Genomic DNA, 72089 nt, shown 5'->3' with positions numbered 1-72089 from the left:
GCAGAGGCATCAGTAGAATTCAAAGTCAGGACCGGAGGCAAGGATTATACTCAAACTTTTTTTCTTCCTCCTTCCAGCAGCTTCCACTTTAACTTTATAAACAAAAAACTAGCCCTCCCATGGTGCTTAGAAGGTCATGCACAGTCCACCAATAGACAGTCCATATCATCCACGTGGGCGTGTGCTTCCTGTGTCAACTCCTCTTTTTTTCCTGCTGCCAGCGGTTAAGTCATCTTTCCCGCTCGCTCATCAGGGCTGTGGGGAGACTGTGCATTTTTTATTGTTAATGATTACCGCTTGGTATTGTATATAAAGCGCGGCGCTAGAAGTAATCTTTGCATTTGTTTCATGTGTAGCGCGTATTGTTTTATAGCATAATTGGGGCCGTTGGACCGCCGTCATAAGCTACGCTGGCGGCCCCTCTCAAAGCCAGGCAAGCAGTTCAGAGCATGTTGGGGATGCCAGGGGGCACGTGTCTGACTCATTGAACCCAGCCGCTCTGGATGGTGGAATCGGCGAGTTTCAGTCACGGGGCCCGGAGGGAGATGTTGAATAGGATCATATGATGAAAGGACACTGATGTACATCAGAGTTCAGAGGACAAGGCGAAGAGGTTAATTGTGGGGTTAAGATAATATTTGACTGGTAAAATCCATGCCTTATTGTGAATTCCAATACAGTGGAGATGAAGGTGGGATAATGGCCCATTTCAAAGACATCTTGGAAGTTAAGGCATACTTTGACAGCATCCAAAGTCTGATCCATTTGTGTTTTGAGGTCATCCTATGTGGTAGAAATGAACCTGGTTATGAGTCAGTAGTTCCCGAGCCTCACTATAGTTATTAAACTGCATGAGAGTCACTCTGTCAATAAACCTATCCAGTAAGGGGAGATAGTCAATAGTGATGTGGAGGTGTAGGCAACAGGGGTCAACATATTCTTCTTCCTGAGTAGTTTGATATTTTCAGAAATTTTTTGTGGTCGTCCAATGATTTTAATATTTGGTATGAGGCAACAAGCTTAGCGAAATTAATGCTTGATAGATAGGAAAAAATTATAATATAGTGGATGAGGCTGATGGACGAGGTGTTCATGAGTGGCACCAGTGGTCATTTCCTTGTCTCAGATTCCCAGATGCCAAATCCCCTTACTATGTGGCTAATATATTACAGGATTGGTAAAAAGAGTCTAGTTTTTCTGAAATAGTTTCTTGGTTGTGGAATACAAACAAAGTTCAAGGGGTAGTAAGAGTCAACAAGACACATAGTATAGTACCTATAGCAAATCCACATTTTCTGCATAGTCACTCCAGATGTTTCACCTTTTCCTGAACCCTATTTTTTTTTGATGGGCTTAAAACTCTGTGCTCATTTATCCCTGCTAAGAGAAGCAAAATGTCTGTGCTAAACTTTTGCACATAGTTAAATTGACATATCCCTGATTGAAATATTTAACTTGCTTACCAACCCCTAGTATATGGTGTAGAAAATGCACCCAGGGCCTTTAAGTTGAATAGCACCTGTTGACTGCAGTACCTGTTGTGCCATCAAAAGGGTGTGCCTGTCAAACATGGCTTCAGGTCTACCATGCCTAGCCTGACTGAAGCAGCCTAAAACCTGCTGTTAACCATGTTAAAATAACTCTTTTTTGACAGATGGGATACCCTGCTTTCTAAATATGACCCCTAAGTACACCATGTTGCCCACAAGGTAGAGTGCCTGATAATTGAAAGTAGAGTATATGTGAAATTAAAGTTAACACGGTGCTCCAGTGACTAGTGTCATGCCCCGTGGTTAGGACCGGCAGACGGTCCAGTATATAAGGACTCTAAGATCGCATGAACGCGCTTAGCGTTCTAGCCTGGAATCATGTTCCGTCCTAGTTAGTGTAGCCTGTCTTCCGGTTGTTGGTTTCCTGTTCCGGGAGTCCTTTCTTGTTGTTTGTTGGTTTTCGCGGCTCGTTCCGCGTCCTTGGCGTTCGAAGAAGCGCCACTTACTTTTGTTGTGTTTGGTGCTTCGAGTTGGTGGTTAGCGCTCCATTCTTGCAGCTCTGCAGTCTTCCGAAACTTAGCGAGCAGTGTGAGTGAACCGTTCCCCTTTTCGTTCTGCAACCGTCCTCAGCGTTGCAGTCACTCCCTGGTGGTGGTGTGTAGTGTGTGTGGCTGGGTACCTCAGTGTGCTCTGGCTTTGTGCTTTCGTCCCATTTCCCATAAACTTCCGTCATTCGACCTCCACAACCCGCTCCCTCAATACAGCGGTAATATACCGGGTCTGGTATGTCACGGAGTGAGAGGTGCAGCCTATCCCCGTGTACCTCCCTGCATTTTAGTTACTAGTGGACGCTTGTGTTCCCCAGCGTTTTGCTCACCAGTTGGGCCTCAACCCTTCCAGACCCCCTCTTCTGTCTTATTCAGCGAGGACCATCTGAGGCCAAAGGACGTTATAAAGACGGAGGGGGAGCACTTACGTGGACCACGGTATTGTTTGATCGGTGTGCGTCAGAAACACGGTAATAGCGCTGTGCGCTACCTTTCTTTATATTCACGGCATACCCTTGAGCGGGCGGGAGGTAACGATTGTTGTTCTGTTCCACTTTAGTCTTCAGCCCTTTATCGTCACCTACTTGGTTAACCTGTTACCGGGATCCACATAGAAGAATCGGGGTTGTTGGGTGTTAGCAAAGGGTGAGTTACCTTAAGACAAGGCTGAGGTTATTGGGTGTGGGACAGGCTCTCAATTAGTGCTTTATGTTACATAGGATACTAGACTGTACTTTCCACAGTTCCTACCTCCTGACTGGGATCAAGATCCTCCATAGGAAAGAGCATACCGAGAGGTAGGACTATACAATCAACAAAGTGATATTTGCAGGTATTCTTATGTGAATGGTTTATGATCTAACTTTCATTACAGCACAGAAGAGTCTCACCCTTGGTTCTGCCTCTGCCACTATCTTGACGTCATACCCTCCTTCCCTTGTTTTGTTCCCCTGTTTTCCCCTGGCGCGTCCCCCGGTTCTCTAGTGTTCGATAGAGACGGGGAACCGCAGGGGAAGAATGGGAATTATCTTCACGGACCTGACGCTCCTGCGGATCAACCCACGGATCCTTACAGAACGCTAAGCCTAATAGAGTGTGTTCTGCCCGAGCATCATGGACGTAGTACCGGTCACGTTGGCGGATGTAGCCAACATGATAGGAAATTTACAGGCTGAGACTCAGGCCTTGGCAGCCCGAGTGGACGCCCTGCAAGGCCAACATAGAGAAGCGTCCTCGGGAGAGAGAAGTGTAGTTCAACAACCCGTTATACAGGTTACTACACCCCAGTCTATTCCCTTGGCTCCTCCGGAGCGTTTTTCGGGAGACGCGGCTAGATGTGCTGCGTTTCTCAGTCAATGCCAGTTGCACTTTTTATGTAAAGCCAAAACCAGGGAATCGACAGGGAAACTAGAGTGTCCCGGGTCTTCCGAGACCAGGCTCCCGGGCAGTACAGAATATACGGTCTCCTCTGTAGAGCACGAATCATCGCCCGCTTCCCATTTGTATGTCACTGCTTATCTCTCATTGGCACGCTACGGTCTTCATGTACAGATTATGATAGACTCTGGGGCATCGGGGAATTTCATGGATGTGGAGTGGGCTAAAGCTAATCTAATTCCCTGTCAAGAGAAGTCGTACTCCAATAAGGTTACTACTATTGATGGCAGTCCTCTTGTCTCTGGGCCCGTAACCCATCAAACGGTGAGGCTTCACTTGAGTATAGAGCCCCAGCATCAAGAAGACTGTCTTTTGATTTGATTAGGTCACCACATATTCCAGTGTTGTTAGGTATTCCGTGGCTAAAGCTCCACAACCCCATAATTGATTGGGAAAAGTCCACACTGGAGTTTCGAGCTACTAAGAGACAAGAGATCGTGATAGCTAGTTCTCAGGGGACCAGTGTTTCGGAAACCGGAGGAAAGATACCTGAATTGCCCACCTGCTATAACGATTTGAAGGCAGTATTCGATCCCCAAGAAGCTGATACCTTACCACCACATAGAGTCTATGACTGCCGTATCGATCTGGAGGCGGGAGCCAGAATACCTTGTAGTCGGGTTTACTCCCTTACAGAGAAAGTAAATACGTACCTAAGGAAATATCTGGATGATATGTTGGAAAAAGTGTTTATCCGACCCTCTCGCTCTCCTGCCTCCTCTTCCCTGTTTTTTATACCCAAGTGGGAAGGGGGATTAAGATGCTGCATAGACTACAGAAGGCTGAATCTAGTGACCATTAAAAACCGGTATCCATTACCCCTCATCTCCTCCCTCCTTGACAAGGTTCGGGGCGCACAATACTTCACGAAATTAGATCTACGTGGAGCCTACCACCTGGTGCGAGTCAAGGAGGGAGATGAGTGGAAAACGGCCTTCTGTACCAAATATGGATTATACGAGTATCTCGTAATGCCCTTTGGGCTTTGCAATGCTCTGGCGGCATTTCAGTTTTTTATTAATGAGGTGCTGAGAGACATGCTTGAAGAGTATGTGATAGCCTATATCGATGACCTGCTGATTTATTCTGGTTCCCTGTCTGATCACATGCTTCATGTACGGAGGGTATTAGAACGCCTCCAGGAGAACAAATTGTACTGTAAATTGGAGAAGTGTACCTTTCACACCCAAGAGGTGCCCTTTTTGGGCTTTGTGGTGTCACCGTGGGGTTTGGCGATGGACCCCGGTAAGGTAAATGCTGTCCTGTCTTGGCCGGCGCCCACCACCGTCAAAGAATTGCAGAGTTTCCTGGGCTTTGCCAACTTTTACCGGCGGTTCATAAAAGACTTTTCCAACTTGGCGACACCCCTTACGGCCCTCTTAAAGAAAGGTGTCCTGTATTCATGGTCCAGAGAAGCTGAAAACGAGTTTCAACAGTTGCGTCTCGCTTTCACTCTTGCCCCTGTTTTACACCACCCAGATCCCTCCTTGCCTTATGTTGTGGAGGTAGATGCATCTCACGTGGCTGTGGGGGGGGGTTCTCAGTCAAATAGATCCTGTCAGTGGCCTACATCATCCTGTGGCCTATTTTTCCCACAAGTTCTCCCCGGCAGAATACAATTACGCAGTTGGGGAAAAGGAACTCCTTGCAATTAAAAAGGCATTCGAGGAGTGGCAGCAGTACCTATTAGGCGCCCGACATCAGACCATAGTCATTACTGATCACCGTAACCTCCAGTATCTAAAGTCAGCCAAGGCATTGTCCATGCGCCAAATCCGCTGGTCACAATTTTTTTGTGAGTACGACTTCAATATCCAATACAGGCCGGGTAGAAGGAATGGAAAGGCCGATACCTTGTCCCATTTTGGTTTTGCTCTTCCCGAGAGGCCTGTGGAATCCCCGACTATTGTCCCCAGGGAAGCCTTCATAGGTGGGGTGGTCACGGAGGAACTGTTTCTCGCCCAGGTCAGACAGAGCCAGGAGTCATCCATAATGGGGGAAGTAGTGGGTTCCTGTTCAACTACCATCCAGGATGGGTATGTGTGTGTATCGGGGGGAGTGGTATTGCCCACCAAAGAACTGCAGATTCAGGTATTGAAGTGGTACCATTCCCATGCCCTGGCGGGACATCCCGGGATAAAAAAGACAACTAGAGTAATAAGAGAACGGTTCTGGTGGCCAGGCATGACTAAGGATATTGAAGCATATGTCAAAACCTGTCACGTCTGTGCACAGACAAAGGTTTCCCGTCAAAATCCAGTAGGGTTGCTCTTACCTCTCCCTGCTCCACCTGGTCCATGGCATACGGTGTCCCTTGATTTTATTGTTGATTTACCTGTGACCTCCCACAAGCACAACACCTTGCTAGTGGTGGTGGATCTGTTTACTAAAGTCGCCCACTTTGTCCCCTTAGGCGGCTTACCTACTGCAGTTGAGCTGGCGTCAGTGTTTGTGCGGGAGATAGTCCGTCTGCATGGCTTTCCATCTGTTTTGGTATCGGATAGGGGGGCCCAATTTGTCTCCCGGTTTTGGAGAGGGGTTTGTTCCTTGCTGGGGATAGACGTCAGGTTATCCTCGAGTCATCATCCACAGACAGACGGGCAGACAGAGAGGGTCAATCAATGTTTCGAGCAATACATTAGAACTCAGGTCTTGCAGAAACCCACAGAGTGGGATGAGTGGGTGTGGGTAGCAGAGATTGCTTATAACAACAGCCCACATTCCTCCACTAACCACTCACCTTTCTATTGTTCTAGTGGGTTTCATCCCAAGTTGTTGCCTACAGGGGTTTCCCCGGGAGGCCCTACACCAGCAGCCAATGACTTCATACTGTTATTGCAAGATATCCATAGGGCCACCCTAGTACACTTGGAGGCTGCTAAAACAAGATACAAGGAGGGAGCTGATCTGCACCGTAGATTGGAACCCATCTATGAACCGGGGGATAGGGTGTGGCTTTCCACCAAACATCTGGCTCTTCGTGGTCCACGCAAGTTCAACCCTACGTACATTGGCCCCTATAAGGTGCTGAGGGTGATAAACCCAGTAGCCCTGAAACTGGAGTTACCTGCCTCTTTCAAAATACACCCTGTATTCCACACCTCTTTGGTAAAGCCTGTCGTACCTGGTACCCACATCCCTAGAAGACCAGCTCCAATCCCTCTTCGGGAGGCCGAAGAATATGAAGTAGAATCGATTGTGGACTCCCGCATAGTGCGTAACACTCTCCAGTACCTGTTACACTGGAAGGGGTATGGAGTGGAGGATCGCACTTGGTAGCCTGCTGATAATGTGCATGCTCCGCGTCTCATTCATCTGTTTCACCTCAGATATCCAGATAAGCCCAAATGGGTGGGGGACCGTTGTGGGGGGAGTGTGCTGTCATGCCCCGCGGTTAGGACCGGCAGACGGTCCAGTATATAAGGACTCTAAGATCGCATGAACGCGCTTAGCGTTCTAGCCTGGAATCATGTTCCGTCCTAGTTAGTGTTGCCTGTCTTCCGGTTGTTGGTTTCCTGTTCCGGGAGTCCTTTCTTGTTGTTTGTTGGTTTTCGCGGCTCGTTCCGCGTCCTTGGCGTTCGAAGAAGCGCCACTTACTTTTGTTGTGTTTGGTGCTTCGAGTTGGTGGTTAGCGCTCCATTCTTGCAGCTCTGCAGTCTTCCGAAACTTAGCGAGCAGTGTGAGTGAACCGTTCCCCTTTTCGTTTTGCAACCGTCCTCAGCGTTGCAGTCACTCCCTGGTGGTGGTGTGTAGTGTGTGTGGCTGGGTACCTCAGTGTGCTCTGGCTTTGTGCTTTCGTCCCATTTCCCATAAACCTCCGTCATTCGACCTCCACAACCCTCTCCCTCAATACAGCGGTAATATACCGGGTCTGGTATGTCACGGAGTGAGAGGTGCAGCCTATCCCCGTGTACCTCCCTGCATTTTAGTTACTAGTGGACGCATGTGTTCCCCAGCGTTTTGCTCACCAGTTGGGCCTCAACCCTTCCAGACCTCCTCTTCTGTCTTATTCAGCGAGGACCATCTGAGGCCAAAGGACGTTATAAAGACGGAGGGGGAGCACTTACGTGGACCACGGTATTGTTTGATCGGTGTGCGTCAGAAACACGGTAATAGCGCTGTGCGCTACCTTTCTTTATATTCACGGCATACCCTTGAGCGGGCGGGAGGTAACGATTGTTGTTCTGTTCCACTTTAGTCTTCAGCCCTTTATCGTCACCTACTTGGTTAACCTGTTACCGGGATCCACATAGAAGAATCGGGGTTGTTGGGTGTTAGCAAAGGGTGAGTTACCTTAAGACAAGGCTGAGGTTATTGGGTGTGGGACAGGCTCTCAATTAGTGCTTTATGTTACATAGGATACTAGACTGTACTTTCCACAGTTCCTACCTCCTGACTGGGATCAAGATCCTCCATAGGAAAGAGAATACCGAGAGGTAGGACTATACAATCAACAAAGTGATATTTGCAGGTATTCTTATGTGAATGGTTTATGATATAACTTTCATTACAGCACAGAAGAGTCTCACCCTTGGTTCCGCCTCTGCCACTATCTTGACCTCATACCCTCCTTCCCTTGTTTTGTACCCCTGTTTTCCCCTGGCGCGTCCCCCGGTTCTCTAGTGTTCGATAGAGACGGGGAACTGCAGGGGAAGACTGGGAATTATCTTCACGGACCTGACGCTCCTGCGGATCAACCCACGGATCCTTACAGAACGCTAAGCCTAATAGAGTGTGTTCTGCCCGAGCGTCATGGACGTAGTACCGGTCACGTTAGCGGATGTAGCCAACATGATAGGAAATTTACAGGCTGAGACTCAGGCCTTGGCAGCCCGAGTGGACGCCCTGCAAGGCCAACATAGAGAAGCGTCCTCGGGAGAGAGAAGTGTAGTTCAAAACCCCCCCGTTATACAGGTTACTACACCCCAGTCTATTCCCTTGGCTCCTCCGGAGCGTTTTTCGGGAGACGCGGCTAGATGTGCTGCGTTTCTCAGTCAATGCCAGTTGCACTTTTTATGTAAAGCCAAAACCAGGGAATCGACAGGGAAACTAGAGTGTCCCGGGTCTTCCGAGACCAGGCTCCCGGGCAGTACAGAATATACGGTCTCCTCTGTAGAGCACGAATCATCGCCCGCTTCCCATTTGTATGTCACTGCTTATCTCTCATTGGCACGCTACGGTCTTCATGTACAGATTATGATAGACTCTGGGGCATCGGGGAATTTCATGGATGTGGAGTGGGCTAAAGCTAATCTAATTCCCTGTCAAGAGAAGTCGTACTCCAATAAGGTTACTACTATTGATGGCAGTCCTCTTGTCTCTGGGCCCGTAACCCATCAAACGGTGAGGCTTCACTTGAGTATAGAGCCCCAGCATCAAGAAGACCTGTCTTTTGATTTGATTAGGTCACCACATATTCCGGTGTTGTTAGGTATTCCGTGGCTAAAGCTCCACAACCCCATAATTGATTGGGAAAAGTCCACACTGGAGTTTCGAGCTACTAAGAGACAAGAGATCGTGATAGCTAGTTCTCAGGGGACCAGAGTTTCGGAAACCGGAGGAAAGATACCTGATTTGCCCACCTGCTATAACGGTTTGAAGGCAGTATTCGATCCCCAAGAAGCTGATACCTTACCACCACATAGAGTCTATGACTGCCGTATCGATCTGGAGGCGGGAGCCAGAATACCTTGTAGTCGGGTTTACTCCCTTACAGAGAAAGAAAATATGTACCTAAGGGAATATCTGGATGATATGTTGGAAAAAGGGTTTATCCGACCCTCTCGCTCTCCTGCCTCCTCTTCCCTGTTTTTTATACCCAAGCGGGAAGGGGGATTAAGATGCTGCATAGACTACAGAAGGCTGAATCTAGTGACCATTAAAAACCGGTATCCATTACCCCTCATCTCCTCCCTCCTTGACAAGGTTCGGGGCGCACAATACTTCACGAAATTAGATCTACGTGGAGCCTACCACCTGGTGCGAGTCAAGGAGGGAGATGAGTGGAAAACGGCCTTCTGTACCATATATGGATTATACGAGTATCTCGTAATGCCCTTTGGGCTTTGCAATGCTCCAGCGGCATTTCAGTTTTTTATTAATGAGGTGCTGAGAGACATGCTTGAAGAGTATGTGATAGCCTATATCGATGACCTGCTGATTTATTCTGGTTCCCTGTCTGATCACATGCTTCATGTACGGAGGGTATTAGAACGCCTCCAGGAGAACAAATTGTACTGTAAATTGGAGAAGTGTACCTTTCACACCCAAGAGGTGCCCTTTTTGGGCTTTGTGGTGTCACCGTGGGGTTTGGCGATGGACCCCGGTAAGGTAAAGGCTGTCCTGTCTTGGCCGGCGCCCACCACCGTCAAAGAATTGCAGAGTTTCCTGGGCTTTGCCAACTTTTACCGGCGGTTCATAAAAGACTTTTCCAACTTGGCGACACCCCTTACGGCCCTCTTAAAGAAAGGTGTCCTGTATTCATGGTCCAGAGAAGCTGAAAACGCGTTTCAACAGTTGCGTCTCGCTTTCACTCTTGCCCCTGTTTTACACCACCCAGATCCCTCCTTGCCTTATGTTGTGGAGGTAGATGCATCTCACGTGGCTGTGGGGGGGGGGTTCTCAGTCAAATAGATCCTGTCAGTGGCCTACATCATCCTGTGGCCTATTTTTCCCACAAGTTCTCCCCGGCAGAATACAATTACGCAGTTGGGGAAAAGGAACTCCTTGCAATTAAAAAGGCATTCGAGGAGTGGCGGCAGTACCTATTAGGCGCCCGACATCAGACCACAGTCATTACTGATCACCGTAACCTCCAGTATCTAAAGTCAGCCAAGGCATTGTCCATGCGCCAAATCCGCTGGTCACAATTTTTTTGTGAGTACGACTTCAATATCCAATACAGGCCGGGTAGAAGGAATAGAAAGGCCGATACCTTGTCCCGTTTTGGTTTTGCTCTTCCCGAGAGGCCTGTGGAATCCCCGACTATTGTCCCCAGGGACGCCTTCATAGGTGGGGTGGTCACGGAGGAACTGTTTCTCGCCCAGGTCAGACAGAGCCAGGAGTCATCCATAATGGGGGAAGTAGTGGGTTCCTGTTCAACTACCATCCAGGATGGGTATGTGTGTGTATCGGGGGGAGTGGTATTGCCCACCAAAGAACTGCAGATTCAGGTATTGAAGTGGTACCATTCCCATGCCCTGGCGGGACATCCCGGGATAAAAAAGACAACTAGAGTAATAAGAGAACGGTTCTGGTGGCCAGGCATGACTAAGGATATTGAAGCATATGTCAAAACCTGTCACGTCTGTGCACAGACAAAGGTTTCCCGTCAAAATCCAGTAGGGTTGCTCTTACCTCTCCCTGCTCCACCTGGTCCATGGCATACGGTGTCCCTTGATTTTATTGTTGATTTACCTGTGACCTCCCACAAGCACAACACCTTGCTAGTGGTGGTGGATCTGTTTACTAAAGTCGCCCACTTTGTCCCCTTAGGCGGCTTACCTACTGCAGTTGAGCTGGCGTCAGTGTTTGTGCGGGAGATAGTCCGTCTGCATGGCTTTCCATCTGTTTTGGTATCGGATAGGGGGGCCCAATTTGTCTCCCGGTTTTGGAGAGGGGTTTGTTCCTTGCTGGGGATAGACGTCAGGTTATCCTCGAGTCATCATCCACAGACAGACGGGCAGACAGAGAGGGTCAATCAATGTTTCGAGCAATACATTAGAACTCAGGTCTTGCAGAAACCCACAGAGTGGGATGAGTGGGTGTGGGTAGCAGAGATTGCATATAACAACAGCCCACATTCCTCCACTAACCACTCACCTTTCTATTGTTCTAGTGGGTTTCATCCCAAGTTGTTGCCTACAGGGGTTTCCCCGGGAGGCCCTACACCAGCAGCCAATGACTTCATACTGTTATTGCAAGATATCCATAGGGCCACCCTAGTACACTTGGAGGCTGCTAAAACAAGATACAAGGAGGGAGCTGATCTGCACCGTAGATTGGAACCCATCTATGAACCGGGGGATAGGGTGTGGCTTTCCACCAAACATCTGGCTCTTCGTGGTCCACGCAAGTTCAACCCTACGTACATTGGCCCCTATAAGGTGCTGAGGGTGATAAACCCAGTAGCCCTGAAACTGGAGTTACCTGCCTCTTTCAAAATACACCCTGTATTCCACACCTCTTTGGTAAAGCCTGTCGTACCTGGTACCCACATCCCTAGAAGACCAGCTCCAATCCCTCTTCGGGAGGCCGAAGAATATGAAGTAGAATCGATTGTGGACTCCCGCATAGTGCGTAACACTCTCCAGTACCTGTTACACTGGAAGGGGTATGGAGTGGAGGATCGCACTTGGTAGCCTGCTGATAATGTGCATGCTCCGCGTCTCATTCATCTGTTTCACCTCAGATATCCAGATAAGCCCAAATGGGTGGGGGACCGTTGTGGGGGGAGTGTGCTGTCATGCCCCGCGGTTAGGACCGGCAGACGGTCCAGTATATAAGGACTCTAAGATCGCATGAACGCGCTTAGCGTTCTAGCCTGGAATCATGTTCCGTCCTAGTTAGTGTAGCCTGTCTTCCGGTTGTTGGTTTCCTGTTCCGGGAGTCCTTTCTTGTTGTTTGTTGGTTTTCGCGGCTCGTTCCGCGTCCTTGGCGTTCGAAGAAGCGCCACTTACTTTTGTTGTGTTTGGTGCTTCGAGTTGGTGGTTAGCGCTCCATTCTTGCAGCTCTGCAGTCTTCCGAAACTTAGCGAGCAGTGTGAGTGAACCGTTCCCCTTTTCGTTCTGCAACCGTCCTCAGCGTTGCAGTCACTCCCTGGTGGTGGTGTGTAGTGTGTGTGGCTGGGTACCTCAGTGTGCTCTGGCTTTGTGCTTTCGTCCCATTTCCCATAAACCTCCGTCATTCGACCCCCACAACCCGCTCCCTCAATACAGCGGTAATATACCGGGTCTGGTATGTCACGGAGTGAGAGGTGCAGCCTATCCCCGTGTACCTCCCTGCATTTTAGTTACTAGTGGACGCTTGTGTTCCCCAGCGTTTTGCTCACCAGTTGGGCCTCAACCCTTCCAGACCCCCTCTTCTGTCTTATTCAGCGAGGACCATCTGAGGCCAAAGGACGTTATAAAGACGGAGGGGGAGCACTTACGTGGACCACGGTATTGTTTGATCGGTGTGCGTCAGAAACACGGTAATAGCGCTGTGCGCTACCTTTCTTTATATTCACGGCATACCCTTGAGCGGGCGGGAGGTAACGATTGTTGTTCTGTTCCACTTTAGTCTTCAGCCCTTTATCGTCACCTACTTGGTTAACCTGTTACCGGGATCCACATAGAAGAATCGGGGTTGTTGGGTGTTAGCAAAGGGTGAGTTACCTTAAGACAAGGCTGAGGTTATTGGGTGTGGGACAGGCTCTCAATTAGTGCTTTATGTTACATAGGATACTAGACTGTACTTTCCACAGTTCCTACCTCCTGACTGGGATCAAGATCCTCCATAGGAAAGAGCATACCGAGAGGTAGGACTATACAATCAACAAAGTGATATTTGCAGGTATTCTTATGTGAATGGTTTATGATCTAACTTTCATTACAGCACAGAAGAGTCTCACCCTTGGTTCCGCCTCTGCCACTATCTTGACGTCATACCCTCCTTCCCTTGTTTTGTTCCCCTGTTTTCCCCTGGCGCGTCCCCCGGTTCTCTAGTGTTCGATAGAGACGGGGAACCGCAGGGGAAGACTGGGAATTATCTTCACGGACCTGACGCTCCTGCGGATCAACCCACGGATCCTTACAACTAGCCCCCAAAAGATATTTTGACTGGCTGTGCTGTTGCTCAACCTTAGAAAATATCAAAGTACAGATTATAAACGGAAATCTGTGACTTTTGATAGGGAACACTATAAAAGTCATTCAAAGAGTTTTTTGTTAAATCTTTACAAATCTTATAAAAATCCAATTTATTGGTCAAGTCACTGTTTTAAGAAATATGTAGGAAAAGTAACTTTCAAAAAGTTACTTTTTGCCTGTCTGAACCTCCAGTGTGCGAATTAACCTACTGATAGCTCTTCCTGCAGTGCTTGACCTTATTGAGATGTGAAAACTGTTCACAGAGCAGAAACAATGGCTTGGGTGTGTGGTGGTGTTTTTGGTTCATACCAACAAAGAAATCCTTGGGTCTAAACAAGCATGCAAAGTGATGCGCAAAATCACACAGGAGAACCTGTGGGATGATCCCTTTCAGGACGAAATCCCTCATCCACCATAGGTGGCATTCTCATTATTTGGGTCCCCTCTTGGTGAGAATTCCTAGTTCCACCAAGGGCTACAACTCCCTCTTTGAGAGGAAGGAGCTCTGGGATGTTTTTGTATTCCTACTTTGCAGAGGATATGCTAAATCCAATAGATGAGAGGCAAAGGTCAGTCGGGTGAGGGCGCAGCACAACTAAGAATAAACTGTGAAGAGAGGGATATAACAACTAACTTACGGGAACAAAGAGGTTGCCTTTAATAGTTTTTCTAGCTGTCTGGATTAAAAACAGTGCACCTGCGGTATGGATATAAAACTGCATGTGGGAGACGAAGAGGTCTACATGTTTCATTTAGGACGACTCATAAGGTATCAAGGCTTTCGTCAGGACCTAGGAGAGTGCTGCTGCTAGAAACAGTGAAGTAGTGCAAAAGATGCAAATTAAATCGCTAAAGTTTTAAACCAATAATCCTGCTATTTTTCAGGTCCAGATTTTACTGGTCGTGCCTAATGAAAAGGAGAAACAAAACACAATTGGAAAACATAAATATAGTCATTTTGACCATGCTTACAAACGATTTATACGAATAGTGTATGATAATCTTTTCGCCACATCTATGGGATGCAACGTGCATATATAAGAGTTATTGAATTGTCTTACCCATAGTGCATGGATAAGTACCCTCATCTCTACCTGGCGACAGCTCAAGGAAGGGGGCACCACTCTGTAAAAAAGCGGGGTTTGTAAAAATGTCAAACATAACCATCATTATTTTGACATTACTCCATCTAAAAAGTTAGTAGCGAGGCTCAAACAAATCACCAAGAAACCCAGCTAAAGTGAAGGACTAACCCATACCCCAACATTAAAATCATGCCATCAACAGTATTGAGAACAGCGACCATCAACCCTTATAATGACGCAAGTGGTCATAGATGTGTCTCCAGAGGCCCTGACAGGCTGTAAATAGGTACTCATCCATGGCCTCTGCTTCAAGTACTTATATTGTATTGTACACACACCTGAGTGATTTAATAGTGTGTTTATAAATATTGTCAGACAACTATCTGACAGCAAAATGCATCATGCCTTGTAATGTCATATTTCTTAATGTTTATATCATGTCACTTAGACGATAAGTGCTCCTGTGGACAACGTAAATGACTAATGCTCTCCAGACTTCTTGATGTTAAGGCGATAGCGATATTCACCCTTATCCTCACCCCAACCTGAAAGTGCCACCTATGGGAGCACTATGCCATCAAAGAAAAGTGCTCACATCCCCATGTATTGTATTCCTCAGCGTTATGATAGCGATTATGATTATTGTAACCGCTGCGGTCACCGCTAGTCTGTGCAATCGAAGTTAAGTGCTCACACACACAAATATTGTATTAATAGCCCGTTCCTTGAGGATGTTGAAGGAAGCGCCATATGCGCACACATCACGGAGGACGACTGGGTGTCTCACTTTAAAGTAATATTTGAGAGCCCAGCCGAGTTGATTTGTGAGTCCGGTCAGGAAGTAGCTTTTACGACATTGACCTTTGGGTTGGGGGAGATAGAGGAAGGTATTGCAGGGCTGACAAGCAACAAAGCGCCGCGTCCTGACGGCATTCCCCCAGACCTTTTCAAATCTGATCCCTCGTTTTGGGCCCCGGTACTTACCGCCTTAATTAATGCAGCTGCGAGGACGGGTTGCCCTGAGTCCGGGGCCATTTCGACCATTGTGCCAGTTTTTAAAAAGGGAGATCGCGATAACACACATTGTTACAGACCAATATCATTTTTGGATTTGGTGTTCAAGTTGGTGGGTCGTGGGATCCTAGATAGACTGACCAGCTGGGCAGAGGAACGCGATATCTTATTGAATGTTCAATACGGGTTCCGCCCAGGCTGGCCCACTGTGGCCCAGTGTCTTAACCTCACCCTGATTCTTAGTAAGTACACGGTTGCACGCACTGGTACCATCTACCTAGCTTTCATGGACTTATCTTCCGCGTTTGATTGCGTGAATAGGATCAAACTGTGGCAGTCCATGAGACGTATAGGGGTAGATTGTAATATTGTTCACTTTCTAGAAGATCTCCATTGTGCAACCAAGGCTAACGTCAGGTTTTTGCAAGATTTGCGCGTGTCTCGTGATTTTGATATCAAAAGAGGCTTTCGTCAAGGGTGCATTATGTCCCCCTTTCTGTTTAATTTATATATCAACGATCTAGACAAAGTTATCTTGTCTACAGGGGTGGATTACCCGTACGTAGGCAGATGCAACCTCCATGTATTACTTTATGTGGATGACGCAGTCCTTATCTCTAGAACTGCGAGGGGGCTACAAACCCTACTTGATGTTTTTTCCACCTTCATGGTGGATCGGGGTTTATCTATTAATGATTCAAAATCCTATGTCATGCAAGTGGGGAAACCCGAGCCATGTCTCGGGCGATATTTTAAAACCCGGGACATGTATCGGGTCTAGAGATTATCAACAAGTACTTACTTGCACCCACTGGGGTGAGCCACTTAAGAACTTCATGCACCAGCTTCCCATGGGGCGACCCGGAGGAGGAGCTAGCGGTGTGCGCTCCATTGCGGTTGTTTATAAAAATGGCTCCCTCGAGCTTTGAGCTGACGAGCTCCTGGACGACGCACCTGCGTGCCTGTGTGGGCACTGAGGCCCTTGACGGTTGCTTGGCGGCCCTCTCTTCCACCCCTAACTATTTTCTCTGCTGAGGAGGGAAGTTATCCCGAAACCCGAGCCATGTCTCGGGCGATATTTTAAAACCCGGGACATGTATCGGGTCTAGAGATTATCAACAAGTACTTACGTGCACCCACTGGGGTGAGCCACTTAAGAACTTCATGCACCAGCTTCCCATGGGGCGACCCGGAGGAGGAGCTAGCAGTGTGCGCTCCATTGCGGTTGTTCATGCAAGTGGGGGCTCGCCCCAAATAATTGTTTCAATTCAGGGTCGGCCTGGCAAAGGTGCTGCGAACAGACGTCTTCTCATATTTGGGGGTCGTTCTGGATAAGCGTGGAAAGTGGGGCCCACTTAAACAAAGAAAGAAGGGGGATCTGATGTGGGTGAACGCGGCTATTTTCAACTTTGCATCCAAGCTAGGAAAGAGACCTATTGCAGCCTTGTTGAAGATTTATCAGGCGAGGAGTGTTGCAATAGCCTCCTATGGAAGCGAAATTTGGGGGCATGTCCCCTTAGATGACATCCAAGTAGTCGAGAATAGTTTCCTGAAACGTCTATTGGGTATTCCTCGTGGCACATCTAACATGGTGGTACACGAGGAACTTGGGGGGCCTTTCTTAAATGATACATTGGCCCTCCGTCCCTTAACGTTTTGGTTAAAAACTTGGTTGAATAAGGACCTAACCCAGAGTCATATGATTTTAAAGGAGTGTATGACCCTTGACTGTGCGCTTGGCATCCCATGGCTCAAATACATGAAGGACAGCTTTGAGAGGTTGGGCCGAGGTGAACTGTGTACTAACCCTGACTCAATAACCAAACAGGATGTGGGGCTAATAAGGGAGTCCTTTGGCAATTTTAGGAGACTGGAAAGGGAAGAGCTGGAACTGTGTAAACCCAGCGTACGTAACTTTATAATGTTAAAGACCACTTTATCAATCAAGCCTTACCTCCTGGGACCTTTTAGCACTTATGAACGTTGTTTATTGTAAAGGTTCAGATTGGACCTTTTTCACCTCCTGCTCGCCGTACCTAGGGGGAGTAGTAGAGGGCAAGTGTTAGCACCCTGTGGCTGTGACAGTGAGTCTCCACAGGATCTGCTACACTTTGTTTTATTTTGTAGTTTTTAAGTGGTCCCTCGGAAGTTTTTTATTGTGCCGATTTTGAAAAGGATGGATTTTAAACAGGCTCGTCCAGCTCTCCTGTTTTTACAATTATTGAAGGATGAGTGTATACCTTTTGTTCTTGGGTACCTGAAATCTGTGGTAAAATCCAGGGCCTGTCTTGATTGAATATTAACTGTTGTCAGGGTTCGAGGTTGCTTTTAAATTCACTTATAGGTATGGGACGGTGCAATTATGTTGTTAGTTAATTAACTTACTGTTCATGCTCAATGATATGTGAATTCTGTCGTTTTATCTCTTTCACTGATTTTTCTGGAATGTTGTGGAATGTGTTTTATTGGTGACAGGAAAAAAGATGTGATTTTATGTAACTAATATGTGATGATAACTTTTATGGTTTTATATTTCTGAAACCGAATAAAGTTGAATTGAATTGAATTGAATTGAAATTGTATTCCTAACCGTTACGATAACGACAATGATTATTATAATCATTGCGGTCACCTCTAGTCTGTGCGATCGAAGTCACGTGCTCACACATATACATTGTATTCCTAAGCGTTACGGTAATGACAATGATTATTGTGACCCCTGCAGTCACCTCTACACTGAAAGTGCCCCATACCGAGCTATGGCAGATTACACGATCGAGCGTCTATATAAGAAGCTAAACAAAGTTTCAACAGCCGTTCAGCACACCACTCACCTGTCCGTCGCTACCCCTGGGCGGTACAAAAGCTGCAACCGGAGGTGGGGGCAGAGTCTTACCGGCTCAATTCAAATAGCCGGCGAAGACGCGTGACATAAAATGACATCACTGTGCGCCACGCACGTTTCCATAGTCGTAAGGGGTTGTAAAAAAGCGGGAGGCATGCCGGGTGTAGTAGTTTAAGCATGTAACCTCCAATGGATTTACAATACGGCATTAGAAAAAGGAATATTTGGCCAGTGTGTATTGGTAAACACTGACGCCTAAAGCCTGCGTCCCTTTTTTTTGTAAGGACCCATGTGTCGATCCTCTGTATGGCAAAATAAACAGCATATTTACGATAAACCAAAAGCTCTAAAGACCTTGATATCCAGTGTCAGTATAGAGTGGTACACGCATGGTGCAACCTGCGAAGGAATACCGGAGATGGTAGTGCGAGCATATACCTTTTATCAGTGTAGAGTGGTGCAAGTATGGTGCAACTTGAGGAGGAATACCGGAGATGATAGTTCAAGCGTGAAGTCCACAACTTATATATCCCCACATCACACAGTGCATGTGGGGGTGAGCTAAAGGTTCAGAGAAATAAAGCTGTAGAAACCTTTGTTACCCCGGTTGAGTGCAGACACCCTTACAAACCAGTTGGAGTGCTAGAGGACCTATACATAGATCGCAAGTCTGTAGAAATACACTATACGGTGTATATGAGTGGTTATGCTTGTTTGTCTCCCTATGGTTTGATACGTTGAAGTTCCAGTCTGTACACCCATGTGTTTTTAAGGGTAATCAGGAAGGTTGCTCCTGATACCTCCATAATGCACTCAATGCAGACTCCTGTTGGCCATGCAAACCACCCTATTGGTCACTACACCCATTTCATTACAATGTGGATAGGTGGAAAAGAGAGACCCAATTCAGCCCAGACATGGAACAGTTCGTATCATAGTGTTGTCCATGGAATCTCATCATTAAGGCCTGTACTGTCAATCTGAAGTCTATGGACCCATCTTTGTTCGTGTCTAAACAGAAATTTAGAAGTATCTGTAACATGCGAAAGAATCCATGGTTGTTCAAGCACCGTCCAGCTCAGGTCATCTGGTTGGTGATTTTTCTCCAAAAAGTGATTGGTAAGCTTAGTTGACTGTTTCCTGCAGCAAATAGTGCTTTTATGGTCCATGGTACATGTTTTAATCTGTGTCGTCATGCCTTCGTATCATAGGCCACAAGGGCAGGTGATCAAGTAAATTAGCGTCTCGCTATTACAATTTGTGTGTTGGGAAAGTGTCCATGGTCTCTCAGTACCAATGTCAATGGAAACAGTGTGTTTAGTTTGGGGGCATACAGCAGATCCTCCAGAGGGGTTATGCCCCTTGATTGCAGGTAAGCCCCACAAAGTCTCCTGATCGGGGGACTTCTTGAGCCTAGGACGAGTGTGTACAGGCTGACCTTTAAAGTTGGTGCTTCTTTTAAATGCAAATAGTGGTTGAGGAATTGAAGCATTCCCAGTGTTCAAAAATTTCCAATGTCTCAAGATGCTTTTCTTTATTTCGTTCGTTCGATAACTTTATTTCGGCCACCAAGGACCATAAAAGTTCATAAAAAAACATGTAATACAAAATTTAAATTAATGAATAAAAATAGCATTTAAAATATGTTACATATACAACTTTACATATACATACAATACTATACGTCAATTAAAACAAGGATTAAACTTGAAATTCATTATCGAGCGTTATATTAATTTAGAGCAAGAAACTCGTGTACAGCACTGGGTTCAGTAATCAATTTCCTCCGTATGTGCTACATTGCATTCAAAAAGCGGGAGACAGCAAAAACTATGGGGGGGGGTGGGTATCCTTTTTTAACACCCTAAGTGCGTGTGCATATCCGGCGAAACCCTAAATTTCTACAGATTGGAATTAGCCAGTGCTTGCGTGGACCCTGATATGCTGGGCAAAAAACAGAAAACATGAATTTCGTTTTCCAAATGAGAACCACAGGCAGGGCACTCCTTGCTCGTAGTTTTATCCCACTTGCTAGAAAACACTCTAAGCGGGAGTACCTAGCCTAAGTTGCATATACAATTTTCGTGCTAGTGCAGGGAATATTAGGTCTAGGAATTCCTCTCTTTTATACTCTACTTTAATCTGGAGGAACTCAGTAGTCAATCTGCCCCCATCAGAACTCGCATGCAGGGATGCTAAATTATAATTCTTATAACAGCGACTCAGGTCAGCTTTCGATATCTCCGGACAGGCAACTTCGGGAGATACCCAAAGCTCAGATAGGCTTTGCCTGCAGCTAATTTACTTAATGTGGGCCAGCCACCTGATATTCCTGTTTCTCAGTGCATCCCAAATTTCCCTACATTCGTTTCTATAGCAAGCGAGCTCAGGTACGGATCACAATCTTTTCCAATATAATAGCGGGCGTAAAGGCATAACCTCCTCAATAGGTAGTAGCCCTAGGTCCATACGCAATGGTACCAATGGGGTACTTATAGGAAGACCCAATATATTCCTCACAAATGCATGCTCCACCTTGGCTAGGTTTTGCGATTTTTGGTGCCCCAAAGTTCGGCCCCATATAGGGCTGCCGTTCTGGCGTGGATATTATAAATTTCAATTACTGGAGCCGCAGGCTTAAATTCGGACTCTCTATGTAGCTTCTGGATCCCCCCCACCACCTTTGTTAGCTTGAGTGCAGCCTTGGCCAACTGTGAATCCCATTCCAAGTGTTCTCTCAAGGTGATACCCAGATATTCAAAGGTCTTCACTCTCTCCAGCGGGGTTCCACCTAGGACGGGATTCGGGCGTGTCTGCGTCGGCGGGTTGAAGATCATGAACTTGGTTTTATCTAGATTTATCTCTAGTCCCCTAGAAACACAAAAATCGGCAAAACCATCAAGAATGCGTTGGATGCCCGTTGATGTCTTGGACAACAACAAAGTGTCGTCCGCGAACATCAAAGCGGGCACCCGACCAGTGGCTAGCCTCGGGCATCTATATTCATTGCTCCCAGGAGGTGATCAACCAGTCCATTTATATAAAGGCTAAAAAGGGTGGGAGCCAGGACACAGCCCTGGCGCACCCCTTGATTGACCGGGAAGCGGCCTGATAATTCCCCATTCTTCCCACACCTTACTTCGGCGTAAGTGCCACTATGGAGTCTCATTAAAACATTAAGAAGATAGCGTGGTAAACCCAATTCTTGTAGTACCCTCCACAGTTTGTTTCTAGGCACCAAGTCAAATTCTGACCGCAGGTCAACAAAGATCATGTAGAGGCTGCCACCCTCTACCTTTACAGTTTTCCAATATAGGACCTGCAGTCTAAATAACTGATCCACCGTGGATATGCCCTGTCAAAAACCGGCCTGGAAAGGAGATAAAATCTCACCATCCTCCATCCAACTCTGTATTCTACTTTGAATGATTCTGCCGATCAATTTTTGCGTAAATTCTGTTTTATTGGCAGCTCTCTTCCTGGATTTGCGAATCAGACTGGATGGATAGTGTGTCTCTCAGTTGAGAGGATAAATTCATTGCATGCTCAGTGTATTTTTCTTTCTTGGAGCAGTTCCTCCTGATTGCAAAAATTGCCCATATGGCAAATTTTCACAGAGGGATTTGGGATGATAACTTCGGTAGGACAGTAAGGAGTTCCTGGCCATTGGTTTCTTCTACAGTTCAGCGAAGCTACCCCTTAAACCAGTTTTGAGTGATTTTTTTCTGGGTACACCACTGGTTGGATACACAGGCTCTGCACAAGAGAGATAGGGTTTTCCCATCTTGGATTTTATGAGTATGGTGCTCTGTCGGATTGTTAGCAGTAGGGCAAATAAGAACAGCTGGAAAAGTAGGTAGCGTTACCCCTGGGTGTCAGACGAAGAAAACACCGCTAACCTGGAAAGCCTGAATCCACAGGAGCCAAGATGTACCCGCAATTTCCCAGAAGATAGTGCCTCTATGGGGTTATATCATATCTCAATTGCAGGCCACTGTCCTCCGGGAGACAGGGGAAATATTCTTCTGAAGGGCCAACCCAAATAAAGAAGTCTGGACTGCATACACCAAAATAAAGTAGGGGCCCCTCACTTTTCAACTGTAGGAACAACTTTGCATAGAAAAAGAAGACACAAAGAAAATAACCTATTAGTCTAGCACTGACTTCCTTTATGTGTTAATCTCTCCCTCCCCTTTCTACTACATTCTTCATACATAACCAGACATCCACTTACTATAAAATCTCCCAATAGAGAGGTTAGAAGCATATAGGAGTCAACCGCACTCCTAAAAGGAATTTGTCACCTTCTTCTATTTCAAAGATGTCAAGAAGAATATGTGGTAACAGGTAAGGAAGCAAAACCAAAGGGTAGGAAGTCCAGCACATTTAAAACAGCGGTCTGTACGGAAGGTTAATTTTCATCAGTGCACTGACCTTGTACGTTATTCGGCATAACCTCATAAACAGCTGCAGAAACTTTCAACAAGAAAAACACAAATCGTTGAAACAGAGCGGGAAAGTAATGGTATCAGAGCAAGCACTTTATCCCGCCAAGGAGTTCTGTCGGGGAGGAAGAAGCAGAATCGGCCAACTCAAACGTGACTGCCTGTAACATCACACAGAAGCAGGAACAATCAAATGGCAGCTGGACCGCGCCAGGGATATCCAGAAACAGAAGCACAGTACAACGTTCCACAACATGGGGTGTGGTCAAAATCCAATCAGGGAATGTAATCCAAGCACATGATTAAGGTGCTGTTTATATACGACTATTAAGGGACTCAAGAAAAAGTATCACCTCTTTTACCAAGGAGTCAATGAGGATCTGGCCCAACACATAAAAGGTACTCAACTTTTAGAGACTAAACTAACATCTACAGAATGGGGAAACGATGTACTCTAGTCTTGTGTGTATATACCCCAGGTGATCTGACAGACAGCTCGAGGTGTTACACTGGGAACCTTTACCCCGTTGATTAGTGAAAAGCCAGGCTTCACACCCACCCACTAGCTAGTGTCAACCATAAACTTGGCACCCCAAGGAGCCCTCCTCAGAACACTCTCAGGACGTGCAGAAGATCAGAAGAGGACTGGACCCTGCAGGACAAAGAAGTAGACTCTAAGGGTCAATGGGCTAACCTTCTGAGTAACAACAGGAACCCAACAAGATGCAAGTAGTCTTTTTCCTAAAGCGACAATTGACCAATACCAACTGGACCCAGACTAGACCCTGCTGCTGGCCTCTGCTGTAGTGCGTTGGCCCTAAAGTGCTTTCCAGAGGTCCTGGTAGTCTTACAAATGATCCAGGGGTGGTGCTTTAGAAGTCCTGGAAAGCTGGGACATAGAAAGAGTTTGGAATTTCAAGTTCTCCAAACCATCAGCATGACCTTGCTGCAAATGGGTCCGATTTCTCCGCTACAGCTTCAGGCCTGCCCAGGTGGAGGATTTTGAGCTCCATAAAAAAACTAAGACTGAAGGTAATGTGTTTCACCAGGCCAAACCAACTTGTTGTATCCGACCTGTGCTCCTTCACAGCCGGCCTGAAATTGCACCTAGGTTACGATCTACCACTGCCATACACTAATTGGCTCTCAGTGCTTTCTGGTGCTATTTTATTTAAAACTTTAAAAATTCATATTTTCCCTTATTGAATTTTGTCATTTCAGAGTCATTTTGCCTGCTACAATTCCCTCCATGTTTCTAATTTGGTTTGGAATTTTATAATTTGGTGTTTTGATTTTATTACTGTTTAGGTACTGCATAAATGATATACACATTGTCCTAAATTAAACCTTTCTGCTCTGTACCATAGTTACAGGCGGTTAACTGCTGGTTAGTTTAGTGACTTATGGGGTTCACGCTAACAGAATAGTGCGAATATTCCTTGAGGTGGGTGACCGCCCACCTGAAATATTAATCCTCTTTCTTACAGTACCTCTTCTCTACAATGTGTTGGATGTAAAGGAGCTACTTTATATTGTTTTACAACTACCTCTTACACACAGCAATGTCTGTTTCTAACTGGAGTATTAACCAAGTACATCTTTAAGGCTGCTAATTGTACATGACAAAACATATTTATCCATGCAGAAATCTAATATCACAAAGAACTGTTGTTAGATTACAATATTCTAGCTCTTCAGGGTTCTTTAAAAGTTGAAAGTTTGAACACCCAAATTTGATAAGCACCCCCTTAATATGCTCTTTCTTTATGAAGAATATTGATATTCATTACTACATTTAGGTGAAATCAAAAGATAAAGTCATGCATTTCTCTAAAGACTCCATTCAATGGCTCTGTTAGTGAATATTACATTGGTGCCCACTCAGTTGTTGCAATTTACATAGGAAAAGTTGTTAGCCTGACCAATTTTAATCTGATTGAAAAGCAGACAGTTTCTCAAGTCTCTGGTTTCAAAGTAGATAACGGATAACACCTTTAGGTGAATCGGAAGAAAGGGGCTTACAAGTGGCAGCTAGAGTTAGTTGCTGGTCTCCTCTCCCTTTCGTCCCTACGTGCATCATGTTGTACCGATCAGAGACAACAAACGAGGAAGATGACCACAGCGAGGAGCACTCGTGATCCGCAGCTCCTTTCATTGTGCCTGCTTCTCTCCTGGCAGTTCGGGCTGGACTATTCCCACGAGGATCAGAGTCAAGATTGGTCTGCATATGGCTGGGCTCAAACTGGGGGCTGTGGTAAGCAAAGTAATGATGGTTTAAACCAAGATCTGTGACTGGGGGTGAATGTTTGATTTGTTCAGCATTCCTTCATCATCTGTTCTTTTTGTTTTTGTCGCCTTAAGTGGGAAGGGTATGCACCAACGTGGGTCCTGTGCTCACTTTGCCACCGGATTCAAGCTAGCGTGGCTGATGAGGAGTGATACCCCAAAACCGGTCTCAAGATGCTTGTTTACGATCCAGGGAAGACCTGGCCTGGCAGTTTGAGCTGGAATGTTCCCATGTGGAGCAAGGTCAAGACTGAAGGGTTAAGGCTGATTTGCATATGGCTGGATCCTAACTGGGGTGGCGTGGTGTTCTTTCGTAGTCCTAAGTGGGAAGGGTATGCCCAGACATGGGTCCCGTGCTCATTGTGCCCCTGGATTTATTTGCAGATGCTAAACACTCTGGCTGTCATCTTGTTAACTAAGAATAAATACACCTGATTAATTCGGACTGTGAACATAGAAGCACCAAGTTAATTGGTTTACTGCATTCACCTTATTTTGGATTTTAAAGAGACCCTGTGGCACATCTTTGCCCTGGACCCTGATGAGGTCCACATTTTCCTCCTAATTGGAGCTACCAGCCCAATTCCAAGTCCACCCCACGTATAAAATTACGGTGAGTTAAAGATTGCTCCCTTCCTGTCCTGAAGAAGATCCCACTGCAAGATTTTATTGGCTTTCATACCCTTTAGGGGTTGAAACGTCGACATTTCTAACTCTATCGACCTGGAGTGCAAAATTCCTCCACATCTAGATAACACAAAACTCAGATGGTGTATCTAATGACTTGTGGTAAATTTAATTAGAACAAGTATCTTCAGTCAGTCTTTGTTTGAAATCATTGTTTACACTGTATATATTCTCACTTGTAATACTTATCTCCCTCCTGTCTACTCACAAGCACTCTTATCTACACTTACCACTCACTATGGGGCAACTGTGTCACATGATTTAATGTGTCTTGAAGTGATTAATTAATATTTTGTATAAACAATCTTGATACCAATGTCTTAAAGTGTTTTGTAATTCATGTTATTGGGTACAAAGTGATGTATGATTTGAATGTTTTCTGTTGGGACCAACTGTGTTCTCTACCGATTATCACCCAGGTCCTACGGCCTACTTGGTTTTTCCATTGTTTTGTCCTGGATTCAAGCTAGCCTGGCTGATGAGGGTTGATACCCTGAAACTGGTCCCAGGATGCTTGTTTCCAGTCCAGGAAGACCTGGCCTGGCAGTTGGGGCCGGACTTTTCCCATGGGGAGCATGGTCAAGACTGATTTGCATATGGCTGCATATGGCTGGGTCCAAAATGGGGTGGCTTGGTGAGCAAACAAAATGATGGAGTAAACCCAGATCTCTGACTGGAGTGCATGTGTGATTTGTTCAGCATTCTGTCCAGTATCTGTTCCATGTGCTTCTCTCCTGTGGCCACCGGTGGCAGCAGAGGCATCTGGTGGCTTGTGTATTGTGCTGTGTTTCCTGCCACTTGCCTCTGGCCATGCCGGATTTCCCCTGCGCTTCTGTTGCTGCTCCTTTACCTAGCTTGTCTCACCGGAAGCAGGGGTTTCTGGTGAGTATGCTGTATGGGTTGCAGCTCCGGAAGCAGTGCCCGAAAAGCAGGTTGTTCTGGGGGGAGGCAGCCCTGGTAAGGGACAGGGGTAGAGTGTAGCAATGAATAAATGTCGTCATTAACCTGGCTGTAGGGTCAGCTTTGGAACTTTGGAATCTCAGCAAACTGTTCTAATTTGTTCTGCTTTTTTCCACGTGTTTCCTCGTGTGTTTACTCCCGCTTAGTAAGTGAGTAATCAACTCCATTTAAGCTTTTAAAGCCTTGATACCTGAGCCCATGGTCATTTGGCACCTAGATCCTGCTTGCCTACAAATTTTTGTTGATGGTTTTGGTTATATTTGTAGCCATTCATTGACCTGTTTTTGAACTATTTTCCAAACTATTCTACTGCACACTACCTTTTTAGGAGGTAGCGCATGTCTTGTTTGGGGACTGTGTGGCCAAGTGAGCACAGATGGTGGTAGAGCTGCCCTGCCTCAATGCAGGGGTAGTTTGTACGCCCCGTACTGGCCATGGACTGAAGATGTGGATGTTTTTTTGGTGATTAAGGGTAAGTCTGTCATTGAGAGACATTTTTGTAATTTTCCCATCATTACCTAGATCTGATTTTAGATCACAGAAGTCAATCTAAGGTCAATTTCTGACTATGCATCCGCGTTCTCAAAGTGGCCAACCTTTCTCTATGGAGTCTACAAGAGCATCTGGGTCTCAAGAAGGTCTGTTATCCCATGATGCGACAGGTTCTTCCCAATCTAACCTTGTCTCAAAGCCAATAATAAACTTTCCTGACAGTTATCTCTGATTAAACCTTGTTTGATGGATGAAAAACCCGCCCTCTTCATAACAACAAGTCAGAGGAAGCTTCATGACTGCTGCCAGCTTGTTCCACCATGAATAACCCTAATCAAAATAATCATTTTAGAATCAAAAATCATTTGTGATAACTGTGCAATTACAAATAAGAACATGCACATGGTGGTAGCCCACATGAATTCTATACCTCCTACTATATCTCAACCTGTTACCATCTATGATGTCCTTTAAAATAGTATTGAGGAGTTTGACTATATGGCAGATAAGAAAATTCAGTGGTCAACGCTGCTTCGACTCCTACAAGCAAGATTCTTTTGATGACTTGGTCTTTACAGAGGTGTTAGATTTTATAGGTCAAATATTTCTTGATAATAAAAGGGAATATATAGGTACAAACACAGAAGTAATTCCCGAGTATAGCTCTCAAAGGGTCTCTTCATTTGATCAACCCTCCTCTGATACCCCTCCTGCTTATTCTGTCTAGGCAGCTATGAGTGGCTGTACCTAAGATCTCTGAGGCCATATTACACATTCAGAATCATTAAATCATCAAACTGTTATATTAAACAATATTTCTAAGGAGATTAAATTGATGCACAATGAGATCAAAGAACTTATATCTTCAGCTAATTCTTCATCTCCCCTTGTTATGTAGTTTTTAGAATCTTCTTCAAGTAGAAAACTCTGTTGACCTTCCACAATTGTTGCCTCAAAAAACGCAACTTGTTTAAGTATAAATATCTCACAGAATCAAAAGGACTCTCTTGAAAAATGTTAATTGTGTGGGGGCACCAACCTTTGTTTATTTTTTTAATAATAACCGTAAACGGTTGTTTGGGCCCCAATAACTCATCCTCCAGTGAAGAGATCATTCAGCAGAATGATAAAAGACTGTGGTGTTTTGTCAATTTCGGCTCTTGAAGTGACTGGAGAAAGTGTCAGATCCCCAAGGGTTGTAAATCTTTCAAATTCTGAATTAAACTCTATTGCCAATATGCCAGCTGTAATGTCAGAGGAGTCAACTCCTGCTGATCAATCAGAAGGCTTTCAGCCATATACGAGTAAAATTAGCTTAACAAATCTAAGGAAATTAAATAAAAAACGAAAATCATATACTAACGTCAGAGACATAGAAGGAGTGGCAAAATCAAAATTATTCCCTGTTTGTGAAGAATATAGTGTTCATAAATTCCTTGTCCTCTAACCATCTCAAACAGCTAAAGAAGTCATTTCTCAATTGACTCACGCACGTTTCCATAGTCGTAAGGGGTTGTAAAAAAGCAGGAGGCATGCCGGGTGTAGTAGTTTAAGCATTTAACCTCCAATGGATTTACAATACGGCATTAGAAAAAGGAATATGTGGCCAGTGTGTATTGGTAAACACTGACGCCTAAAGCCTGCGTCCCTTTTTTTTGTAAGAAGGACCCATGTCGGCCTGGCAAAGGTGCCGCGAACAGACGTCTTCTCATATTTGGGGGTCGTTCTGGATACGCGTGGAAAGTGGGGCCCACTTAAACAAAGAAAGAAGGGGGATCTGATGTGGGTGAACGTAGCTATTTTCAACTTTGCATCCAAGCTAGGAAAGAGACCTATTGCAGCCATGTTGAACATTTATCAGGCAAAGAGTGTTGCAATAGCCTCCTACGGAAGCGAAATTTGGGGGCATGTCCCCTCAGATGACATCCAAGTAGTCGAGAATAGATTCCTGAAACGTCTATTGGGTATTCCTCGTGGCACATCTAACATGGTGGTACACGAGGAACTTGGGGTGCCTTTCTTAAAATGATACATTGGCCCTCCGTCCCTTAACGTTTTGGTTAAAAACTTGGTTGAATAAGGACCTAACCCAGAGTCATATGATTTTAAAGGAGTGTATGACCCTTGACTGTGCGCTTGGCATCCCATGGCTCAAATACATGAAGGACAGCTTTGAGAGGTTGGGCCGAGGTGAACTGTGTACTAACCCTGACTCAATAACCAAACAGGATGTGGGGCTAATAAGGGAGTCCTTTGTCAATTTCAGGAGACTGGAAAGGGAAGAGCTGGAACTGTGTAAACCCAGCGTACGTAAATTTATAATGTTAAAGACCACTTTATCAATCGAGCCTTACCTCCTGGGACCTTTTAGCACTTATGAACGTTTTTTATTGTCAAGGTTCCGATTGGACCTTTTTCACCTACTGCTCGCCGTACCTAGGGGGAGTAGTAGAGGGCAAGTGTTAGCACCCTGTGGCTGTGACGGTGAGTCTCCACAGGATCTGCTACACTTTGTTTTATTTTGTAGTTTTTAAGTGGTCCCTCTGAAGTTTTTTATTGTGCCGATTTTGAAAAGGATGGATTTTAAACAGGCTCGTCCAGCTCTCCTGTTTTTACAATTATTGAAGGATGAGTGTATACCTTTTGTTCTTGGGTACCTGAAATCTGTGGTAAAATCCAGGGCCTGTCTTGATTGAATATTAACTGTTGTCAGGGTTCGAGGTTGCTTTTAAATTCACTTATAGGTATGGGACGGTGCAATTATGTTGTTAGTTAATTAACTTACTGTTCATGCTCAATGATATGTGAATTCTGTCATTTTATCTCATTCACTGATTTTTCTGGAATGTTGTGGAATGTGTTTTATTGGTGACAGGAAAAAAGATGTGATTTTTATGTAACTAATATGTGATGATAACTTTTATGGTTTTATATTTCTGAAACCGAATAAAGTTGAATTGAATTGAAATTGTATTCCTAACCGTTACGATAACGACAATGATTATTATAATCATTGTGGTCACCTCTAGTCTGTGCGATCAAAGTCACGTGCTCACACATATACATTGTATTCCTAAGCGTTACGGTAAGGACAATGATTATTGTGACCCCTGCAGTCACCTCTACACTGAAAGTGCCCCATACCGAGCTATGGCAGATTACACGATCGAGCGTCTATTTAAGAAGCTAAACAAAGTTTCAACAGCCGTTCAGCACACCACTCACCTGTCCGTCGCTACCCCTGGGCGGTACAAAAGCTGCAACCGGCGGTGGGGGCAGAGTCTTACCGGCTCAATTCAAATAGCCGGCGAAGACGCGTGACATAAAATGACTCACTGTGCGTCACGCATGTTTCCATAGTCGTAAGGGGTTGTAAAAAAGCAGGAGGTATGCCGGGTGTAGTAGTTTAAGCATGTACCCTCCAATGGATTTACAATACGGCATTAGAAAAAGGAATATTTGGCCAGTGTGTATTGGTAAACACTGAGGCCTAAAGCCTGCGTCCCTTTTTTTTGTAAGAAGGACCCATGTGTCGTTCCCCTGTATGGCAAAACAAACAGCATATTTACGATAAACCAAAAGCTCTAAAGACCTTGATATCCAGTGTCAGTATAGAGTGGTACAAGCATGGTGCAACCTGCGAAGGAATACCGGAGATGGTAGTGCAAGCATATACCTATTATCAGTGTAGAGTGGTGCAAGTATGGTGCAACTTGAGGAGGAATACCGGAGATGATAGTTCAAGCGTGAAGTCCACAACTTATATATCCCCACATCACACAGTGCATGTGGGGGTGAGCTAAAGGTTCGGAGAATTAAAGCTGTAGAAACCTTTGTTACCCCGGTTGAGTGCAGACACCCTTACAAACCAGTTGGAGTGCTAGAGGACCTATACATAGATCGCAAGTCTGTAGTAATACACTATACGGTGTATGTGAGTGGCTATGCTTGTTTGTCTCCCTATGGTTTGATACGTTGAAATTCCATTCTTTACACCCATGTGTTTTTAAGGGTAATCAGGAAGGTTGCTCCTGGTACCTCCATAATGCACTCAATGCAGACTCCTGTTGGCCATGCAAACCACCCTATTGGTCACTACACCCATTTCATTACAATGTGGATAGGTGGAAAAGAGAGACCCAATTCAGCCCCGACATGGAACAGTTCGTATCATAGTGTTGTCCATGGAATCTCATCATTAAGGCCTGTACTGTCAATCTGAAGTCTATCGACCCATCTTTGTTCGTGTCTAAACAGAAATTTAGAATCAATCAATCAATCATGGAATTTATATCGCGCACTACTCACCCGGAAGGGTCTCAAGGCGCTTGGGGGAGGGGGTCTGCTACTGCTCGAACAGCCAGGTCTTGAGCTGTTTCCTGAAGGCGAGGTGGTCCTGGGTCAGCCGCAGGTGGACGGGCAGGGAGTTCCATGTCTTAGCCGCCAGGTAGGAGAAGGATCTTCCTCCGGCGGTGGCTCTCTGGATGCGAGGGACGACGGCGAGGGCGAGGTTCGCGGATCGTAGCTGTCGGATGGGCGTGTAGAAGGTCAGGCGGTCGTTGAGGTACCTGGGGCCCAGGTCGTGGAGGGATTTGTGTGCGTGGGTGAGGAGTCTGAACGTGATCCTCTTGTTGACAGGGAGCCAGTGCAGGTCTCTCAAGTGGCTCGAGATGTGGCTGCGTCGGGGGGCGTCCAGGATGAGACGGGCGGAGGCGTTCTGGATACGCTGAAGTCTTTTCTGAAGCTTGGCTGTTGTACCGGCGTAGAGGGTGTTTCCGTAGTCTAGTCTGCTGGTGACGAGGGCCTGGGTGACAGTCTTCCTGGTCTCGGTCGGGATCCATCTGAAGATCTTGCGGAGCATGCGGAGGTTGTGGAAGCAAGATGAGGAGACGGCGTTGACTTGTCTGGTCATCGATAGGGAGGAGTCCAGGATGACGCCTAAAATGTGCACGGTCCGTTGGCTTGGGTGCGGTGCCCAGGGCCGGGGGCCACCAGGAGTCGTCCCATGCGGAGGGCGACGGTCCCAGGATGAGGACTTCTGTCTTGTCCGTGTTCAACTTCAGGCGGCTGATGTTCATCCATTCGGCGACATCTTTCATCCCTTCGTGTAGGTCGGCTTTGGCGGTGTCGGGGGCTCTGGTGAGGGAGAGAATCAGCTGGGTGTCATCGGCGTAGGAAATGATGTTGAGGTTGTGTTGGCGTGCGATGGCAGCGAGGGGTTTCATGTAGATGTTGAAGAGAGTGGGGCTGAGCGATGATCCTTGCGGGACGCCGCAGATGACTTCGGTGGCCTCAGAGCGGAACGGAGGGAGGCGTACTCTCTGTGTTCTGCCGGAGAGGTATGAGATGATCCATTCCAGAGCAATCCCCTGGATGCCGGTGTCGTTGAGGCGTTGGACTAGGGTGCGGTGGCAGACAGTGTCAAATGCTGCGGAGAGGTCAAGGAGGATGAGTGCCGCTGTTTCACCTTTGTCGAGCAGGGCTCGGATGTCGTCGGTGGCTGCGATGAGGGCGGTCTCGGTGCTGTGGTTGGCTCTGAATCCGGATTGCGATGGGTCGAGGGATCCGTTCGTCTCGAGGAAGGCGGCCAGCTGCTTGTTGACGACCTTCTCGATGACTTTGGCAGGGAATGGAAAAAGCGAGATTGGGCGGAAGTTCTTGAGGTCGGTCGGGTCCGCTGTTGGTTTCTTCAGTAGTGCGCTGAGCTCGGCGTGCTTCCAGCTCTCCGGGAAGGTGGCTGTGTCGAAGGAGGCGTTGATGATGTCTCGGAGGTGGGGTGCGATGGTAGAGGCGGCCTTGTTGAAGACATGGTGGGGGCATGGGTCGGTCGGAGATCCGGAGTGGATGGTGTTCATTATGCGTGTCGTGTCTTCGGGGGTCACTTTGGTCCATGTCTGGAGGATAGCGGCGGGGTGCGTAGGTTCGGTCGATGGGTGCGGGGGTGGAGCGCCGAAACTGTTGTGGATGTCGGCGATCTTGCGGTGGAAGTACGAGGCGAGGGAGTCGCAGAGGTCCTGCGAGGGAGTGATGTCGTTGTTGCCGGTGCTGGGGTTGGAGAACTCCTTGACGATGTTGAAGAGCTCCTTGCTGTCATGGGCGTTCTTGTCCAGTCGTTCCTTCAAAGATTTCTTCTTGGTGGTGCGGATGAGCTGGTGATGTCTGCGGGTAGCGAGTTTGAGGGCGGTCATGTTGTCGGTGGTCTTGTCGAGGAGCCAGGCCTTCTCAAGGGTGCGGCAGGCCTTCTTGGAGTCCTTGAGTTCGTCGGTGAACCAGGGGGCCTTCTTGCTTCTGGGCCTGGTGAGTGGGTTCTTCAGTGGGGCGAGGTCGTTGGCACAGGAGGTCAGCCATTGCGTGAGGTCGAGGGCTGCTGTGTTAGGGTCCGTTGTCCTGACCGGTGGGTTCTGGCTGAGGGAGGTGGTGAGCTGGTCGACGGTGATCTTGCTCCAGTTTCTGTGGGGAACCTGCTTCGGGTGGTGGTGGACCATGTTCTTCTTGAAGCTGAAGTGGACGCAGCTGTGGTCAGTCCAGTGGAGTCCGGTGCAGTGGCTGAAGGTGACGTGCTTGCTGGATGAGAAGAGGGGGTCGAGCGTGTGGCCGGCGTAGTGGGTGGGGGTGTTGACCAGTTGCTGGAGTCCGAGGTTGGCGAGGTTGTCCAGCAGGGTGGTCGTGTTGCGGTCGTTGTTGTTCTCCAGGTGGAAGTTGAGGTCCCTGAGGAGGATGTAGTCGGTGGAGGGGAGGGCGTGAGGGCTGATGAAGTCCGTGATGTCTTCGCAGAACTGTGCGCGTGGTCCCGGGGGTCTGTAGATGAGGGTGCCTCTGAGGGTAGTCTTGGGGTCGGTGTGGATCTGGAAGTGCAGGTATTCGGCGGTGTTGAATGCGTCGGTGGAGTCAGTCGAGATGCGAATGGTGCTTTTGTGAGCGATGGCGATGCCCCCTCCGGTCTGGTTGTTGCGATCCCTCCTGATGATCTTGTAGCCGTCCGGGATGGCTATGGCGATGTCGGGGGCTGAGGAGTCGTTCATCCAGGTTTCCGTGAGGAAGGCGACGTCTGGAGATGCGGTGTCGAGGAGGTTCCAGAGTTCCACGGCGTGTCTGTGGACGGAGCGGGTGTTGATCAGGATGCACTTGAGGTGGTTGCTGTTGTCCGTCTTGGTGGGCGTGGTGCTTGTTCGGAGGCAGGAGAAGTTGCAGGATCGGCAGACGAAGGGTCCATGGGTGCGTCGCGGGGACGCTCGGTAGCATCCGGGGGCTCGGGCGGTTTTGAGTGCGATGAGTGTAGCGAAGTCGTAGCTCCTGCGGGGGGGCTGGCGGGCGCGGGGGCCAGGGGGTCTGGCGCTGGGCGCGGTCCAGGCGCGGACGGGCGCAGGCGGGCTTACCTTTGGTGCACCTTCGGCGCTCAGTCAGCGCTCCCGCTGCGCGCGTCGCTGTACGGTCGCTGGGGGGGCGTCATAAGTAAGGAGCCGGGAGGGAGGGTCCGCTGGGAGGCGGGAGGCTGGGTGGCCAATGTGCAGGGAGGAGAGGCGGGACTGCGGGGTCAGCGGCGGGAAACCGGGAAGGCGAGTGACCGGGGCAGCGGCGGCGGGGAGGAGGCGAGGAGAGTGGCCAGCAGCAGCAGGAGGAGAGCGGCGAGAAGCAGAGGTCAGCGCTGGTGAGGAGGGAGCGGCGTGAGCGGGATCGGCACCAGCAGGTAGGCGACAGGCAGCAGCAGTGCGAGGGGAGCGACCGTCTGTGTGGGGCACAGGGGTCACACTGACCAGCCCGCCGCGGTCACCTTAAGTAAGGTAGAAGTATCTGTAACATGCGAAAGAATCCATGGTTGTTCAAGCACCGCCCAGCTCACTTCATCTGGTTGGTGATTTTTCTCCAAAAAGTGATTGGTAAGCTTAGTTGACTGTTTCCTGCAGCAAATAGTGCTTTTATGGTCCATGGTACACGTTTTAATCTTGTGTGTCGTCATGCCTACGTATCATAGGCCACAAGGGCAGGTGATCAAGTAAATTAGCGTCTCGCTATTACAATTTGTGTGTTGGGAAAGTGTCCATGGTCTCTCAGTACCAATGTCAATGGAAACAGTGTGTTTAGTTTGGGGGCATACAGCAGATCCACCACAGGGGTAATGCCCCTTGATTGCAGGTAAGCCCCACAAAGTCTCCTGATCGGGGGACTTCTTGAGCCTAGGACGAGTGTGTACAGGCTGATCTTTAAAGTTGGTGCTTCTTTTAAATGCAAATAGTGGTTGAGGAATTGAAGCATTCCCAGTGTTCAAAATTTTCCAATGTCTCAAGATGCTTTTCTTTATTTCGTTCGTTCGATAACTTTATTTCGGCCACCAAGGAACATAAAAGTTCATAAAAAAACATGTAATACAAAATTTTAATTAATGAATAAAAATAGCATTTAAAATACGTTACATATACAACTTTACATATACATACAATACTATACGTCGATTTAAACAAGGATTAAACTTGAAATTCATTATCGAGCGTTATATTAATTTAGAGCAAGAAACTCGTGTACAGCACTGGGTTCAGTAATCAATTTCCTCCGTATGTGCCACATTGCATTCAAAAAGCGGGAGACAGCAAAAATTATGGGGGGGTGGGTATCCTTTTTTAACACCCTAAGTGCATGTGCACACTGGCGAAACCCTAAGTTTCTACAGATTGGAATTAGCCAGTGCTTGCGTGGACCCTTATATGCTGGGCAAAAAAAGAAAACATGAATTTCGTTTTCCAAATGAGAACCACAGACAAGGTACTCCTTGCTCGTAGTTTTATCCCACTTGCTAGAAAACACTCTAAGCGGGAGAGTACCTAGCCTAAGTTGCATATACAATTTTCGTGCTAGTGCAGGGAATATTAGGTCTAGGAATTCCTCTCTTTTATACTCTACTTTAATCTGGAGGAACTCAGTAGTCAATCTGCCCCCATCAGAATTCGCATGCAGGGATGCTAAATTATAATTCTTATAACAGCGACTCAGGTCAGCTTTCGATATCTCCGGACAGGCAACTTACGGATATACCCAAAGCTCAGATAGGCCTAGCCTGCAGCTAATTAACTTAATGTGGGCCAGTCACCTGATATTCCTGTTTCTCAGTGCATCCCAAATTTCCCTAAATTAGTTTCTATAGCAAGCGAGCTCAGGTACGGACCACAATCTTTTCCAATATAATAGCGGGCGTAAAGGCATAACCTCCTCAATAGGTAGTAGCCCTAGGTCCATACGCAATGGTACCAATGGGGTACTTATAGGAAGACCCAATATATTCCTCACAAATACATGTTCCACCTTGGCTAGGTTTTGCGATTTTTGGTGCCCCCAAAGTTCGGCCCCATATAGGGTTGCCGAGCTGGCCTGGATATTATAAATTTCAATTACTGGTGCCGCAGGCTTAAATTTGGACTCTCTATGTAGCTTCTGGATCCCCCCCACCACCTTTGTTAGCTTGAGTGCAGCCTTGGCCAACTGTGAATCCCATTCCAAGTGTTCTCTCAAGGTGATACCCAGATATTCAAAGGTCTTCACTCTCTCCAGCGGGGTTCCACCTAGGACGGGATTCGGGCGTGTCTGCGTCGGCGGGTTGAATATCACGAACTTGGTTTTATCTAGATTTATCTCTAGTCCCCTAGAAACACAAAAATCTGCAAAACCATCAAGAATGCGTTGGATGCCCGTTGATGTCTTGGACAACAACAAAGTGTCGTCCGCGAACATCAAAGAGGGCACCCGACCAGTGTCTAGCCTCGGGGCATCTATATTCATTGCTCCCAGGAGGTGATCAACCAGTCCATTTATATAAAGGCTAAAAAGGGTGGGAGCCAGGACACAGCCCTGGCGCACCCCTTGATTGACCGGGAAGCGGCCTGATGATTCCCCATTCTTCCCACACCTTACCTGGGCGTAAGTGCCACTATGGAGTCTCATTAAAATATTAAGAAGATAGCGTGGTAAACCCAATTCTTGTAGTACCCTCCACAGTTTGTTTCTAGGCACCAAGTCAAATGCTGACCGCAGGTCAACAAAGATCATGTAGAGGCTGCCACACTCTACATTTACAGTTTTCCAATATAGACCTGCAGTCTAAATAACTGATCCACCGTGGATATGCCGTGTCTAAAACCGGCCTGGAAAGGAGATAAAATCTCACCATCCTCCATCCAACTCTGTATTCTACTTTGAATGATTCTGCCGATCAATTTTTGCGTCATGTCTATGAGGCTAATTGGCCTATAATTTCTTTATTTGATTAGAGTAGCAGAGGAACGTATTCACACATGTGATTCTAGGCAAATCCTCTTTAGGTGTTGAGATTTCAATCAACGCCTCTCTGTTGTTATTGGCAACTCTCTTCCTGGATTTGCGAATCAGACTGGATGGATAGTGTCTGTCTCTCAGTTGGGAGGATAAATTAATTGCATGCTCAGTGTATTTTTCTTTCTTGGAGCAGTTCCTCTTGATCGCAAAAATTGCCCATATGGCAATTTTCACGGAGGGATTTGGGATGATAACTTCGGTAAGACAGTAAAGAGTTCCTGGCCATTGGTTTCTTCTACAGTTCAGCGAAGCTACCCCTTAAACCAGTTTTGAGTGATTTTTTCTGGGCACACCACTGGTTGGATACACAGGCTCTGCACAAGAGAGATAGGGTTTTCCCATCTTGGATTTTATGAGTATGGTGCTCTGTGGGATTGTTAGCAGTAGGGCAAATAAGAACAGCTGGAAAAGTAGGTAGCGTTACCCCTGGGTGTCAGACGAAGAAGACACCACTAACCTGGAAAGCCTGAATCCACAGGAGCCAAGATGTATCCGCAATTTCCCAGAAGATAGTGCCTCTATGGGGTTATATCATATCTCAATTGCAGGCCACTGTCCTCCGGGAGACAGGGGAAATATTCTTCTGAAGGGCCAACCCAAAATAACAAGTCTGGACTGCATACACCAAAATAAAGCAGTGGCCCCTCACTTTTCAACTGTAGGAACAACTCTGCATAGTAAAAGAAGACACAAAGAAAATAACCTATTAGTCTAGCACTGACTTCATTTATGTGTTAATCTCTCCCTCCCCTTTCTACTACATTCTTCATGCATAACCATACATCCACTTACCATAAAATCTCCCAATAGAGAGGTTAGAATCATATAAGAGTTAACCACACTCCTAAAAGGAATTTGTCACCTTCTTCTATTCCAAAGATGTCAAAAAGAATATGTGGTAACAGGTAAGGAAGCAAAACCAAAGGGTAGGAAGTCCAGCACATTTAAAACAACGGTCTGTACGGAAGGTTAATTTTTATCAGTGCACTGACCTTGTATGTTATTCGGCGTAACCTCATACACAGCTGCAGCAACTTTCAACAAGAAAAACACAAATGGTTAAATCAGAGCGGGAAAGTAATGGTATCAGAGCAAGCACTTTATCCCGCCAAGGAGTTCTGTCGGGGAGGAAGACGCAGAATCAGCCAACTCAAACGTGACTCCCTGTAACATCACACAGAAGCAGGAACAATCAAATGGCAGCTAGACCGCGACTGGGATATCCGGAAACAGAAGCACAGTACAACGTTCCACAACATGGGATGTGGTCAAAATCCAATCAGGGAATGTAATCCAAGCACATGATTAAGGTGCTGTTTATATACGACTATTAAGGGACTCAAGAAAAAGTATCACCTCTTTTACCAAGGAGTCAATGAGGATCAGGCCCAACACATAAAAGGTACTCAACTTTTAGAGACTAAACTAACATCTACAGAATGGGGAAACGATGTACTCTAGTCTTGTGTGTATATACCCCAGGTGATCTGACAGACCGCTCGAGGTGTTACACTGGAAACCTTTACCCCGTTGATTAGTGAGAAGCCAGGCATCACACCCACCCACTAGCTAGTGTCAACCATAAACTTGGCACCCCAAGGAGCCCTCCTCAGAACACTCTCAGGACGTGCAGAAGATCAGAAGAGGACTGGACCCTGCAGGACAAAGAAGTAGACTCTAAGGGTCAATGGGCTAACCTTCTGAGTAACAACAGGAACACCACAAGATGCAAGTAGTCTTTTTCCTAAAGTGACAATTGACCAATACCAACTGGACCCAGACTAGACCCTGCTGCTGGCCTCTGCTGTAGTGCGTTGGCCCTAAAGTGCTTTCCAGAGGTCCTGGTAGTCTTACAAATGATCCAGGGGTGCTGCTTCAGAAGTCCTGGAAAGCTGGGACATAGAAAGAGTTTGGAATTTCAAGTTCTCCAAACCATCAGCATGACCTTGCTTCAAATGGGTCCGATTTCTCCGCTACAGCTTCAGGCCTGCCCAGGTGGAGGATTTTGAGCTCCATAAAAAAACTAAGACTGAAGGTAAAATGTTTCACCAGGCCAAACCAACTTGTTGTATCCGACCTGTGCTCCTACACTCCCGGCCTGAAATTGCACCTAGGTTGCGATCTACCACTGCCATACACTAATTGGCTCTCAGTGCTTTCTGGTGCTATTTTATTTAAAACTTTAAAAAATCATATTTTCCCTTATTGAATTTTGTCATTTCAGAGTCAGTTTGCCTGCTACAATTCCCTCCATGTTTCTAATTTGGTTTGGAATTTTATTATTTGGTGTTTTGATTTTATTACTGTTTTGGTACTGCATAAATGCTATACACATTGTCCTAAATTAAACCTTTCTGCTCTGTACCATAGTTACAGGCGGTTAACTGCTGGTTAGTTTAGTGACTTATGGGGTTCACCCTAACAGAATAGTGCGAATATTCCTTGAGGTGGGTGACCGCCCACCTGAAATATTAATCCTCTTTCTTACAGTACCTCTTCTCTACAATGTGTTGGTTGTAAAGGAGCTACTTTATATTGTTTTACAACTACCTCTTACACACAGCAATGTCTGTTTCTAACTGGAGTATTAACCAAGTACATCTTTAAGACTGCTAATTGTACATTGCAAAACATATTTATCCATGCAAAAATCTAATATCACAAAGAACTGTTGTTAGATTACGATATTCTAGCTCTTCAGGGTTCTTTAAAAGTTGAAAGTTTGATCACCCAAATTTGCTAAGCACCCCCTTAATATGCTTTTTCTTTATGAAGAATATTGATATTCATTACTACATTTAGGTGAAATCGAAAGATAAATCCATGCATTTATCTAAAGACTCCATTCAATGGCTCTGTTATTGAATATTACATTGGCGCCCACTCAGTTGTTGCAATTTACATAGGAAGAGTTGAGCCTGACCAATTTTAATCTGATTGAAAAGCAGACAGTTTCTCAAGTCTCTGGTTTCAAAGTAGATCACGGATAACACCTTTAGGTGAATCGGAAGAAAGGGGCTTACAAGTGGCAGCTAGAGTTAGTTGCTGGTCTCCTCTCCCTTTCGTCCCTACGTGCATCATGTTGTACCGATCAGAGACAACAAACGAGGAAGATGACCACAGCGAGGAGCACTTGTGACCCGCAGCTCCTTTCATTTTGCCTGCTTCTCTCCTGGCAGTTCGGGCTGGACTATTCCCACGAGGATCAGAGTCAAGATTGGTCTGCATATGGCTGGGCTCAAACTGGGGGCTGTGGTAAGCAAAGTAATGATGGTTTAACCCATTCAGCGCGGCGCAGATTACCGCCCCGTGCTGAAGGTTCTATTGAGCGGGCGGGGCCGTGACGGAGCGGTTCCGTCATGCGCACAGCGCAACCGACGCGCATAACGGAACCGCTCCATCATGCGCATTGAAGGGGTTAAACCAAGATCTGTGACTGGGGGTGAATGTTTGATTTGTTCAGCATTCCATCCATCATCTGTTCTTTTTGTTTTTGTCGCCTTAAGTATGAAGGGTATGCACCAACGTGTGTCCTGTGCTCACTTTGCCACCGGATTCAAGCTAGCGTGGCTGATGAGGAGTGATACCCCAAAACCGGTCTCAAGATGCTTGTTTACGATCCAGGGAAGACCTGGCCTGGCAGTTTGAGCTGGAATGTTCCCATGTGGAGCAAGGCTAAGACAGAAGGGTTAAGGCTGATTTGCATATGGCTGGATCCTATTCCTAACTGGGGTGGCGTGGTGTTCTTTCATAGTCCTAAGTGGGAAGGGTATGCCCAGACATGGGTCCCGTGCTCATTGTGCCCCTGGATTTATTTGCAGATGCTAGACACTCTGGCTGTCATTTTGTTAACTAAGAATAAATACACCCGATTAATTCGGACTGTGAACATAGTAGCACCAAGTTAATTGGTTTACTGCATTCACCTTATTTTGGTTATTAAAGAGACCCCGTGGCACATCTTTGCCCTGGACCCTGATGAGGTCCACATTTTCCTCCTAATTGGAGCTACCAGCCCAATTCCAAGTCCACCCCACGTATAAAATTACGGTGAGTTAAAGATTGCTCCCTTCCTGTCCTGAAGAAGACCCCACTGCAAGGTTTTACTGGCTTTCATACCCGTTAGGGGTTGAAACGTCGACATTTCTAACTCTATCGACCTGGAGTGCAAAATTCCTCCACATCTAGATAACACAAAATTCAGATGATGTATCTAATGACTTGTGGTAAATTTAATTAGAAGAAGTATCTTCAGTCAGTCTTTGTTTGAAATCATTGTTTACACTGTATTTACTCTCACTTGTAATACTTATCTCCCTCCTATCTACTCACAAGCACTCTTATCTACACTTTCCACTCACTATGGGGCAACTGTGTCACATGATTTAATGTGTCTTGAAGTGATTAATTAATATTTTGTATAAACAATCTTGATACCAATGTCTTAAAGTGTTTTGTAATTCATGTTATTGGGTACAAAGTGATATATGATTTGAATGTTTTCTGTTGGGACCAACTGTGTTCTCTACCAATTATCACCCAGGTCCTACGGCCTACTTGGTTTTTCCATTGTTTTGTCCTGGATTCAAGCTAGCCTGGCTGATGAGGGTTGATACCCTGAAACCGGTCCCAGGATGCTTGTTTCCAGTCCGGGAGGACCTGGCCTGGCAGTTGGGGCCGGCCTTTTCCCATGGGGAGCATGGTCAAGACTGATTTGCATATGGCTGCATATGGCTGGGTCCAAAATGGGGGTGGCTTGGTGAGCAAACAAAATGATGAATTAAACCCAGATCTATGACTGGAGTGCATGTTTAACTTGTTCAGCATTCTGTCCAGCATCTGTTCCATTTGCTTCTCTCCTGTGGCCACCGGTGGCAGCAGAGGCATCTGGTGGCTTGTGTATTGTGCTGTGTTTCCTGACACTTGCCTCTGGCCATGCCGGATTTCCCCTGCGCTTCTGTTGCTGCTCCTTTACCTAGCTTGTCTCACCGGAAGCAGGGGTTTCTGGTGAGTATGCTGTATGGGTTGCGGCTCCGGAAGCAGTGCCCGAAAAGCAGGTTGTTCTGTGGGGAGGCAGCCCTGGTAAGGGACAGGGATAGAGTGTAGCAATGAATAAATGTGTTCATTAACCTGGCTGTAGGGTCAGCTTTGGAACTTTGGAATCTTAGCAAACTGTTCTAATTTGTTCTGCTTTTTTCCACGTGTTTCCTCGTGTGTTTACTCCCGCTTAGTAAGTGAGTAATCAACTCCATTTAAGCTTTTAAAGCCTTGATACCTGAGCCCATGGTCATTTGGCACCTAGATCCTGCTTGGCTACACATTTTTGTTGATGGTTTTGGTTATATTTTTAGCCATTCATTGAACTATTTTCCAAACTATTCTACTGCACACTACCTTTTTAGGAGGTAGAGCACGTCTTGTTTGGGGACTTTGTGGCCAAGTGAGCACAGATGGTGGTAGAGCTGCCCTGCCTCAATGCAGGGGTAGTTTGTACGCCCCATACTGGCCATGGATTGAAGATGTGGATGTTTTTTTGGTGATGAAGGGTAAGTCTGTCATTGAGAGACATGTTTGTAATTTTCCCATCATTACCTAGATCTGATTTTAGATCACAGAAGTCAATCTAAGGTCAATTTCTGACTATGCATCCGCGTTCTCAAAGTGGCCAACTTTTCTCCATGGAGTCTACAAGAGCATCTGGGTCTCAAGAAGGTCTGTCATCCCATGATGCGACAGGTTCTTCCCAATCTAACCTTGTCTCAAAGCCTATAATAAACTTTCCTGACAGTTATCTCTGATTAAACCTTCTTTGATGGATGAAAAACCGGCCCTCTTCATAACAACAAGTCAGAGGAAGCTTCATGACTGCTGCCAGCTTGTTCCACCATGAATAACCCTAATCAAAGTAATCATTTTAGAATCAAAAATCATTTGTGATAACTCTGCAATTACAAATAAGAACATGCACATGGTGGTAGCCCAGATGAATTCTATACCTCCTACTATATCTCAACCTGTTACCATCTATGATGTCCTCTAAAATAGTATTGAGGAGTTTGACTATATGGCAGATAAGAAAATTCAGTTGTTAACGCTGCTTCGACTCCTACAAGCAAGATTCTTTTGATGACTTGGTCTTTACAGAGGAGTTAGATTTTATAGGTCAAATATTTCTTGATAATAAAAGGGAATATATAGGTACAAACACAGAAGTAATTCCCCAGTATAGCTCTCAAAGGGTCTCTTCATTTGATCAACCCTCCTCTGATACCCCTCCTGCTTATTCTGTCTAGGCAGCTATGAGTAGCTGTACCTAAGATCTCTGAGGCCATATTACACATTCAGAATCATTAAATCATCAAACTGTTATATTAAACAATATTTCTAAGGAGATTAAATTGATGCACAATGAGATCAAAGAACTTATATCTTCAGCTAATTCTTCATCTCCCCTTGTTATGAAGTTTTTAGAATCTTCTTCAAGTAGAAAACTTTGTTGACCTTCCACAATTGTTGCCTCAAAAAACGCAACTTGTTTAAGTATAAATATCTCACAGAATCAAAAGGACTCTCTTGAAAAATGTTAATTGTGTGGTAGCACCAACCTCTGTTTATTTTTTTAATAATAACCGTAAAGGGTTGTTTGGGCCCCAATAACTCATCCTCCAGTGAAGAGATCATTCAGCCGAATGATAAAAGACTGTGGTGTTTTGTCAATTTCGGCTCTTGAAGTGACTGGAGAAAGTGTCAGATCCCCAAGGGTTGTAAATCTTTCAAATTCTGAATTAAACTCTATTGCCAATATGCCAGCTGTAATGTCAGAGGAGTCAACTCCTGCTGATCAATCAGAAGGCTTTCAGCCATATACGAGTAAAATTAGTTAACAAATCTGAGGAAATTAAATAAAAAACGAAAATCATATACTAACGTCAGAGACATAGAAGGAGTGGCAAAATCAAAATTATTCCCTGTTTGGGAAGAATATAGTGTTCATAAGTTCCTTGTCCTCTAACCATCTCAAACAGCTAAATAAGTCATTTCTCAATTGACTCCACATTCCCCGCTGAAGGATATTGCAATTGTTAATTCTCCAGCAAATGTGAGTAGTTATGAAATTAGGAAGTCGACAGATCCAGTAAATAGTACAACAGATTTAATGTTGAGAAAATACATATAGTTTAAGATTATATGTTCTTCAAAGGATGTCTTGACAGATAATTCTCCAATTTGTTAGTCAAGCACAGAACCTATTCAATCAGTTTTTTCAAATCCTAATTCTGGGTTTAGGATTATGTGTTCTTCAACGTTTGCCTTGACAGATAATTCTCCAATTTGTTTGGTGGCCACAGAACCTATTTGGTCCATTCCTTCAAATCCTAATTCTGGGAATAGAAATTTAATAAACCAGCCAACTTTGGATCCAAATGAGAACTTGTCATTGGCGGTTTTGTATAATATCTCTGAAGGCATTCAGTAATCATGAATACTCTTGTGGTGTTAATAGATAAGTCTACAAAAGAATGACCAGGGGTGGATTTTAAGAGTAATGATGAAGCCAACCATCTGCCTGAGGTTAAGATCTTACACTTGGTTCTTACCATAAACCCTCTTGGGCCTTATTTGCATGGTTTTGCCATAGAACAGGACCGCAGGCCTCCCTGCTGCGATGCCCTACAGAATAAGAAAGGGCATAAATACACAGTATCTGTCAGATATGGTGTATTCCTGTCCTTTTTCCCTGCGCTGGTGCACAATGGGCTGCCATGGGCCAACGCAGGCACCTTTGTGCCATGGTACAAGTGCGCCTGTGTTGCAGGAATGATTGTTTTTGTGCACAAAAACAATCACAAAAGGCTCTCTCCTCTTTCTATGTGTGCTGCAGAATACACCACACATAGCAAAGGAAAAACTAGGAGAAATAAGGGTATTTCTCCTCATTGCGCCTCCCCTGGGGAGGTGTACATTTTTGGCACTGCCTCAGATTTATGATTCATCATAAATCTGGGGCAGTGTCAAAAAGTCATGTGTGTTGCTGGGAACGCCCTCAGCAACACATATTGCATGCCCCTTTAATGCAGGAAACCTTGTTAAAGGGAACAAATTTACAAGGCAGCATTAAGCCACACAAAGTGGCTTAGTGCTGCCTGGTAAATGTGGAGCAGACCCCTGCGCCATGGCGCATTGCAAAAAGTAAAGCTCTGGTGGTGCAGCCTCATTGTAAATGAGGCCTTTTGTTTTCAACCGTCCACCCTATCAGCAATCAGTCTTTCAATCAGCCTCCAAAGGTCTCCTCTTTATCTGTAGTGTCATCTTCTACTGGTATGATTTTTAATTGCAATGATTTGGTTTCAGTGCAAATTGACTTTTGTCCTCAGTATCATTCTCAAGTGAGTCATGACATCCTATGTATACAAAATATTTTACCCTTTTGCAGGAAATTGATCATTTTTCTAATCTGAAATCAGAGGACCCTCTCTTGCGAAGTTTATTATTAATCAGAGTACTACGAAAGAGGTCACAGGCACAAGTCGGTCTTCAGCATTATCTTATTAATGTTGTATGAGAATCAGTTGCTCAGTGGGATATTTGCATACATGAAGTACAAGATTAAAATAAGACATCAAAGTTCAGCTGAAAAATTGTCGGTGTTTTTTTTTTTTAAACGTTTGTATGAACATTTTCCTGCATACTGTGGTATAGAAATAATGCATGTCATTACGATTATTCTTATACACATTGAATACATCTACATGTTCTTCAGCACAGTTTCCCCCCATGTTCCTAGTGACACTGCGATGTGAATTGGCGGAGACATCATAGCCCCCCCGGTCTGTAAAATTATTCGCTGACATCAGACACCGACTCAACCCTAGGCGGATTACAAATGTTGCCTCTGAAGGCATTCCACTTTCCCCACACCCTTGTCCATTTCTTGGGACCCCCTCTATGCATATATACCACTTTCTCTGCTATCATTGCGCTGTCCATGTCACAGCACCACTGATGGTATGTGGAAATTAGTCTCGCTCCCCAGTGTTGACCTATGTTCCTTTTTGCTTTCGTAATGCCTAATGTCGCCCAATTTTGGACCATTTGGTTGAGGTCTGTCGGCTCCCAGATATTTAGAAGACATCGCTTGGGTTCCGATTCAATGGCAGCTCCGCCCACCCGCGAGATGGTGCGCATGACTGCTTCCCAATATGGTTTGATCTCCAGGCAATCCCACAGTATATGGTAAAAGGTACCCAGCCCCCAACACTGCCGTAGACAGAATGGTGTGTCAGCGCGTCCCATGCGGTGCATAGTCGTTCGTGTGTAGTAGATTCGATGGAGAATTTTAAGTTGCACTAACTTTAATTAATAGGGGATTGCTACCTCTCTTGGGACGAAAGTGCTTTCTGCAAGTCTGTTTCGTCCAGTTCCCCTATGTCGGTCTCCCATCTGTCCGTGAGGATTTTTGTGGGGTCCGATTGGTTATTCATAATTTTTAATTATGTTTGAAAAATCGCTTTTTTCGTCATGTGGTCCATCAATAATCTATCCTCTAGTGGTGAGGCCTCTGGGAGCTCAATTTCCGGCGGGATACGTTTTGTGAGCGCATGGCTGATCTGCATGTAACGGAAAGTTTCCGTCGGTGCCATCTCATATTTTTCCTGGAGCTGGGCGAATGGAATGATCTTACCCCTCTTCCACAAATCCCCAACCTGGGAGATACCAATTAGGTCCCATTGTTTAAATCCCTTGGTGTTGCGTAATTTGCATAAGCGTCGGGTTTCCCACAGCGGTGTGGCTTGTGTCAGTACCCCCTCCCAGCCAAGCGTATGGTGTGTGCCACTGGCCCTATGAGGTTAGGTCCTCGATGTTTATTATAAAGCGCTCCCATGACGCCCCCCCACCGAGGACAAACCTGTCCATACGGAATGCCTGTTCCTCTTGTGGAGCATGGAGCCATTGGTTAATCACGGGGAGTTGTGATGCCCAATAGTATACTTTTATGTTTGGAAGGGCGATTCCGCCATCGTTACAGCTCTTTACCAATTTATGCATTGCTATACGGGGGTGCTTCCCGTCCCAACGGAGATTACTGACTTCGGTTTCAATGGCTTTAAAATAGTAGGGGAGAACCTCAAAAGGGGTACTTTGCAGGGCATATAGGAACCTAGGAAGCGCCTTCATTTTGAAGAGGGCCGCTTTTCCCAGCAGCTTCAGCGGCAGGAGCGCCAGTGCTTCACATCCCGTCGGAACCTACCCAAGGGTTCCAGGAGTTTTTTTTAAGTGAACTACTCAGGGTGTGATGTTATATATAACCCTAGATACTTAAACCCACTTTCCCCAATCTGTTTCTCACAGTTTGTAGGTAGTCGAGGAGGAGGGCCCTTGAGAACATGCAGCAGTGATTTCGCCCAGGTAATGGTATATCCTGAAACTGTACCATATGCAGCGCAAATGTCTAGAAGGCAATTAATGGAGCGTGCGGGGGATGCCATGTACAATAACACATCGTCCCCGTATAAGGAAATGCGGTCTTCCCATCCCTCCGCCCACTTGAGCCCTCGAATGACCGGATCCTGTCTTATCCAAGCCGCTAATGGCTCGAGCACCAGCGCAAACAAGAGCGGTGACAAGGGGCAGCCCTGTCTAGTCCCCCTACCCAAGGGAAAGTCCGCTGAGATGTGGCCATTCACTACTACATGGGCCAAGGGTTTTGTGTAGAGTAGTTGGACCCATGCACAAAACCAGGGACCAAAGCCCAGGTGTCGGAGAACTGCAAAAAGAAAAGGCCATTCGACTAAATCAAATGCCATACGTGCATCCAGAGAGAGGATGACAGCGTCTTCCTCTTTGAGTGGCATACGTGCCATGACACCATGCAGCCCCCTCAGGTTAAGTGCCGTGTTACGACCTGGCATGAACCCTGATTGATCCGGGTGCACCAATTTTGTGAGATTGGGTAGTAGTCTGGTGGCCAGCAATTTAGCCAATATTTTGGCTTCTGCGTTTAGCAATGAAATTGGCCGGTAAGATGTACAGTCCTGCGGTGGTTTCCCAGGTTTATGTATTGCCACTATTGTCGCTAAACGTTGATCCCTGGGAAGTTCCCCCCTTTCCAAACTGTCTGTATACATTTCTAGCAGGTGTGGCGCTAGGTGACTTGCAACTTTTTTATACATTTCTATAGGTATCCCATTGGGACCTAGAGACTTCCCAGTGTGTAGTGTGCCGATTGTTAGTGTCAGTTCCGCTGCCGTCAAATCTGCTTCTAGGTCCTGCCGTTCACTAGGGCTAGGGACAAGTGTGGGCATCTGAATATCTTTGAGAAATGCAAGATTGTCGCCTATCATGGCTGTGGAAAACTGTCTGTTTTAAGACCAATTGCAAGGGGTCGGAAACTTCTATTATAGATGATTTTAATAATCTTAGAATCTATCTCTCTAACACATCATCAGTAACAAGGGATATTACATTACAGGTTAGTGATTATTTTAGGCTCCGGAGAAGTGCTCCTAACACAGTTATGAAAGCTTCTGCTCATTCTATTAGTGTCTGATTTTGGAATATTTCCAGTCTAAATCATCATTTTAAATCTAGTGGTATTAATCTTGTACATTTATCACTGCTATGCATATTGTTTGTTTTCGGGCATCATGGAGATTGGATGCCGGTTTTTTGTCATACTTTGAGGTGTTTGAAGTTAATACAATTACGAATAAAATGGGTTGTCCCAGTGGAGGGTTAATCACCCTAATTAATCTTAATTTAAAGATTAAATGTTCGGTTTTGTTATTCAAATCCTCTTTCATACTTACCGTGCATATTGAGCTTTTAGACAAATCTAAGCTCATAAGACTTTACTCCTTCATTATTAAAAGATTATTCCAGTCTCTCTTCTTGTTGACATTTGTAGAAGGTCATATAGAAACTGTCAAGCATGCAAAAATATTCATAACAAGTCACTTTAATGCTAACCTTTTGCATGTAAACACTTCAATAGCAATAGATGACTCTGAAGACAGTTACATTGGCATCTCATTGTTAATGCTTTTCCTTGCAAGCAGAAACCTATAGATAAATATATTGGATTTTTTTTATAAACTGGACTTCTATAGTTTGATCAAGAGATTTTCTACAGATCAGCCAGCAAACCACACATTTCATTCAGCCTGTCATAAATCTATCGTAGATTATACTTATATGCATGTTACAGATTTCGACAAGTGCCAACACTTTGACAATAAGTTCCCAAAAGAAAGTGATCACTATCCCCAATGAATAACTCTTAAATTGTTGCATGAGGAGCTTTGTACTGCTAAACACTTTGATCATCTGAACATTGAAGTGATTACCTGAAGATCAATTATATGGATTTGCCAATTAACAAATAAATTAAAAGAGTGGTGGAAATTTCATCAGATTAAAACTATCGTATTAAACATTTCCTAGGGTTGTTATCACCTTCATGCATGGGAAATTGTAGGCACAGAAATGTTTTTTTTAACAAGAACATCTAGTGTGTACAAGACTTTGTACCTGAAAATTATTGGCACAGGAGTTTCCAAACTTTAAAATGCATGTATAGTCAGAAAATGAGAAGGGCTCTGAAAATAAAAAATACTAGTCTTATGAATAATCATATATGACAACTAAAAAAGACCTAAGGGTAGCATTATGCGAAATGAAATTTAAACAACAGCAGCAATTATGGATGGAATTATACGAATCAATAATTAAGAAAAACTTCAAGAAGTTTTGGTCACTGATAGGATTTGGTCAGGATATGAAATAGAAATCAGGGACTATCATATGAATCCTGATAAATGGAATAATTATCTTGCTGAGTTGTATGTTTCCATTGACCAATGTTCGGTAAAGTTGGCTACTTTGTCTGTTTGTGACAAAACTGAAATGTCTATAGAAGAGATAAGTACTATCATTTCACATCTAAAAACCTCTTGGGCCCCAGGACTTGATGAGATTTCGAATGCCATAACAAAGAAAAATGTAGCAAACTCATGTATAATTTTAATGTATAATTTAGTTCTATTTTTATTTCGGGAAATATTCCTTTGTCATGGAAAGGCTCTAATTTGTAATCCATGTATAACCGTGGATCCTATTCAGAACCCAGTAGCTATTTTATAATTGCTTTACTTGATGTTGATAGAAAATCTTTTTGTAATTTATTAGTAATGACATTGGCAGATTGGGCAGAACTTCCCATATAATTTCCTCCCACCAAACTGGTTTTAAATCAGGGTGCTCAACAATGGATAATATTGTTTATTTAAACTGACTGGTGAAAAATATATTTAATTTTAAAGACAAAAAACTTTTTACTTGTTTGAGAGATTATGATATGTTGGATAAGGTTGATCAAAACACACAACGTCAAAATTGGCCGGATGAGGGATTGATAACGCTTTTTTAAATTTAATTATTGAGCTATACTCAGATACCTGGGTTCAGGTTAAAATAAGTGACAACAGAGGTTTGATGTCACAAATTCAAATTGCAAATGATTTCAAACAAGGATGCATGTTAGCCCCTTTGTTATGCGCATTATATCGTGCTGATCTCTTCCTAAGTTTAAATAACAAGGAGAGGGGCAGTCGCAAACTGGAACACTGTAACATACCGTATTGGCCTATGCAGATGAACTAGATCTGTTATCTAAAAAATAAATAGGTCAGTTAACACCTTTACAAGATTATAATTGAGCAAAATAATCTAAAGATCAACTATGGAAAGACTAAAATCATGCACTTTGGGAAATACAAGTTCTCTTTTAAGTGGATGATTGATCTACGGAAAATTGATGTTGTAAAAAGCTATGTTTATCTGGAATAGTAATACAGGATACTCTACTCTGGCCTCAGCAGATTGTGAATTTGAAAAATAAATGTATTGATTCATCAATGGCAATTAAACGTTTTGCTTCCAAATATGGAGGTGGTGCTACTGGTTCAACTATTACTGTTATTAGGTCAATAATAGCTTCCTAAGTGAAGTATGGTTCTATTATAATGAACTCTGTTATAGATATTAGTAGATAATTAGATATTATTTCATACAATTGTGTGAAGAAGTTACTTAGTTTCAGACAATGTACGTCTCATGCTAGACTCCGATTGTAACTAGGGTTACCATCTGTTTTGGCCCAGAACAGACTGTGTGTCTGCTAAAGAGAATTCTGTAAATATATGATCAAGTTTGAAATTATATCTATCAGTAAGTCTATAGGTATGTTTTCAAATTACAAGGTATCTACTTGTTTGATTAGTTCCATTCAATTCAATTCAGCTTTATTTGGTGCATAAAGAAAAATCACCATAAAAGCACAATATTCAAACAACAATGATTCAGTTAATAAAAATCACAATTCATAAAATTTATAGATGGTAATATGATATTTTATTAATAAAATTCTATCATAGAGAGCAAATACTTATTTATAATAAGAGATCTATATGAAATCAATAAAAGCTTTACAAATGATCTCTACATAGTTAAGCAGGCCTAGGTTATGTCATCTTCATTCTCATATAATAATGCTTCCAAATGAGAATAATCTTTTCTTTTTCTAATTGCACATTGTATGTATCTAATGACGGAGTTAATAATTTTTACATTTCCCAAATTACAAATAAAACTGTAAGCATGTTTATAATTAAAAAATCTATTGGATAAAAATAAAGGTTTTAAGAACAATTTCCGTATGTCTATATAAAATTTACAAAAAAGGATAAAGTGTATAGTTATTTGTGCAGATCTTCCATCACATGGGCATTTAGGTAATTTGTTGTTCCAATTTTCCATCTTTGGAAAGGCTACTTAAAGATGTAATATATCAAACCTTAACCTTGTTAAGTAAAATCTGTGCTGTATATTTTTCACTGATATTAAATATATGGGTAAGCCAGCCACAACCACCCGTTCAAGATAGGAGACAACACTTCCTTTTAAATTAGCAACTCTATCTCTATCATTTTCTACAAATTTAAGATAATTGGCCTTCAAATCCCTTTTACTAAAATCTTGAATGTTCGAAGGATTCTTGTAATCGAAATCGATTCTGCAGCAGGTTAATAGTTTTGAGATATGCTCTAACCATGCAATTTTCCTGTTACAATCAAGTTTCAAACAATCCGTTATAATTTCTTTCGAGAATTTTGATTCATCCTTAGACCATATCCCTTGCCACAAGAACAAACCGGCTAAGTTTATTGTGTCGCTTAAATGTGGGGCCAATAATTCTCTATATACTATGTGGTTTGCTGTAGCTTGGGGGACCGCTAATAATCTTTAAAAAAATGTATTTTCTTGAGTTTGTAGTGAAACAATAGATGCTCTCCCCCAGATCGCAGCCCCGTGGTAAACCCCAGTAATACACTTACTATGATAAAGGGCTAACATTTCTCGTATGGGCTTGTTACCTAATTTTGTAGCAAATCTAAAAATACTTTCTGTCACTTTTAAAAATGTCATATTATTCAGTTTAATGTGCATATTCCATTGACCTGTATTATTAAAAAGCATTCCTAAATATGAAAAGGTAGAGACTCTATTTATAACCACCCCGTCAACTTGATGTTGTCTGATCTTGGGTCTATTTTTCCACAAGTCATCACAAAAGTTTTTTTTAAATTTAACTGTAGGCTTTTATCAGTCATAAATCTAACAAAGTTATCAATTAAAAGTTGCAGCCCATTTGCTGTCCTAGAAATTAGGACAGCCTCGTCCGCTTACAAGAGGACTGGTGTCGGGCGCATACCCACTTTTGGTGCATCTACTGGTAATGATTGTAAAAAAGAGTCTACACTACTGATATAGAGAGAGAACAAACAAGCATTGGCATAGCCAATAGGTCTCGCCTTTGGGACCTTATAAGTGTTTAGCCATGCAACAGTTGCATAACTAAACACTTATAAGGTCCTAAAAGCGAGACCTATTGGCTATGCCAATTCTTGTTATAACTGCTGCAATCTATTGAAGCCTCACGGAGAATATTAAAGTGGCCTTGCGGCCGCGAAAGTGATCACGATCAATCATCAAAGCAGCCGTGCGGCCGCGAAACTGAAAGTAATCGCGGTAAAGCGCGACGCGCGCGCCCACGCACATGCACTGTAGCTCTAGGCTGGCCTGGTAGCACTTTTTGGAGCCCTCACAAAGTGTCTCGCCAGACCAGCGCATGCACTGGGTCAGGCGAGCCTAAAAAGGCGCTAAAATGCAACCTTGTCTTATGCCAACAGTAACTCTAAAAGATGAAGTACATTCTCTCATTTTTCCGTAGAGTGTACCCTGGCAATTAAAAAATTATAAATCTGGGACAGGTAGTTAATAATTTCTATGGGTGCACCTTGTTCCATTAGTGTTTGCCATAATGTTTGGTGGTTAACCAGGTCAAAAGCACTGGTTAAGTCTACAAAGCACAAGTGTAACACCCCTTCCTTTGCTAGGGTGTATTTTCCTATTAGTAAATATAAGTTCAGGCATTGTTCAGCCATACCAATACCTCTTCTGAATCCGTACTGGGCATCCGATAAGATATTACCTTCGGTTGCCCAGTTTTCAAGTCTTTCTAACAGTATACGACCCATCACTTTAAAAGAGGTGTCCAGAAGAGATATTGGTCGGTAATAATTTGCCATTCCACTATCCCCTTTTTTAAAAATGGGTACGATAATGCTCTCTATCCAAGTTGCAGGTAAAGCGCCTTTTAAAGTTGTATTAAAGGCGTTCTTTAAAATAGAAATCCAGAAAACCATATTTGACTTAAAAACGTCAATTGGCACACCATCTGTGCCAGGCGCTTTGCCATTTGCACTTTTTTTCCAATGCAGTTTTTATCTCCTCTTTGGTTATTAAAGCCATTCTGACCAGTTCTATACTTATGATCTTATCTACTTTGGTGTTAGTACTTTTTATATCACCTGGATTAAAAATATGCTCAAAATGCGATACCCAGGCTTCCGGGGCAATAACTGTATCGATATTTGCTACAGTATTCTCATTAAAGAAAGGATGATTTACAGTTTTCCAAAACAGCACTTGGTCGTTCGTGGCTGCTGCTTGGATCAATGTTGCCCACGCACCTTCACGTATCTCTATTTTTCTTTCTACTAGGGCCTGCTTATAATCTTTCCTCACAATACGAATCCTGGCATTATGTCTTGGTTTTTGTTGCAATGCCAGTTTCAGGTCTCTGTTTAGTTTTGAGCATTGTCGATTAAACCATCTAGGGTTTGTATTACACGTTTGCTTTTTCCTTTTAATAGTAAGACCCTTAGGAATAGAAGTGGTAATGTTACAAAAAGCATCTATAATAGCCAAGGCACTGGAAGTGGCTTCGAACCAAGTATCGATATCACGATGTGATTTCCCAATAAACTGTTCCATAAAAATTACTGGAGTTACTCCACTCCATTTAATCAATACTCCGTTGTTACCATGGGTAGTAATTTCTTCATCCATCAATTTATCTCTTGTTCTAGAGACTAGATCCATCCTAATTATAACAATTAAAGGGTTATGATCACTAAGGAAGCTGTTTTCAATATAAGAAGTAATCACCTGGGGGCATATGTATCAACATCTCCATTTGCGATTCTCAAATAGCGATTTTTAAAGAATCGCTATTTGAGAATTGCAAAACGGGATGTATTTAAAAAATTGCAAACTTTTTGCGATTTCTTAAAATTCCTTAATTGCGATTAGCAAATTGCGAAATCGCAATTAAGGAATACATGCCCATTCATTTCTATGGGCCAGGAGACCCATAGGAATGAATGGGAAGTAATTCTCAAATAGCGAATCGCAATTTGCTAATCGCAATTTGAGAATAATTTCAAAGGTGCAAGGGTGTCATGATGACACCCTGATGCACCCCTGAAATGAGCATGTGTGTGCATATGGTGCACATACATGCCCTAAGGGCATGTATGAGTGCCATGTGGCACTTTGTAAAATTCAAAAAAGTGCATTTTGAAAGGAAATCGCAAATTACCACCAACTGGAAGTTGGTGGTAATTTGCGATTTCTTAAGGATAATTCGCACAACTTGGGTGCTTTTTACATATCATTTAAGAAATCGCAATTTGCGATTTCTTAAATGCTTACGCAAAATTAAGAAATCGCAAAATTAGCAATTCCTTAATTTTGCGATGGGATTTGGCTCATACATCCCGATTACCGATTTTTTAATCGCAAACGCTGTTATTTTGCGAATCGCAGCGTTTGCGATTAAAAAATCGTTTGATACATATGCCCCCTCGTTATCTCAATTATAGGATACAATAAAATGATCTGTATTAGAAGACGACCTACTACCCACAAAGGAGGGTACTGAAAGTTCTGCATCCATACCTGTTAGTTCTAGAACAGATAGGTCATACTTATGCATCAAACAATTAATTGTCTCACCATACCCAACATGTATGAAATGTGGGATCCTATCCCCATAAGCATCATAATACCCACAGGGATCGCCCACTTCATGAGCACACTTAACACAATTGAAATCACCCCCCCCCAAATAAGATCATAATCCCCTTTAACACTCTTCAAAGAATTTGTTTTGTCAAAAATGTTGTTATAAAAATTAATTATGACAATTACCTGGCTATCTAGTGAACGTGGTTCCACAAATTGATAAAATTCGGACATTTCGAAGGTTTTACTTATGGAAAGAGGTGAAGTGACAGCAATCAAGGTAGCGATACCACCTTTTGCTCTTCCCATACTTGATGGTCTAGCATTGATGCTAATAGTCTGAAAACCGTCTATATAGAAAGGCTCAGTACACCATGTCTCTTGGATTAAAATGATCATATATCCAGCTATCATTTTTAACCATTTTTTGTCTTTAAGTTTGCCTTTAATACCCGCCACGTTCCAGGTCATAAGTTTAAGGGTATCACCAGTAGATAGCAAAATCCCACCACTCTCCTGTTCAACCTTTTGTAAATGTTTGATAACATGTTTATGCACTTTAATCCCACGCGCTTGTGGTCCCGCTTGTTTTCTTGTTCCTTATTAATGGTCAGATTAGTTACGGTAGGGGAAACTTCACTAGCAGACATATGGACCACTTCATCCAATCCTTCTGATTGTGTAATCACATACACGGTAGGAGACCAAGAGTTAGCATCGTCACCCCTATTCAAATTCCTATGAACGCCCCTTGTCCCTCTGAGTCAATCCACTTCGCTACACCTGTGGAGTGGAGAGAATCTATTATACAGCGGAAGGTTAAACATCGGTTGGCATCTCTGTTTTATAGGGTATTTATTTGGAATGGGTCTATAAAAGAGACCTAGTGGGACTGCCACAATATAATCTTTCCTGGCTAGACTAAATCCATTATAGTTATCCGCCAGGTCCTTTAATATATAGCCCACCAACTTATGGTTTCGAAAATTAACCACTACACAGTCTCCATCACAAGATTTTCTGGAGTCACCCACCCAGTCAACTCTTCTTAGCATAATTATATTTTGATGGAGAGTATGCGCCACAAGGAGGACGATGGTCGTTGTAGTGGCAAAAACCGGCAGCAGGTGCAGGAAACGGCGTTACGGCTCTCCTCGGGTCGGTAAAAGAGCAGCAGGTAAGCCCCAGGTGAAGCGGTGAAGCGGATTTCACGTAATTGCTAACACACGAAGACAGGAACCCAGATAATACAGCCGCACTCAACACTTTACTTAGAGATTAGTTACTATCTTCCTTCACTATTTGCTCTAGCTGATATGACGAGGTCGCAGCATGAAAAGTTAATTAAACAAGCAAATATTTCTATAAACATAAAATACAGGATTATTTAGATTCATCAACTGATCCCTTTGTAATAAAAAATGTTTAAAGTTTCATCTTTTATATATTCCACTAATTCAGTGTGAGGGTGTATGGAACGAAACGATGACTCAGATGTTGTTATGTAATTTGGGTCATTAAAGTAAGGGAACAATTGACATGCTCTCTGTATTTGTCCTAAATTGCCTAATATTTGTAAAAGGTGTTTAAGACCATAGTTTAGAGAGAATGAATTGAGAACAATTAATGAATTTACAAAGTAGGTCGCACACTGCTCGTCATACCCGCAAATAGCCCCATAGAACTCTGGATAATGTAGTAGCAACGGTGAGTACGCCTATGCCACGAGTGTGTCACTATAATGCCATCCCTGGACACGTGTTTCGAGGTAATTGCCTCTCGTCAGCAGGGAGCAGGTAGGTGTGTGGGGTGCCAAGTAGACTGCCAAAATGTTAAAGGTAAAATACCTCTACCGGCGCGCAGTTGCGGAACCAAGGCTCGTCAGCACAAATCGCTCGAGGGAGCTTAAATACATTAACAAAGTAGGTCGCACACTGCTCGTCATACCCGCAAATAGCCCCATAGAACTCTGGATAATGTAGTAGCAACGGTGAGTACGCCTATGCCACGAGTGTGTCACTATAATGCCATCCCTGGACATGTGTTTCGAGGTAATTGCCTCTCGCCAGAAGGGAGCAGGTAGGTGTGTGGGGTGCCAAGTAGACTGCCAAAATATTAAAGGTAAAATACCTCTACCGGCGCGCAGGTGCGGAACCAAGGCTTGTCAGCCCAAATCGCTCGAGGGAACTTAAATACATTAACAAAGTAGGTCGCACACTGCTCGTCACACCCGCAAATAGCCCCATAGAACTCTGGATAATGTAGTAGCAACGGTGAGTACGCCTATGCCACAAGTGTGTCACTATAATGCCATCCCTGGACACGTGTTTCGAGGTAATTGCCTCTCGTCAGCAGGGAGCAGGTAGGTGTGTGGGGTGCCAAGTAAACTGCCAAAATATTAAAGGTAAAATACCTCTACCGGCGCGCAGGTGCGGAACCAAGGCTCGTCAGCCCAAATCGCTCGAGGGAGCTTAAATACATTAACAAAGTAGGTCGCACACTGCTCGTCATACCCGCAAATAGCCCCATAGAACTCTGGATAATGTAGTAGCAATGGTGAGTACGCCTATGCCACGAGTGTGTCAATATAATGCCATCCCTGGACACGTGTTTCGAGGTAATTGCCTCTCATCAGCAGGGAGCAGGTAGGTGTGTGGGGTGCCAAGTAGACTGCCAAAGTATTAAAGGTAAAATACCTCTACCGGCGCGCAGGTGCGGAACCAAGGCTCGTCAGCCCAAATCGCTCGAGGGACCTTAAATACATTAACAAAGTAGGTCGCACACTGCTCGTCATACCCGCAAATAGCCCCATAGAACTCTGGATAATGTAGTAGCAACGGTGAGTACGCCTATGCCACAAGTGTGTCACTATAATGCGATCCCTGGACACGTGTTTCGAGGTAATTGCCTTTCGTCAGCAGGGAGCAGGTAGGTGTGTGGGGTGCCAAGTAGACTGCCAAAATATTAAAGGTAAAATACCTCTACCGGCGCGCAGGTGCGGAACCAAGGCTCGTCAGCCCAAATCGCTCGAGGGAGCTTAAATACATTAACAAAGTAGGTCGCACACTGCTCGTCATACCCGCAAATAGCCCCATAGAACTCTGGATAATGTAGTAGCAACGGTGAGTACGCCTATGCCACAAGTGTGTCACTATAATGCCATCCCTGGACATGTGTTTCGAGGTAATTGCCTCTCGTCAGCAGGGAGCAGGTAGGTGTGTGGGGTGCCAAGTAGACTGCCAAAATATTAAAGGTAAAATACCTCTACCGGCGCGCAGGTGTGGAACCAAGGCTCGTCAGCCCAAATCGCTCGAGGGAGCTTAAATACATTAACAAAGTAGGTCGCACACTGCTCGTCATACCCGCAAATAGCCCCATAGAACTCTGGATAATGTAGTAGCACCGGTGAGTACGCCTATGCCACGAGTGTGTCACTATAATGCCATCCCTGGACACGTGTTTCGAGGTAATTGCCTCTCGTCAGCAGGGAGCAGGTAGGTGTGTGGGGTGCCAAGTAGACTGCCAAAATATTAAAGGTAAAATACCTCTACCGGCGCGCAGGTGTGGAACCAAGGCTCGTCAGCCCAAATCGCTCGAGGGAGCTTAAATACATTAACAAAGTAGGTCGCACACTGCTCGTCATACCCGCAAATAGCCCCATAGAACTCTGGATAATGTAGTAGCAACGGTGAGTACGCCTATGCCACGAGTGTGTCACTATAATGCCATCCCTGGACACGTGTTTCGAGGTAATTGCCTCTCGTCAGCAGGGAGCAGGTAGGTGTGTGGGGTGCCAAGTAGACTGCCAAAATATTAAAGGTAAAATACCTCTACCGGCGCGGAGGTGCGGAACAAAGGCTTGTCAGCCCAAATCGCTCGAGGGAACTTAAATACATTAACAAAGTAGGTCGCACACTGCTCGTCACACCCGCAAATAGCCCCATAGAACTCTGGATAATGTAGTAGCAACGGTGAGTACGCCTATGCCACAAGTGTGTCACTATAATGCCATCCCTGGACACGTGTTTCGAGGTAATTGCCTCTCGTCAGCAGGGAGCAGGTAGGTGTGTGGGGTGCCAAGTAAACTGCCAAAATATTAAAGGTAAAATACCTCTACCGGCGCGCAGGTGCGGAACCAAGGCTCGTCAGCCCAAATCGCTCGAGGGAGCTTAAATACATTAACAAAGTAGGTCGCACACTGCTCGTCATACCCGCAAATAGCCCCATAGAACTCTGGATAATGTAGTAGCAATGGTGAGTACGCCTATGCCACGAGTGTGTCAATATAATGCCATCCCAGGACATGTGTTTCGAGGTAATTGCCTCTCGCCAGAAGGGAGCAGGTAGGTGTGTGGGGTGCCAAGTAGACTGCCAAAATATTAAAGGTAAAATACCTCTACCGGCGCGCAGGTGCGGAACCAAGGCTTGTCAGCCCAAATCGCTCGAGGGAACTTAAATACATTAACAAAGTAGGTCGCACACTGCTCGTCACACCCGCAAATAGCCCCATAGAACTCTGGATAATGTAGTAGCAACGGTGAGTACGCCTATGCCACAAGTGTGTCACTATAATGCCATCCCTGGACACGTGTTTCGAGGTAATTGCCTCTCGTCAGCAGGGAGCAGGTAGGTGTGTGGGGTGCCAAGTAAACTGCCAAAATATTAAAGGTAAAATACCTCTACCGGCGCGCAGGTGCGGAACCAAGGCTCGTCAGCCCAAATCGCTCGAGGGAGCTTAAATACATTAACAAAGTAGGTCGCACACTGCTCGTCATACCCGCAAATAGCCCCATAGAACTCTGGATAATGTAGTAGCAATGGTGAGTACGCCTATGCCACGAGTGTGTCAATATAATGCCATCCCTGGACACGTGTTTCGAGGTAATTGCCTCTCATCAGCAGGGAGCAGGTAGGTGTGTGGGGTGCCAAGTAGACTGCCAAAGTATTAAAGGTAAAATACCTCTACCGGCGCGCAGGTGCGGAACCAAGGCTCGTCAGCCCAAATCGCTCGAGGGACCTTAAATACATTAACAAAGTAGGTCGCACACTGCTCGTCATACCCGCAAATAGCCCCATAGAACTCTGGATAATGTAGTAGCAACGGTGAGTACGCCTATGCCACAAGTGTGTCACTATAATGCGATCCCTGGACACGTGTTTCGAGGTAATTGCCTTTCGTCAGCAGGGAGCAGGTAGGTGTGTGGGGTGCCAAGTAGACTGCCAAAATATTAAAGGTAAAATACCTCTACCGGCGCGCAGGTGCGGAACCAAGGCTCGTCAGCCCAAATCGCTCGAGGGAGCTTAAATACATTAACAAAGTAGGTCGCACACTGCTCGTCATACCCGCAAATAGCCCCATAGAACTCTGGATAATGTAGTAGCAACGGTGAGTACGCCTATGCCACAAGTGTGTCACTATAATGCCATCCCTGGACATGTGTTTCGAGGTAATTGCCTCTCGTCAGCAGGGAGCAGGTAGGTGTGTGGGGTGCCAAGTAGACTGCCAAAATATTAAAGGTAAAATACCTCTACCGGCGCGCAGGTGTGGAACCAAGGCTCGTCAGCCCAAATCGCTCGAGGGAGCTTAAATACATTAACAAAGTAGGTCGCACACTGCTCGTCATACCCGCAAATAGCCCCATAGAACTCTGGATAATGTAGTAGCACCGGTGAGTACGCCTATGCCACGAGTGTGTCACTATAATGCCATCCCTGGACACGTGTTTCGAGGTAATTGCCTCTCGTCAGCAGGGAGCAGGTAGGTGTGTGGGGTGCCAAGTAGACTGCCAAAATATTAAAGGTAAAATACCTCTACCGGCGCGCAGGTGTGGAACCAAGGCTCGTCAGCCCAAATCGCTCGAGGGAGCTTAAATACATTAACAAAGTAGGTCGCACACTGCTCGTCATACCCGCAAATAGCCCCATAGAACTCTGGATAATGTAGTAGCAACGGTGAGTACGCCTATGCCACGAGTGTGTCACTATAATGCCATCCCTGGACACGTGTTTCGAGGTAATTGCCTCTCGTCAGCAGGGAGCAGGTAGGTGTGTGGGGTGCCAAGTAGACTGCCAAAATATTAAAGGTAAAATACCTCTACCGGCGCGGAGGTGCGGAACAAAGGCTTGTCAGCCCAAATCGCTCGAGGGAACTTAAATACATTAACAAAGTAGGTCGCACACTGCTCGTCACACCCGCAAATAGCCCCATAGAACTCTGGATAATGTAGTAGCAACGGTGAGTACGCCTATGCCACAAGTGTGTCACTATAATGCCATCCCTGGACACGTGTTTCGAGGTAATTGCCTCTCGTCAGCAGGGAGCAGGTAGGTGTGTGGGGTGCCAAGTAAACTGCCAAAATATTAAAGGTAAAATACCTCTACCGGCGCGCAGGTGCGGAACCAAGGCTCGTCAGCCCAAATCGCTCGAGGGAGCTTAAATACATTAACAAAGTAGGTCGCACACTGCTCGTCATACCCGCAAATAGCCCCATAGAACTCTGGATAATGTAGTAGCAATGGTGAGTACGCCTATGCCACGAGTGTGTCAATATAATGCCATCCCAGGACACGTGTTTCGAGGTAATTGCCTCTCATCAGCAGGGAGCAGGTAGGTGTGTGGGGTGCCAAGTAGACTGCCAAAGTATTAAAGGTAAAATACCTCTACCGGCGCGCAGGTGCGGAACCAAGGCTCGTCAGCCCAAATCGCTCGAGGGAGCCTAAATACATTAACAAAGTAGGTCGCACACTGCTCGTCATACCCGCAAATAGCCCCATAGAACTCTGGATAATGTAGTAGCAACGGTGAGTACGCCTATGCCACGAGTGTGTCACTATAATGCCATCCCTGGACACGTGTTTCGAGGTAATTGCCTCTCGTCAGCAGGGAGCAGGTAGGTGTGTGGGGTGCCAAGTAGACTGCCAAAATATTAAAGGTAAAATACCTCTACCGGCGCGCAGGTGCGGAACCAAGGATCGTCAGCCCAAATCGCTCGAGGGAGCTTAAATACATTAACAAAGTAGGTCGCACACTGCTCGTCATGCCCGCAAATAGCCCCATAGAACTCTGGATAATGTAGTAGCAACGGTGAGTACGCCTATGCCACAAGTGTGTCACTATAATGCCATCCCTGGACACGTGTTTCGAGGTAATTGCCTTTCGTCAGCAGGGAGCAGGTAGGTGTGTGGGGTGCCATGTAGACTACCAAAATATTAAAGGTAAAATACCTCTACCGGCGCGCAGGTGCGGAACCAAGGCTCGTCAGCCCAAATCGCTCGAGGGACCTTAAATACATTAACAAAGTAGGTCGCACACTGCTCGTCATACCCGCAAATAGCCCCATAGAACTCTGGATAATGTAGTAGCAACGGTGAGTACGCCTATGCCACAAGTGTGTCACTATAATGCGATCCCTGGACACGTGTATCGATGTAATTGCCTTTCGTCAACAGGGAGCAGGTAGGTGTGTGGGGTGCCAAGTAGACTGCCAAAATATTAAAGGTAAAATACCTCTACCGGCGCGCAGGTGCGGAACCAAGGCTCGTCAGCCCAAATCGCTCGAGGGAGCTTAAATACATTAACAAAGTAGGTCGCACACTGCTCGTCATACCCGCAAATAGCCCCATAGAACTCTGGATAATGTAGTAGCAACGGTGAGTACGCCTATGCCACAAGTGTGTCACTATAATGCCATCCCTGGACACGTGTTTCGAGGTAATTGCCTCTCGTCAGCAGGGAGCAGGTAGGTGTGTGGGGTGCCAAGTAGACTGCCAAAATATTAAAGGTAAAATACCTCTACCGGCGCGCAGGTGTGGAACCAAGGCTCGTCAGCCCAAATCGCTCGAGGGAGCTTAAATACATTAACAAAGTAGGTCGCACACTGCTCGTCATACCCGCAAATAGCCCCATAGAACTCTGGATAATGTAGTAGCACCGGTGAGTACGCCTATGCCACGAGTGTGTCACTATAATGCCATCCCTGGACACGTGTTTCGAGGTAATTGCCTCTCGTCAGCAGGGAGCAGGTAGGTGTGTGGGGTGCCAAGTAGACTGCCAAAATATTAAAGGTAAAATACCTCTACCGGCGCGCAGGTGTGGAACCAAGGCTCGTCAGCCCAAATCGCTCGAGGGAGCTTAAATACATTAACAAAGTAGGTCGCACACTGCTCGTCATACCCGCAAATAGCCCCATAGAACTCTGGATAATGTAGTAGCAACGGTGAGTACGCCTATGCCATGAGTGTGTCACTATAATGCCATCCCTGGACACGTGTTTCGAGGTAATTGCCTCTCGTCAGCAGGGAGCAGGTAGGTGTGTGGGGTGCCAAGTAGACTGCCAAAATATTAAAGGTAAAATACCTCTACCGGCACGCAGGTGTGGAACCAAGGCTCGTCAGCCCAAATCGCGAGAGGGAGCTTAAATACATTAACAAAGTAGGTCACACACTGCTCGTCATACCCGCAAATAGCCCCATAGAACTCTGGATAATGTAGTAGCAACGGTGAGTACGCCTATGCCACGAGTGCGTCACTATAATGCCATCCCTGGACACGTGTTTCGAGGTAATTGCCTCTCGTCAGCAGGGAGCAGGTAGGTGTGTGGGGTGCCAAGTAGACTGCCAAAAAATTAAAGGTAAAATACCTCTACCGGCGCGAAGGTGCGGAACCAAGGCTCGTCAGCCCAAATCGCTCGAGGGAGCTTATCCAGAGTTCTTTGGGGCTATTTGCGGGTATCATGAGCAGTGCGCGACCTACTTTGTTAATGTATTTTAGCTCCCTCGAGCGATTTGGGCTGACGAGCCTTGGTTCCGCACCTGCGCGCCGGTAGAGGTATTTTACCTTTAATATTTTGGCAGTCTACTTGGCACCCCACATACCTACCTGCTCCCTGCTGACGAGAGGCAATTACCTCGAAACACGTGTCCAGGGATGGCATTATAGTGACATACTCGTGGCATAGGCATACTCACCGTTGCTACTACATTATCCAGAGTTCTATGGGGCTATTTGCGGGTATGACGAGCAGTGTGCGACCTACTTTGTTAATGTATTTAAGCTCCCTTGAGCGATTTGGGCTGACGCGCCTTGATTCTGCACCTGCGCGCCGGTAGAGGTATTTTGCCTTTAATATTTTGGCAGTCTACTTGGCACCCCACATACCTACCTGCTCCCTGCTGACGAGAGGCAATTACCTCGAAACACGTGTCCAGGGATGGCATTATAGTGACATACTCGTGGCATAGGCGTACTCACCGTTGCTACTACATTATCCAGAGTTCTATGGGGCTATTTGCGGGTATGACGAGCAGTGTGCGACCTACTTTGCTAATGTATTTAAGCTCCCTCGAGCGATTTGGGCTGACGAGCCTTGGTTCCGCACCTGCGCGCCGGTAGAGGTATTTTACCTTTAATATTTTGGCAGTCTACTTGGCACCCCACATACCTACCTGCTCCCTGCTGACGAGAGGCAATTACCTCGAAACGTGTGTCCAGGGATGGCATTATAGTGACATACTCGTGGCATAGGCGTACTCACCGTTGCTACTACATTATCCAGAGTTCTATGGGGCTATTTGCGGGTATGACGAGCAGTGTGCGACCTACTTTCTTAATGTATTTAAGCTCCCTCGAGCGATTTGGGCTGACGAGCCTTGGTTCCGCACCTGCGCGCCGGTAGAGGTATTTTACCTTTAATATTTTGGCAGTCTACTTGGCACCCCACATACCTACCTGCTCCCTGCTGACGAGAGGCAATTACCTCGAAACACGTGTCCAGGGATGGCATTATAGTGACATATTCGGGGCATAGGCGTACTCACCGTTGCTACTACATTATCCAGAGTTCTATGGGGCTATTTGCGGGTATGACGAGCAGTGTGCGACCTACTTTGTTAATGTATTTAAGCACCCTCGAGCGATTTGGGCTGACGAGCCTTGGTTCCGCACCTGCGCGCCGGCAGAGGTATTTTACCTTTAATATTTTGGCAGTCTTCTTGGCACCCCACATACCTACCTGCTCCCTGCTGACGAGAGGCAATTACCTCGAAACACGTGTCCAGGGATGGCATTATAGTGACATACTCGTGGCATAGGCGTACTCACCGTTGCTACTACATTATCCAGAGTTCTATGGGGCTATTTGCGGGTATGACGAGCAGTGTGCGACCTACTTTGTTAATGTATTTAAGCTCCCTCGAGCGATTTGGGCTGACGAGCCTTGGTTCCGCACCTGCGCGCTGGTAGAGGTATTTTACCTTTAATATTTTGGCAGTCTACTTGGCACCCCACATACCTACCTGCTCCCTGCTGACGAGAGGCAATTACCTCGAAACACGTGTCCAGGGATGGCATTATAGTGACATACTCGTGGCATAGGCATACTCACCGTTGCTACTACATTATCCAGAGTTCTATGGGGCTATTTGCGGGTATGACGAGCAGTGTGCGACCTACTTTGCTAATGTATTTAAGCTCCCTCGAGCGATTTGGGCTGTCGAGCCTTGGTTCCGCACCTGCGCGCCGGTAGAGGTATTTTACCTTTAATATTTTGGCAGTCTACTTGGCACCCCACATACCTACCTGCTCCCTGCTGACGAGAGGCAATTACCTCAAAACCTGTGTCCAGGGATGGCATTATAGTGACATACTCGTGGCATAGGCGTACTCACCGTTGCTACTACATTATCCAGAGTTCTATGGGGCTATTTGCGGGTATGACGAGCAGTGTGCGACCTACTTTGTTAATGTATTTAAGCTCCCTTGAGCGATTTGGGCTGACGAGCCTTGGTTCCGCACCTGCGCGCCGGTAAAGGTATTTTACCTTTAATATTCTGGCAGTCTACTTGGCACCCCACATACCTACCTGCTCCCTGCTGACGAGAGGCAATTACCTCGAAACACGTGTCCAGGGATGGCATTATAGTGACATACTCGGGGCATAGGCAGACTCACCGTTGCTACTACATTATCCAGAGTTCTATGGGGCTATTTGCGGGTATGACGAGCAGTGTGCGACCTACTTTGTTAATGTATTTAAGCACCCTCGAGCGATTTGGGCTGACGAGCCTTGGTTCCGCACCTGCGCGCCGGTAGATGTATTTTACCTTTAATATTTTGGCAGTCTTCTTGGCACCCCACATACCTACCTGCTCCCTGCTGACGAGAGGCAATTACCTCGAAACACGTGTCCAGGGATGGCATTATAGTGACATACTCGTGGCATAGGCGTACTCACCGTTGCTACTACATTATCCAGAGTTCTATGGGGCTATTTGCGGGTATGACGAGCAGTGTGCGACCTACTTTGTTAATGTATTTAAGCTCCCTCGAGCGATTTGGGCTGACGAGCCTTGGTTCCGCACCTGCGCGCCGGTAGAGGTATTTTACCTTTAATATTTTGGCAGTCTACTTGGCACCCCACATACCTACCTGCTCCCTGCTGACGAGAGGCAATTACCTCAAAACACGTGTCCAGGGATGGCATTATAGTGACATACTTGTGGCATAGGCGTACTCACCGTTGCTACTATATTATCCAGAGTTCTATGGGGCTATTTGCGGGTATGACGAGCAGTGTGCGACCTACTTTGTTAAAACAATTAATGAAGCCACTAGATTTTGTTTCATGGGCATGTCGGAAAAAACTATTGATTGTGTGATGAAAGTTATATTTATTATCGAATAATGTTTTAAACCTGTAACTTGATTTGTATTTATTAGTGCTGTGCTCTTAAAATGATGCCTTTTATTGTTGGAGATGTATTCTAATTTGTATTTTATTGTTTATGATTTAAAGAAATCTAAACAATAAACCAAACTAAAAGAAACCATCTTTAGGGAAAAGGTCCAACATACGATCCTGAAACAGGATTTAATCATGAAGATTTGCTGGCAGATCCCTCTGCTTTTGATAGATTCAGGTATGACTGATAAGGCATAGAGTCCAGAGCGGCAGACTTTGGAACTGGGGAACCAGGTTTGCATCCCTGCCTAAGCTCAATATCCTGTGATTCTAAAAAAATTACTTAGGAGCTCATTATGATGGCGGAAGGACCCCCACCGCCGGGCCTGCTGTGGTGGTCCTTCCACCATCACACAGAAAATTGCATCTACCAAATTAGGATGGCGGTGGGAATCCCAATGTGTCCGTGGCGGATGGAAAGTCCGTCCGCCACAGTTCCACAAGGCGGTCTTTTTCCACCCGCCTTGCGGAACCAGGACACAGGGCAGCATTGCGGCGGTGCCTGCACCACCGTAGGGATTACGTAATACCTTTCCAGCCTGTCTTTTGCAGCGGTCATCCTGCCGCAAAAAGACAGGCGGAGGCTGGATTCGGGGGCCCGTTGTGGGCTTCCTCTGTGTGTGGTGGGTGCACTTGGGGGTACCCATGGTACCCACCAGCATTTCCATGCACCAAGTGGCAGGCACCGCGTGGTGCCGTCCACGTGGTGCAGGGAAATGCAGTGCAAGCACTTTTAACATTGCATACGGTGCTGCAGACAGCAGCATAGTCTGCAATGTTAAAAGCCCAGGATGCGCCCGCCAGTATGGTGGGCACATCCTAATATCTCTGGTGGGACCGTCGCACGTCTGGTGGGCGGTTCCAGCACATCAATGATGGCGGGCGGACTGATGTCCGCCCGCCATCATAATGAGCCCCTTAAAGAACAAGTAATCTGATGGGTGTGTAAAGTCCTCTAAACTCCTTGGGCCAAGTTTGCGATATTTAAAACTGCATAAAGAATACTTTTAAAGAAATCTACAAACATGAACTGGTCAAATAAAGATTGATCATAGCTTCCATCAAAGCCCATATTACACACCCACCACAAGTTCTTGTTCCGTTGACAGTGAAATGCCAAGGATTGCCTTTGACTTTTGAATGCCCCCATTCAGTATACTTTCAGCTATACTTGAAATCTACAAAGACACTGAAGGATTCTGAATGCCACATAATCTTCACCTGTGACTTGGCAAAAATCCAGATGGCACCAAAGATGCTTCTGAATTTAGATGTATTTTTATACAAATGAGTGCTGCATAGTAAATTACAGCATCCATATAAGGTTACAATTTCCTTTTTATACAGATTGGCTAGGACAGTGCTCTGTCAAAGGGTTGACAGAAGTGAGCGATTTTGGTTGATAGACTTTGTGCAACCTACCACCAAGTATTTTTTCTCCTTCCTTTCTCCCTACAGCGGCTTTCTTCAAGGGTTACAAAGTTAAGGGTCATTGAGCAAAGGGGAACTGACCAAAATAATGCATTCCTTACCTGCTGATGGATCCTGAAAGCAGAGGTTCCGAAGAACACACCTCTTCCAATTCCAAGCTTAAGGTATATATACACATGCCTATCCATATCTATCAATACTGACGCGTGGTGATATAATTCACTGGGTTTTTGGGACAGTGGGACCCCGTGTGCTTGAAAAGGTCAATAATAGGTACCCAGCAAACACCTACTGTTCCTAGCTGAAGCTCACTAACCTTGGTAGCAGTTTTGGAACCCGGAGACTCTTCCAGATTTTTGCGAGAACACTGTTGCCTTGTTTAAAATACCCTGTCGGACTTTATCGGTTTGAGTAGAGTTGGACCAGGAGGGTCTCCAATTAATTCATGGGAACAAAGAGATACTTAGATGTCTGAAAGTCTTGACTGGCTGACTTGACTCCAGGGGAACCCTAAGACTGCAGCCGAACATCCCTGTTTGAATTAGCTATTTTGTCCAGCTGTTTGCAGGAGGCCTGAAAGCAAATTATTTGGCAGTCACAGGACATGCGGTGGGTGAAAGATTGAGTGCCTTATTTAGAGGTTTTCGGATGCAGGACGTCTGCCAGCAAGCAGTGGGTATCCAGTCTGCCTTATTTAGTGTGTATAGCCTCTATATAAACAATAGATAGGACAGATGGGGCATCCACCACTTTTTGACAGATGTCCTGCCTTTGTCAAACTTTAAATAAGGCCTCTAGTCTTGTGATCACCAGAACCAGCAAGCCTAAATAATTATCCAATGTTGGTAGACAGCACAAATTTCACCCTGCCACAGAAAAATAACTAGAGGGCATAGGGAAGAATCTTTGTAAAGGGTACTGTGCTTCAAGTCCCCAGACTTAATTCCAGCATAATAACCTGAAAGTATGCAAAATCTCTATAATGAGCAACTATCTATTAGTAGCTCAAAACACATCTGACATTGCTGGTATTTGTACCACTTCTAAGAAATAGGAGGTGTTACTATTTCTACTACCTGAAACGGCACCATTACGGAGAAAGGAACATATAACTTATTATAACATTTGTTATAACATTGTCACTAGTCACTTCCCTAGTTACTTATGGAGAGCATATTATGCCATGAATCCACATTTAAGGTCTAGGTCCCTGACTTCCTTTTTTTTACACACCAAGAGGCATAATAGTACAGAGGTGAGACAATATCAAACCACCCGGGACGAACCCCCCACCCCACCCCCCTGTTCAAACAGAGCAAATAATCAAAATAAACGTTAAATGGACTAGCGAGAATCACATAAAACAAAAAACTCATTCAAGATAATAAATTCTTTAGCAACCATAATGGAATAAGCGTAATCTAGGAAAAAGGACCCTTATGTTGGATAGCAGCTTGTGGGTCCTGCTTAAGGAGCCTAACTTGAATTAGCCCTGTGACCCTGTCTGATCAAGCCAAATAATTAAAGGTTCCCAAATAGCTAGGCCCTTCCTTTTCCCCTTGTGACCTTTTTTGGCATAGATAGACTTCTCAAGATGACAAGTCCTGACTAATCGAGCCAGCCACTGGGAAAACAAAGGAGGATCTGCATCTACCCATGCAGAGGCTATACAGATCCTTCAAACCGTCATTGCTACAAAAATAAGTGCCCCACCGTTCTTTCTGCTAACCTCATTTTGGATCCCTAACAGGATAGTCGTGGGGGTCAGCTCAATGTCCTAAGAGATAACCCTCCTAAGAAAATCCTGTATTTTGACAAGGAGTGGAGCAAGTTTCGGACAGGTGGCAAACATGTGTACTGAGTCTACACTAAACTCCGAACATCTAGGACACAACGTCCCCTTGCCTGTTCCCCATTTGGCGACTCTGCTAGGAGTAATATATAAAAAGAATACGGTTTTAAAAATGACGCCTGTAATTTAGCCGGCAGCAGGTCTCTCTGGGCAGATTTTAAAGCATTATAGAACGTACTGTGTGGAACCTCCAACTTGGATTGACATTTGTCTGCTATTCTGGGCAGGTCATCAGGAGTTTGGCTATTCAATGCAGAATAGATAGAGCCAATCCGAGGTGGAACTGGGGCCCTTAATTTGTCGATAAGATCTATTTTCGCAAACCCTACAGGACCGCCAGCCTTTCGAGACAAAAAAATCGCTGATGGCGATATGTTTAAAAGCATCTTGGTCTCGCAGTCCATATTTGTTTTTAAGATCGGGAAATAGCTTAGCTCCTTCGGTGGTGATTAAATCGCCCAGTTTTATATACCGGCTTTATACCAGTCTTGGAGATAAGACCTCCCATAAATAGAAGGCAAATTAGAATTCTTGTTAATAGGGGAGTAGTAGCTCAGTCTCCCCAGCCCATAAATCCTATGCACATTGCAAAAACTTTAAAAATGCTCATCAGTGTCTTTAATCTGACTTGTTTGTAGTACCCAAAGGACTTGTGTCACCAGAGACAGCCACGAGCCTTCTCTCCTAATAATAGTTGGAAGGGCAAAGAGAGCCCAATGGTTGGAGTACAGGAATGTTTCCCCAGTAATTCCGTGCTATACTGTAGGACCGAAGCCCAATAATAAATGTTATATTAGGAAAAGCCCATCCCCCCCTCTCCCTAGGAAGAGAAAGTTGCTTGAGCGCCCGTCTGGGCTGGGAATATGCCCATACAAATTGTGTGAAGAGTTGCTGGAATTTCTGTAGCATGGTTTTATTGAACTCTAGTAGCATAGACCGGAAGAAGTAGAGTAACTAGGGAAAATAAGTCATCTTAATGACGTTGCATCTACCCACTATGGTCAGATGCAGATTGTTAATTCGATTGAGCGCTCTCTTAGTATCAGCTGCCAATGAGATTAGGTTTTCTGCCACAATCTCGTCTGTGTTTGCAGTCACAGTCACCCCCAAATATTTTGTCTTCGTAACAACCCGTCTGTCCACCCAATTAATTTCTTTGTTAAGAATAATCTGCGTTTTATGTTT

Source organism: Triturus cristatus, chromosome 10 (assembly GCF_964204655.1).
Source record: "Triturus cristatus chromosome 10, aTriCri1.1, whole genome shotgun sequence".
NCBI lineage: Eukaryota > Metazoa > Chordata > Amphibia > Caudata > Salamandridae > Triturus > Triturus cristatus.
This window is presented reverse-complemented; position numbering follows the sequence as displayed.